Here is a 70,423-nt window from a genome sequence, read left to right as displayed (position 1 = left end):
TATGCAGACACTGTTAGCTACATGCATCATAGATGGTAGTGGTACATCTTCAATTTCATCATCAAGTTCATTTAACAGAGCCAATTGCACTTGAATTGGGATTATTGTAAACATCTCACTCTAACCTGTTTGAGGCTGGCTGTGTACATCCTGATCCTGTGAGAGAATGGTTGAGTTGTTGATTGTGCTGAGGATCTGTTGGAGCTGCTCATTGGTCAAACACACCAAGCTGTCCTTCACAGTGGACTTTGGAGGTCTATCAGTGGCTATCTGCCCATGTCCTTTAGCTGAAGACACTTTGGCCAAGACTTTGGTATTGTGGTCAGTGCTGCCCTTGGCCTTCGGTTTTGTATGATTGGATGCAACCATTGGAGTGTCATTCTTGACTGGCACAGTGTGGGTAATAGGGACTGCCTTCCTCCTCTCTGCACGTTTCCTCTGTACTCTCAGAGGCTCCTCGGATACTGGTTCAGGAAACTTCTTTGAGTTGAGAGCATTTTGTGGTCTGGTTCGAGAGAGTATCTAACATTAAATCATAAAAAGGTAAGTAAAACGACAAGGAAAGTTAGTTCATGCATTTAAGGTTGTTAGATAGCAGATAACTCTCTTACCTTATTTGGATTCTTCGTATCGACACCTACAATCATGGCAAAACATAAATGACAACTCAAATTAAAATCGGCTTTGATTCCTTTGAAGCACATGGTAATGTATAATGATATCTTAAAGTTTAACTGAACGGTATGATACCTACCATGATGATTGGTTAGAATTAGCCTGGGCTTTCCATTTTCAAGTTCGAACATCAGACCATCCCTGTTCACCAAAACAAAAGGTAATAGCTATAGATCTAACGTTAGGTAGCTAGCTTGCTACATAAGGCAGATATAGATCTAACATTAGTGTTATGTTAGCCAAATTATCTTTCCAAACTTTGATGGCTGGTTTACAGCTTCAACTAACTATCTAGCTAACGTCACCAACTGCAAAGCTCGCTAGTTAACGTTAGCTAAGCTAGCTAACTTTAAACACGACTGGTGAAAGGAACAATCATGACTCACCCCAGATTCATTTTAGCTGACAGTTGTCATTGAACTGGCTGAACGATATACATAAATCTTGGTTAGCAAAGTTATTTGGTGAGAAACATTGCTAGGTAATAATTGTCCAGTTTCCCCAAACTGCTAGCTCAACATTGATCTCTTGATATGTTTATTGTGTCAGAGATCCTTTTCTAATAGCTCTGATTGTGTATGTTGGTTGCTGTCAACGACCAATGAGAACATAAATGATTGGCTTATCACTCACAGGTTTGTATTGATCAGCGAATCAGAATACGTCTTGCTAAATAGGTTAACTTTACGTTTCCGACATTACGGTGGTAAACCCCTGTGCTTAAACTCGGGTTTTGGCTAGATGGTATACGGGACAAGCGAGGAAGAGGCGAAGCGAGAGGATTTACCCCGCCCAAAATATGTCCGAATGAGATTTTTAAAAATTGCATGGTCTATGAGATAGTGTCTTATTACGTTAGGCTTATTTGATCGAATTGACGTTTCATAATATTTAGGCTGTTACAAACGCATTGAGAAAACTGAGAAAAACGACTTAGTTGTGTATGTTGTTTTTATTTTTGCACTGTCCCTACGTACACCAAATATGTTATATATAAAGTTGCTCACTCACATGACTCCACACACTGCACTGACACTCCAACACACACATAACATGCAAACATCTTCATATTGACTCTACACACACGCAAACACACTCGTATACAATCATAATTTACGCAGCTGCTACGCTGTTTATCATATATCCTGATGCCTTGTCACCTTATAGGTAAACATATGCCGTTCTGCCCCTGAACAAGGCAGTTCCCCGGTATACCGTCATTGTAAATAAGAATTTGTTCTTAACTGACTTGCCTAGTTACATTTTTTTTTATATATACAAAAATACATACCTACTTCTATCACTCCAGTTGTAAATATGGAATTGGAGCTGACCCTGTAATAGCTTCTTACTTTCTTGTGTTCTTATTTCTATTCATCATGTTTTTGTTCTAACTTGTGTTATTTTTAGTGCTACATGGATATTGATTACTGCATTATTGCGTTTGGAGCTTGCAAGAAAGGCATTTCACTGTGCTTGTGCACGTGACATAACACGTTCACGTGCATATCTGGTGTCCGGCAAAATTAAGGCAGTTCTACAATTTTAAAAACATTACAATTACATTCATAACAGATGTCACAACACACCAAGTGTGTGCTCTCAGGCCCCTACTCCACTACCACATATCTACAACACAACATACATTTGTATGTGTGTATAGTGCGTATGTTATCATGTTTGTGTTGCTTCACAGTCCCTGCTGTTCCATAAGGTGTATTTTTATCTGTTTTTTAAATCTGATTCTACTGCTTGTATTAGTTACCTGATGTGGAATAGAGTTCCATGTAGTCATGGCTCTATGTAGTACTGTGCACCTCCCATAGACTGTTCTTGTCTTGGGGATTGTGAACCTCTGGTGGCATGTCTTATGGGGTATGCATTGGTGTCTGGGCTGTGTGCTAGTCGTTTAAACATAAGTTAATATTAGAAAAGGGGCGGCAGCGAAGCCTAGTGGTTAGAGTGTTGGACTAGTAACCGAAAGGTTGCAAGATCAAATCCCCGAGCTGACAAGGTACAAATCTGTTGCCCCTGAACAAGCAATGGATATACACGTCCTCAATGCAGGCAATATCAGGTGGGACTATTTTATCTTTATTTATCTTTAACAGTGGGTTAACTGCTCCTATCAATGAAAATAAGAATTTGTTCTTAACTGACTTGCCTAGTTAAATAAAGATAAAATAGTCCCTCCTGATATTGCCTGCATTGAGGACGTGCATATCCACTTCCCTTGCGGTCACTCGGCTCTCTTGCGATACTCCCAACATAAAACACATCACTTCGACAGTTATGGCTAGTGTAACAGTATAACTTTAGTACGTCCCCTCGCCCCGACCCGGGCGCGAACCAGGGACCCTCTGCACACATCGACAACAGTCACCCACGAAGCGTCGTTACCCAAGGGGAAACCCTACTTAAGTCTCAGAGCAAGTGACGTAACTGATTGAAACGCTACTAGCGCGTACCCGCTAACTAGCTAGCCATTTCACATCCGTTACACTAGCAGGGATTCAGTTTTTGTCAGAATTAACTTTTCCTAGCAGGTTTAGGAGAATGTATGCAGCAGGATAGGAGAATAAATGTGTCAAATCTAAAAACCAACTTTGGATACAGCTACGACTGGAAGTGACTTTTCGTAGCAGGTTAGGGAAGCATTTTCGCTAACTTTAACCTAATTCTCATAGCATGCTAAGTTACTTACGTTACCTGCTGTGTACATGCTCATAACCTACTAGGTTAAAGTCACTTCCGGAAGTGTCATGTTTTTTTTAAAGGAATCTCGATGGTGTACACACATAAAGCTACAGACATAAGTTACTTTTTCGTAGCAGGTTAGGAGAACTTCCGTATCATGTTTGGATAATTCGCGTAGCCGGTTGGGATAATTAGGTTAGCGAAAATGCTCTTCTAACCTGCTTCAAAATGTCCCTTCCGGTCGTAGCGATAGACAAAAGTGGGTCATGTCTAGAAGGGATCCAGCTTTTGTCAAATTTACGTCAAACTTATTTTTTGTTGTTGTTGCATTTTACCTAATCTTAACCTGCCACAAGTATTATCATAACCTGCTGCGTATGTTCTCCTAGGTGAATGAACGTAACAGTTTAGGAAAATTAGGTTAGGGAGAGGGTTAGCTAAAATTCTATCATAACCTGCTACAAAAAGTAACTTCCGTCCGTAGCTGCATTCTATCTAGTCACAACTGTGAACTCCGCTTTCGTTGCTGTACGATGGTGAAACGAGCACACCTGAGTAACGTGTACATTTTTGTTTCCCAATCACACGAATGAGGAGGAGACTAATTCGCATGACACATGAACATGTAACAACAAACGAAAAAAAACAACCTTTTGGACCATGCTAGCAAAGATACTGTTCTGTGACGCTAATACATGCTAATACTAGCTAGCATGATGAGACCAAAGAGAACCTGTTGTGTCGGTGTATGTCGTGCTTGCGGGGAAAACATTTCCAATAGAATATACGTGCACAGTCTCTTCAGTCAGTTCGAAGGTCAATGTTTGAAACCATTTGACTACACCACAGCATTGGAGGACCTCACTGGACCAATTTCTCAGGACGATGCTTTACCACAGATCATTTGCGAAACGTGTCGTAAACTTCTCAAACGGTACTACAAAAGCTTTTGCGATGTGGAGAAAATTGGCAGTATATTTCGAGAAAGTGCTCAGAAGCAGAGGGAGAGTCACTCTCTCGCATGGCGAACTCGGGACCCCCAACAAGGTGAGATTAGTATCACCCCCTTTCCCCAAGAGAGAATGACAGACGCGTGTAAAGTTACCCCGCGAGATTTGACCGTAACGTTAGTAGTTGTGCCAAAGAGCGAGAACACGGACGAAGACGCCACACCAGATCCCAACAACGATAACATCAAACCTGAGCCTGCAGAAATCTCAGTATACCTGGAAGATGATATGGAGCCGGATCGACAGTCTGGCGATGATGATGATGCTTCTTCGAAGCTAAGCCAGGTAAACACGTGTTGTCACCTTTAATACCTGCTGTATGTTCGGAGAGAAGTCGGGGGCAGTGTTAAAGGTTCTAAACATCTTTAAGTTTCTAGGTAGGTGTTTAAGGTCGCTAGTGTACCTTCGTTTCTGAAGTCCTGCACCCCTCCAATGGCACCACAGTAGTGCCATGATCCTATTTCAGACAGCAATGTGGTGATCATGTATAACCTATAAAGTTTAACTTTATTCAACCGTCAAATCGTTCAGTCTTCTCACCTCCTTCCATTGAAAATAACAGAATTTTGATAGTTTGGTTGAAAGTATCAGGTGAAAATGCTTGCTGGGCCATTTAAAAGTTACATTTTTATTGATTGGTATTGACATTTCCCTCTTCTAATTTTAGGTGAGTGTGCCAACTAAATACATCCTTACTGGACCCATGGAGAAACTTGTGGATAACATTTTGAATGGACAATTCTTCAGCGCAGCAAAGGCAATCATGGATATTCCTGATTTGGCTTCCCTTGTCACTAAAGAGGTTTTGAATCAAGTCGTCAAAGAATGCAAAGAGCTCACTAGCGTTCCATTCAACTCCATACTTAGACAGACCAGTTCATCCTCTCTGGAAGCCTTCAGGTGGGACACTGTTTTTACTGAATGGAAGACAACCGCACCCACGTTCCTTAGGTTTCTGGAGTCCGCAAGCACATCTACATGGGTTTCTGCCATGACCAAAGAACGTACACAGAGAAAGAACTTCGCCATAGGCATGGCTGGAGCCACTCTTCTCAAGGTACGTTGCGGCAGGATGAGTGCACCCATGTATCGGAACTCGCTTATCATGCACCAGGCTCAGAAGAAAAAGTGCTTCAATAGGTTTGCCAGACTTGGTGTCTGTGTTACTAAGCAAAGCATGCTTCATCTGTTGAGAAGAGTCAGGGCATCTGAAGAAGTAACCAGGACTCCCTCTGCAGGTGAAGACCACAACTACGACTCAGTAGCGCCAAGAAGATCCACAGAAAATACTGACAGACAGGTGTGTAGTATTTGTTTCTATCATGGTTGGAGTCAATTTCATGTAAATTTCAGTCAATTCAGGAACTAGGCCTAGACTGAAATTCCAATTGTCTTCAGTGCTTTTCTAGGTTGAACAATTGGAATTGCAATTTGATTTACTTTCTGAATGGACAAGGAGTTGCCCCCAACCTCGGTTGTGATTATACAGTGTCTCCAGAAAGTGTTCACACCTTGACTTTTTCCACCTTTTGTTGCTACAAAGTGGGATTAAAATGTATTTAAATGTCATTTTTGTCAATGATCTACACAAAATACTCAGATGTCAAAGTGGAAGAAAACTTCTAACATTTGTAAAACATTTAGTGAAAAATAAAACAATTTCTTGATTAGAGAAGGATCCAACCCCTGAGTCAATACATGTTAGAATCACCTTTTCACACCTGGAAAGTGCAACATTTGCCCATTTTTATTATTTTAAAAATTCTTCAAGCTCTGTCAAATGGGTTGTTGATCATTGCTGACCAACCATTTTCAGGACTTGCCATAGATTTTCAAGCAGATTTAAATCAAAACTGTAACTCTGCCACTCAGGAAGATTTACTGTCTTAGTAAGCAACTCCAGTGTAAATTTGGCCTTACGTTTTCAGTTACTGTCCTGCTGAAAGGTGAATTAATCTCCCAGTGTCTGATGGAAAGTAGACTAAACCAGGTTTTCCTCTAGGATTTTGCCTGTGCTTAGCTCCATTATGTGTTTTTTATCCTGAAAAACTCATAACATGATGCAGCCACCACTATACTTGAAAATATGGAGTGGTACTCTGTGATGTATTGGTTTTGTCCTAAACATAACACTTTGTACTAGAGATGTACATTTTGCTGCCGACTAACCCGACCCTCATTAACCGGTCAACAAACGGTAAAATAAATTCCATACAGTGACATGACCAACAGAAAATACTATGCATGCATACGAGGAACGAAGAGCTTAATGAAAACATAACCATAGCAAGCCTATAGCTTATTATTGAACATGCAACTGCTGTAACGAAGCAACTATTAAAACTTAATTTTCAAACATTTTTGCCAAAAATACAATTTTGCGGGGAAACAGTTCACCTGATGTGAGCCGTTCCATATGCGACAGAGATGAAATTATGAAAATCTTGAATTTAGAAAGAGGGGGAATCTAATAGCAACAACTAGAATGGGTTACTAATATGACTAGGATTGTGCCTTTTGGCTTCTGGACAACAAAAGAAAGTTGATATGAAAACCAATAGACTGTAGAAAAATTGTTTAATGATATGAGGAAGTTTTTTTTAAATAATGGTTGGATTTCTGCTTGGCTACTTTGAAGCAAGGTAAGACATGGCTCATTATTTGAAGTAAAGTAAATTGTTCAGGTTTCAAACAATTATACTGCCTCACGTTCTAAAGTGGTGAGTGACGCGCTGATAGCCTGCCTACCTTTGACTATAGCCTATGCACTCGAATTGCGAATGGGAGGTGCGCTTGAATTACGATTTGAGGTTGAGAAGTAAAAATTGGTAGCTCTTTTTAATCGTGGCCATCAAAACAGTGTTTTTACCACGCGATTGCGTTTAGAATTATTTGTTGCGCAATGACTGGGTTTATAAAAGATAGTTTCACTCCAAAACCAGCTTTTTGAGGAGGTGCTCTCTCGCTGTCTAACAGGTGATAGGCTATTCCGCTCATCAAACTAGGCTCTGTATGCTGTGCGCGTTTGATAAATCAGATAAATGATGACTAACATACACACGAGTCAATTTAACTCTACAGCATTATGCTAATTAACCTATAGACTGATAAGCATGACCTGTCAAATATATTTTTGACGGTTAACCATTTAACTTTTTGTCTTGAATAGGGATGTTCATTGATTTAACTTTTTTTGCAGTATTACTTTAGTGCCTTGTTGCAAACAGGATGCATGTTTGAAATAATATATTTTTATACTGTACAGGCTTCCTTCTTTTCACTCTGTCAATTAGGTTTAGGGCTATCCCCAACAAAAAGCATTGGGTCGACCGAAAGTTGTCTGTTCTTTAAAAAAAAAGTGTATTCTTCTATATACATAGATGTTTTAATCAAATCAACTATATGCGTTGAACTTGTCTGATGCTTTAAGCTCAATGTTTGATTAAATAAGACACAAATGACTCTGGTAATGACTCGCACTTTGGTCGTCAATTCTTACCATGCCCATTATTAAAATAGGATTTCCTACATATAGAAATGACAGTTTTTGTTTTCAACATTCATCACAGGTAACTTAAACTCTATTTTTATTCAAACAGTTGAGAGTATTTGTCTCCGAAGCAGACTCTTCAGTATTGTCACAGTATTGTCACACTGTGTGTGTATTTATGTATTATATTAAGTTAAAATAAGTGTTCATTGTTCATTCAGTATTGTTGCAGTTGTCATTATTACAAAAATGTTTGTGTGTATGATATATATATATATATATATATTTTTAAATAAATCGGCCGATTTAATCGGTATCGTCTTTTTTTGTCCTCCAATAATCGGTATCGGCGTTGAAAAATCATAATCGGTCGACCTCGACAGTGAAATAATCTGTCTGTAAACAATTGTTGGGAAAATGACTTGTATCATGCACAAAGTAGATGTCCTAACCGACTTGCCAAAACTATAGTTTGTTAACAAGAAATTTGTGGAGTGGTTGAAAAACTAGTTTTAATGACTCCAACCTAAGTGTATGTAAACTTTCGACTTCAACTGTGTGTGTGTGTATTTGTTTATTTTTTACATTTTTTATCTATTTCACCTTTTATTTAACCAGGTAGGCAAGTTGAGAACAAGTTCTCATTTACAATTGCAACCTGGCCAAGATAAAGCAAAGCAGTTCGACACATACAACAACACAGAGTTACACATGGAGTAAAACAAACATACAGTGAATAATACAGTAGAAAAATAAGTCTATATACAATGTGAGCAAGTGAGGTGAGATAAGGGAGGTAAAGGCAATAAAAAGGCCATGGTTGCGAAGTAAATACAATATAGCAAGTAAAACACTTGAATGGTTGATTTGCAGTGGAAGAATGTGCAAAGTAGAGATAGAAATAATGGGGTGCAAAGGAGCAAAATAAATAAATACAGTTGGGAAAGAGGTAGTTGTTTGGGCTAAATTATAGATGGGCTATGTACAGGTGCAGTAATCTGTGACCTGCTCTGACAGCTTGTGCTTAAAGCTAGTGAGGGAGATAAGTGTTTCCAGTTTCAGAGATTTTTGTGTGTATATATATATATATATATATATATATATATATATATATATATATATATATATATAATTTGCTGCTTCTTGACCAACAGTGTATTGACCAGTTGAATAATTGGGTTCAGCCCTAATTAGGTTAGTATTGTGGAGTAACTGCAATGTTGTTGATCCATCTTTTTATTTTTATCCTGTCACAGCCATTAAACTCTAACTGTTTTAAAGTAACCATTGGCTTCATGCTAAAATCCTTGAGCTGTTTCCTTTCTCTCCGACAACTTGAGTTAAGGAAGGACACCTGTATCTTTAATGACTGTGTATTGATACACCATGCAAAGGGTAATTAATAACTTTTCTATGCTCAAATGGATTTCTACCCATCTACCAATGGGTGCCCTTTGCCACGATTTGTAAAACCTCTTTGTGGTTGAGTCTGTGTTTGAAATGTACTGCTCGACTGAGGGACCTTTATAGATAATTGTATGTGTGGGGTAGAGGGATGAGGTAGTCATTCAAAAATCATGTTAAACATTATTGCACACAGTGAGTCCATGTAACTTATGTGACTTAAATTGTTACTCCTGCACTTTAGGTTTGCCAAAACAAAGGGGTTGAATACTTATTGACTCAAGACAGTTCAGCTTTTAATTGATTTGTAAAAAATAAATAAAAAAACAATTCCACTTTGACATTATGGGATATTGTGTGTAGGCCAGTGATGATAAATCTCAATTTAATCAATTTTAAATTCAGGCTGTAACACAACAAAATGTGGAAGAAGTCAAGGTGTGTGAATACTTTCAGAAAGCACAGTAGGTTGCGTCCTGGTTGTGATAAACATGTTATCCCCAATGTGCTCATCCCTTTGTGGGATTGACTCAAGGAAGGGCACATGGTGGTTTTTATTCAGTCATTTCATGGCAGAGCAGAGGGAAGTACTGTCAGAGTTATAGATTTCAAAAATATTGAAATATTATTGAGTAATGATTTTCTTATCCTTGCCTTAATGGAGCAGGAGGACCCAGAGCCCACAGCGACTGAGAAGCAGCAGGAACCAAGGACCAGTCTGGGGGAAGAGCAGCTTCCAGACTCTGGAATGACAGAGTCCACAACACCCACAGTCACATGCACTCCTCTCTTTAGGAGCAAAAACCATGGTCAGGGCCCATCCAAATGCCAGGCCAAGCCCAAACCCCAGCCTCAGCCCCAACATCAGGCCCAGCCTCAGCCCCAACACCAGGCCCAACATCAGGCCCAACATCAGGCCCAGCCTCAGCCCCAACATCAGGCCCAGCCTCAGCCCCAACATCAGGCCCAGCCTCAGGCCCAGCCCCAACATCAGGCCCAGCCTCAGCCCCAACATCAAGCCCAGCCTCAGGCCCAGCCTCAGGCCCAGCCTCAGCCCCAACATCAAGCCCAGCCCAAGCCTCAGCCCAAACCCCAGCCCCAACATCAAGCCCAGCCCAAACCCCAGCCCAAACCCCAGCCTCAGGCCCAGCCTCAGCCCCAACATCAAGCCCAGCCCAAACCCCAGCCCCAGCCTCAGCCCTTCCCCACAACCTTTCTCCTGGGCCAACCCTTCCAAACAGCACAGAACCAAACTGTTATGTTGTCTAAACAGAATGTCCCCCTGATGATATTTACACTTCCCTATGTGCAAAGCCCTGCAGCTCAAAGTGAGGAAGTCAAAGGTGTGGAAAGCACTACGTTGCACAACTACAACGTTCCTTGTTCTTGCCAGGTGTGTGGGCAATCATTTGACTTCACGCGTCATTTGATAAGACATGTTCAGATGCACTTAGCGGAGCAAAACCGTTTGTGTGGTTTGTGTGGGAAGGTCCTTGAGCCTGCAGAGAACATGGCGGTTCACCTGCAAACTCACAGTCTAATGAAAACGTTTTGTCATATTTGTGGCAAATGTTTCCCTAAGAATTCTGAGCTGAAATATCATATAAGTATTTATCACTATGTGGAGAAGCCACATCTGTGCGAAATGTGTGGGAAAACCTTCCGACATGGCAAGGCCCTTAAAGAGCATCATACGTCCTTTCACATAGAGGGACGAGATAAGCCGTATAAATGCCATTTGTGCAGAAAAGGCTTCTCGGGAGAAAGACAAGTTAAACTCCACCAGTTAACTCACACTGGAGAGAAACCGTATCAGTGTGAAGATTGTGGCATGTGCTTCAGGGAGAAGAATACTCTTAAAGGGCACATGAGGACTCACACAGGAGAGAAACCGTATAAGTGCAGAGAGTGTGGGAAATGCTTTAGATTGTTAGGTGCTTTAAAATGTCACCTACTAACTCACACTGGAGAGAAACCGTATCGCTGCAACGTCTGTGGCAGATGCTTCAGTCAGTCCTCATCCCGCAAGACTCACATGAAAACTCACAAAATGGCTCACGCAGTAGATAGTCCACAGAGTGCAGAGAGACCAGACAGTGCAGAAAAGGCTTTGTCGGAGTAGGATCTCTAAAATGCTGGTCCAATGGAGAGACACCATAGCTTAGATCCCCCTCACAACACATATGAACATTTACTAAAGGAAGAACCCACAACCTGCCTTAGAAGTTGGAAAAGTGGCCTGTTCTGACACCTTTTAGAAGACAAAGACATGCCCCTAAAGTCACTTCTCTTGTTTAAATACATTGTGAATTAGCAGTTTGAAAACATCACTAAAAACATTCCACAGTACATGTCATTTTCACAAAGAGGAGTCGGCAGCATGTGGTCAACTTGTCTGTCCCAAATTGTTATGAGACTGCCGACTGGTCCCTAAAATGTGTTAGTCTCACAGTTACAGATTGATTCATTTCTTTATGTTTTGGTTAAAAAGTATTGTAGCTTCCAGAGGATAACACAATAAAATATTTTGTACTGTTTTTCAACCACAGAAGGGACACACTTCTCATAATAATGAGAATGCATATTCACTGAATAGGTTTTTCTCCTCCATGTAGTCTTACTGTTGGTTAAACCTTAAGATGTATGAGAACTGAACGTTTTTTTTCTAAAGGCATTTTGAGATCATATAGCGCGCATACTAAACTCAGCAAAAAAAGAAACATTCTCACTGTCAACTGTGTTTATTTTCAGCAAACTTAACATGTGTAAATATTTGTATGAACATAAGATTCAACAACTGAGACATAAACTGAACAAGTTCCACAGACGTGACTAACAGAAATTGAATAATGTGTACCTGAACAAAGGGGAGGTCAAAATCAAAAGTAACAGTCAGTGTCTGGTGTGGCCACCAGCTGCATTAAGTACTGTAGTGCATCTCTTCCTCATGGACTGCACCAGATTGGCCAGTTCTTGCTGTGAGATGTTACCCCGCTCTTCCACCAAAGGAAGGTTCCCGGACATTTCTGGGGAAATGGCCCTAGCCCTCACCCGCCGATCCAACAGGTCCCAGACGTGCTTAATGGGATTGAGATCGGGGTTCTTCGCTGGCCATGGCAGAACACTGACATTCATGTCTTGCAGGAAATCACGCACAGAACGAGCAGTATGGCTGGTGGCATTGTCATGTTGGAGGGTCATGTCAGGATGAGCCTGCAGGAAGGGTACCACATGAGGGAGGTGGAAGTCTTCCCTGTAATGCACAGGGTTGAGATTGCCTGCAATGACAACAAGCTCAGTCCGATGATGCTGTGACACACCGCCCCAGACCATGACGGACCCTCCAAATCGATCCCTCTCCAGAGTACAGGCTTCGGTGTAACGCTCATTCCTTCGACGATAAACGCGAATCTGACCATCACCCCTGGTGAGACAAAACCGCTACTCGTCAGTGAAGAGCACTTTTTGCCAGTCCTGTCTGGTCCAGCGACGGTGATGTTGTTGCCGGTGATGTTTGGTCAGGACCTGCCTTTACAACAGGTCTACAAGCCCTCAGTCCAGCCTCTCTCAGCCTATTGCGGACACTGATGGAGGGATTGTGCGTTCCTGGTGTAACTCGGGCAGTTGTTGCCATCCTGTACCTGTCCCACAGGTGTGATGTTCGGATGTACCAATCCTGTGCAGGTGTTGTTACACATGGTCTGCCAATGCGAGGATGATCAGCTGTCCGTCCAGTCTCCCTGTATAGCTGTCTTAGGCGTATCACAGTACGGACATTGCAATTTATTGCCCTGGCCACATCTGTAGTCCTCATGCCTCCTTGCAGCATGCCTAAGGCACGTTCACGCAGCTGAGCAGGGACCCTGGGCATCTTTCGTTTGGTGTTTTTCAGAGTCAGTAGAAAGGCCTCTTTAGTCTCCTAATTTTTCATAACTGTGACCTTAATTGCCTACCGTCTGTAAGCTGTTAGTGTCTAAATGACCGTTCCACAGGCGCATGTTCATTAATTGTTTATTGTTCATTGAACAAGCATGGGAAACAGTGTGAAGTTATTTGGATTTTTACGAATTATCTTTGAAAGACAAGTGTCCTGAAAACGGGATGTTTCTTTTTTTGCTGAGTTTAGATAGTCGACTTGGTCTCAAAGAAACTGTTGTCTTTGCTGTTGTTATCTTTGTTTCACTTCAGTCCCAGAAGGTGGCGATAATGCGCCAACTTGATTGTTGTTGGGTGCGCCCTGAACCGTAGAAGAAGACTTTCAATCGTAAACAACTAGCTAACGTTAGCTGGCTGCTAGTGTGCGTTTAATTTCGCAATAATGGCCAAATTGGAGTTGCTAAGTTTGTTTCTCACTGAACGATTAACGTCAGCTGCACAGGATATATATAAAATGGTAGAAGAAACGTTTGCAGAATACCAAGCAGAGATCACTTACGTAAAGAGAGAGAATGAATTTCTACGGAAGCAGTTAAATGCTAACAGACCGAGAAAAGTGAACGTAAAACGAGGTTTGTAGAACCTAATAATGCACCTTTCATTATTGGGAATTGAAGCCATATTTCTATCTAAAAGAGCATATATCAGGGTGTGAACTATCTACTGTACTTGTGTTTAGGGGGAGTTGTGACATGTGCAGTGCACGCACGTCCGCTATAGAATTGTTTTTTTTTACCAACAAGGGGAGTGTCTGAGATGTTATTTTGTCAACCATCCATAACTGCAGGTCTACGACAGATCACCCGCACTGTCTCTGTAGCAGTAGCTCCCCCAAAGCTGCAGCAGCATTGTGAGCAGGAGTCGAGCCCCAGTCTGGGGAAGGAGGTTTCACAAACTGAGGGCAAGAAGCAAGAAGCAAGGACCAGTCAGGGGGAAGAGCAGCTTCAAGAGACTGGAACAACAGAATTGATGCCTACACCCACCACTCACTGTTGCAGCAAAGACAATGATCTTGGCCCATCCAAAACATTACCCCAGATCCAGCCCAAGCCCTTACCCTCCTTACCCATACCCCTTCTCCTGGCTCAGCCCGCACAGCCCTTCCAAATCGCACAGAACCAAGCCGTCGTCTTATCTCATCAGATATCGCCTCTGGTCATTCAGGTTGTAAAGAAATTGTTTATTTGTAAAGACTGTGGGAAGACTTTCCGTTACATGAGTCGTTTGAAACAGCACACACGCATGGCTCACACGCAGGAAAAACCCCACTGCTGTACGTTGTGTGGAAAGTGTTTTCTTACCGCCAGCAAGTTAAAAACACACCAGCTAATACACACCGGCGAGAGACCCTACCTCTGTAATGTCTGTGGTCACTGTTTCAACCAGAGGTCGAACCTCAAAGTACACATGCAGAGGAAACACAAAGATGTCAAGGGTGTGTGACAAAAAAATATATAGCATACAGTATATGGATTTACATTCATATTTACATTTTAGTCATTTAGAAGACGCTCTTAGCCAGAGCGACTTACAGTTAATGCATTCATCTTCAGATAGCTAGGTGGGATGATGATGAAAATGTTGTGGGGAAAAGACAGCAAAAATAAATAAAGTTGTGTGTAAGACACACATCTCCCCAACCCCTACACTCAGGTGTATGTCAGTGGAGGCTGAGGGGAGAACGGCTCATATAAGTCTGGACCGGGGTGAATGGAATGGCATCAAACATTGTGTTTGATGTAATTAATACCAATCCTCAAATTCCCCTCCAGCCATTACCACGAGCCCGTCCTCCCCAATTAAGGTGCCACCACCCTCCTGTGGTGTACATCATTTCTCCTCCCTTTCTTCCCTGTATTGTTGTCTCAAATCATAAACTACATTAAAGATGTAAAACAGCCTGTTTTCTTTTACAGGCTCCAACCTCTAACTTGTATCATATTTTGGCTCTAATTGCTGGACAGGTCTTGCATGGTAAGATGCTTTTTTGCTCAGCTAAAAAGCCAATTCAGTCGACCCCTGATAAAGTGCACATTGGTTAATTGCACCAGTCTATACAAAACAGTCTCAAGTCAGATGGTGTGTTCTAGATACACACACCCACAAATCATGAGAGGATTCATATGTTATTTCAATGTGTGGAAGATGGTAAACACTCTTCCAGGCACTACATAAGTAGTTGGCTGTATTTTGTATGCAAAATTCACCTGGGTATACCACTCAAAGCTCACTCATTGGTATTCACTTTTGTAGCCTGTGGTAGGTGCCCCAAAATTAACAAGCCCTTTTTAACCTATATAAACCATTTCAAAATATTTACTGTTGTGCTGTCTTCCATAAGAACACCCTGCACAGTAATGAAGAATATGGATTAACGTGTACAATGCATTCATTTTCAGCATTCCTTGAGAGCTGAACATGATGTTTGGGTTTGGCCCTATCATATTTAGGGCCTCACGTTTTCCTAGTATTACGGTAACAGCGGGCATTCCTTATCACGTGATCAGCGAGAGCATCTTTTAGGTCCATTTTGGATGATAGCGAGAGCTCTTGTAGCTAGCTACGACACCCGAAAATGACTAAATTGCAGTTTTTAAATGTATTTTTGACCGAGCGGCTTATGCTCGCTGCCCAGGAGATCTATAAATCTGTCGAAGACACGATTTTGGAATACCAAGAGGAGATTGCGCTCAGGGAGAGGGAGAACGACCATCTGAGACGTAGGCTTCGAGACGCTGGGATTGAAATATGGCCAGGTTAGTAGCTACCATGCTAAAATTAGCACGGAAGCCGCACGCCAGGAAACCAAATTGGTCACTAAAGTGTTGTTGTATGCATGCATAACTGCGTAACTAGCGAAAGGGCCCTTGATTTTTTCATATATATATTTTACACCCTGTATTAACGCTTCGAGAAGTAGCCAGGTAGCTCATGTTTTTCAGAAGGCTAACATTAGTTAATAATGTAAGCGCTAGCTAACTCAGCTAGCTAGTTAGCCACCTTTGTTCCTTAGCTAGTTAGTTGTTGCGTTTTAGACTCAGATTTTCAGGCATCTGTCTTGCTGATTAATTTCTGAAATCGGGTTCCTGTGATAACGTTATATAAATGTAGTTTATCGTATATTTCCGCGATCGTAAATCATATCTGACTGCCACGTCCCTCCCACTCTTCCATCCAGACCGTCAGTCCATGGCACTATTAGAGGAGGAGGATGGCGAGCATCCCCGCCGGGAATGGAGCCCCAGTATGGGCCATGAGGAGCGCATCCCCATCCTGGTCAAGGAGAAACGGGAGCTCAGGTACAGCCAGGGGGACGAACAGCTTCGCGGCCACGGCTCCTGCAGCACCCCAGAGTCCATGTTCACCCCTCCCCGCGTCAGCAACGAATACCCCCAGGACCCTCCCCAGTCCTCCAACCTGCCCCAGAACCCATCGGTGGAGAACAGAGAGAGGGAGCCTGGTCCCAGAAGCTCATCCAGACACGTCAAATCAGAAGGGTCCCACAGAGGCTCATCGTCGTCTTCATCCAACAGCGGCCCGCAGCCCCTGGCCACGGTCAACCCCAACTGCTCCAACGAGAACATTGACATCATCGGGGTGGAGAACGGAGGGCAGATGTCGGCGTCTAAAGGACGAGCCGGCGGGAGCAGAGGTCAGGGCTCCCACTTAGGCAACCAGGGCGCTAATTCCACCGCGGCCGCAGAGTGTGGAAAATCTCCTCTCCAGGTGCACGTGTCGTCGTTCTGCTGCAGGGTGTGCGGGGAGACGTTCAGCCACGTCGGTCACCTGCATGTCCACGTCCAGGTGCACACCCGGGAGAAGCCGTATCGCTGCGGGGTGTGTGGAAAGTGCTGCAGCTCCTCCGGCAGGCTCCAGGAGCATGCCAGGAGTCACACTGGAGAGAAGCCGTACCGCTGCCAGAGCTGTGGAAAAGGATTTACCCAGATGGCCCATCTGAAGGTCCACATGCGTATCCACACAGGAGAGAAACCCTACAGCTGCCCCGTGTGTGGCAAGTGTTTCAGCCGCTCTGACAAAATCAAACGTCACCTCCAGACCCACAGCCGCGAGGGCACCTACTTCTCGGGGCAGTGAGATGAGGGAGACGCCACCGCTGGTGGTTGTTGTTAATGAAAGACGGAGTCTCGGTATATGAATTGCTGATTATGGGACATTTTTAAAAAGCTAAAATTGCTGCCACTAAGACGAGGCTTTTTTTCTCTCTCTCTCTCTGAGCTATTCTGTGACTTTCTTAGAATGTTTTATCTCTCCTAAGTAACAGTTCTCTCCATGCCATAGTCTATCTCTCATGCAATAGGATTTGTATTGCAGTATAGTCAATTTAGTATGTGTCCATTTTTTTCTTTTTGTACTTGAGTTATTAGCTAGTATTTCCTAATTATTTAGTATTTTAGTAATAAGCTTGATAGCATGATGATAATGAAGTCTTCCGCTATGCGCCTTGAACGGAGTGCATTCAGGATTGCAACAATGCAGCGTTCCAAAACGTGGTCTTGCCCCAGACGATTTGCACAGGGCCAATTTACAACAATTTCAAGTTTCTAAAAGCAATGGTTGTTTTTAGAATTTTATTTCTTTTTGATAAAGTATATCACAGCTTCTTCTGACACCCTGAAATCTGATTTCCTGAATCACCTGACTGAAATTCGTAAGCTGTTTTTGTGTTTTTTTATGAACACTGGCTAACCGTATGGGCATTGTTTATAAACAGTTGTCCATTCTTTGAGTTTCCAAATATGGATATAAAGTAGACATATTAGCCATTGTTAGTTCGGGTGAGGTCAGGGGTGGGCATTACGGTTAGCAATAGAATACAGCAGGCAGGGCTATGTTTCTGTACGGTTAGCCACCTAAAGCCTCCCTGATATACCCAATGTTAAAGAAGCATTGCCTCTCCCTCAATCACACCAACAGCGTCATTGCATTTTGGTACACCAGAAGTATTCTGAACAAAAATATAAACTCAACAATTTCAACTATTTTACTGAGTTTATATTATGAAATCAGTCAATTGAAATAAATTCATTAGGCCCTAATCTATGGATTTCCCGTGAAATAGGCAGGGGCACAGCCATGGTTGGGCCTTGGAGGGCATAGGCCCACCCACTGAGGAGCCAGGGCCAGCCAGTCAGATTGAGTTTTTCCTACAAAGGTGCTTTATTATAGACACATATCCCTTAGTTTAATCAGCTGTCCGGGTGGCTGGTCACAGACAATCCAGCAAGTGAAGAAGTCGGATGTGGAGCTTCAGGGCTGGCGTGGTTACACTTGATCTGTGGTTCTGAGGCCGGTTGGACGTACTGCAAAATTCTCTAAAACAACTTTGGAGGCGGCTTATGGTAGAGAAATTAACATACAATTCTCTGGCAACAGCTTTGGTGGACATTCCTGCAGTCAGCCTGCCCAGCATGCCCCTCCCTCAACTTGAGATGTCTGTGGCATTCTGTTGTGTGACAAAACTGCACATTTTAGAGTGGCCTTTTATTGTCCCCAGCACAGGGTGCACCTGTGTCATGATCAGCTTGATGATATTCCACACCTGTCAGGTGGATGGATTATCTTGGTAAACAAAAGATGCTCAATAACAGGGATGTAAACAAATTTGTGCAAAACATTTGAGAGAAATACGCTTTTTGTGCGTATGAAACATTTCTGGCATCTTTTATTTCCGCTAATGAAACATGGGACTAATACTTTATATGTTACTTTTTTATATTTGTGTTCAGTGTACATACATTTCCAATAGAACGTTGCATTGCAGTGCGTTCTGTGTGGTGCATGTGTTGGATATATCCAACCTATGCATCAAATTGTATGGTAGAGATACACGTTCAGTGTATTTGCGTAGCAACGCAAAATGATATGCAATGGCGCTGTCGGTCTGATCAAGGCATTAGTCACGGTTGCAGAACTGTACACGGCCACCTGAATTTCAGACAACTTGTAACTGATACAATAAAAACATAATATTATCACAGAGGAGTCAACATTGAGACTGCTATTCTGCAAGATAAATTTGACCTTGGTGATGATCATTCTGTGTATGACCACTATCTATCCCCCACCTCTGATGCAGATAGGGTTGATGTGTCCTATGACCTGCACTACTACAGTATTTAACCAACACGGTGCAGAGAAAGACCGATTCCTCAGCTGAGTCATACAGTATTTTACCATGTATGTGTCTGTGATGCTTGTTTCAAGACGATTGGTCCAGAGCTAGGTGCTGCTGCACATATATTCACTATACTAAATATCTAGTAATGGTGGCCAGTTGTTTGGAAGTGTAAAATAATTTTTTTCAGACCCAGATCAAGGTTTCTCCTGGAATAAAAAGCACTTTAGTGTATATTGTGAAAGCATTTAATCCAGGAGTAATAAATGCCGAGCTGAGACCAATGCTCATGAACAAGCAGTAGGCCTGTGGCCCATACCAGATACAAACCACAGCCCCATCACTTAGGCCAAGTGTCTTGGGCAATAGGGGCTTGGGGTTGTCACAAGACAGGGCCTTTATCACCTCTCAGGACTGAGGCTACTACAGTAGGCCGTCTAACTCAACCGGCATCCCTCCAGTCTCTTTCCCACAGTCTATTCTGGGACACCGCTGCTCCCACACACATTACTGTACAGTGTTGTATCATTGTGTACTAAATGTTATTTTTTAATAAACTAGTAACTGACTACGCTGCCTTTGTTCATTTCTCCATATATAGGCATACTAGCCGAGAGATGGCCGGCACTAGAATAAGATGCTTGTTTGCATGATTATTAGCTGTTCAAATGAACTCCGACTGAACCTAAATGTACAGTTAAACAACTTCACCGACACAGCAGAGTCCCTAAATCTCAAATCAAGATAAACTACCCACACCTATCTACGGTTTTTATTTTCATGTAATCTTTAACTAGGCAACTCAGTAAGAACAAATTCTTATTTACAATGACAGCCTTTTTTTATTTATTTATATTTCACCTTTATTTAACCAGATAGGCCAGTTCCAAGAAAGCAAAGCAGTGTGACAAAAACAACACAGTTACACATAAACAAACGTACAGTCAATAACACAAAATAAAAATATATGTACAGTGTGTGCAAATGTGGAAGAGTAGGGAGGTAGGCAATAAATAGGCCCAAGAGGTGAAAATAATTACAATTAATACTGGAGTGATGGGTGCAAGAGGGTAAGTAATAATATGGTGATGAGGTAGTCGGGTGTACTATTTACAGATTGTCTGTGTACAGGTACAGTGATTGGTAAGCTGCTCTGACAGCTGATGCTTAATTGGAGAGGGAGATATATCAGAGATTTTTGCAATTCGTTCCAGTCATTGGCAGCAGAGAACTGTAAGGAAAGGCAGCCAAAATAAGTGTTGGCTTTGGGGATGAGCGTGCTACGGATGGGTGTTGCTATGGTGACCAGCGAGCTGAGATAATGCGGCGCTTTACCTAGCGAAGACTTATAGATGACCTGGAGCCAGTGGGTTTGGCGACGGATGTGTAGTGAGGGCCAGCCAACGAGTGCATACAGGTCGCAGTGGTGGGTAGTATATGGGGCTTTGGTGATCAAACAGATGGCACTAGGATGGACTACATCCAGTTTGCTGAGTAGAGTGTTGTGGGCTATTTTGTAAATAACATCGCCGAAGTCAAGGATCGGTAGGATAGTCAGTTCTACAAGGTTATGTTTGGTGACATGAGTGAAGGAGCCTTAGTTGTGAAATAGGAAGCAGATTCTAGATTTAATTTTGGATTGGAGATGCTTAATGTCAGTCTGGAAGGAGTTTACAGTCTAACCAGACACCTAGCTATTTGTAGTTGTCCACATATTCTAGGTCAGAACCGTCCAGAGTAGTGATGCTAGTCGGGCAGGAGGGTGCGGACAGCAATCGGTTGAAGAGCATGCACTTAGTTTTACTAGCATTTAAAAGCAGTTGGAGGCCACGGAAGGAGTGTTGTATGGCATTGAAGCTCGTTTGGAGGTTTGTTAGCACAGTGTACAAAGAAGGGCCAGATGCATACAGAATGGTGTCGTCTGCGTAGAGGTGGATCAGAGAATCACCAGCAGCAAGAGCGACATCATTGATATATACAGAGGCCCTCCGATTTGACACACTTAACACTATCTGAGAAGTGTTCCAGGATACCTGGGCCTTGTTGATTAGAAAGGCCTGCTCGCTGAAGTCTTTTAGGGAGCATTTGACAGTGATGAGGGGTGGTCGTTTGACCGCGGACCCATTACGCACGCAGGCAATGAGGCAGTGATCGCTGAGATCCTGGTTGAAGACAGCAGAGATGTATTTAGAGGGCAAGTTGGTCAGGATGATATCTAAGAGGGTGCCATGGTTACAGATTTAGGGTTGTACCTGGTAGGTTCCTTGATAATTTGTATGAGATTGAGGGCATTTATCTTAGATTGTACCAAAAGGCCTCCTGCAGGGACTGGGATTTTTTTTTTTTTATACTATATAAATATAGGACAAACCACACATCACAACGAGACAGACACAACACTACATAAAGAGAGACCTAAGACAACATAAGGCAGCAAAACATGACAACACAGCATGGTACAAACATTACTGGGCAAAGTCAACAACACAAAGGTCAAGAAGGTAGAGACAACAATACATCATACAAAGCAGCCACAACTGTCAGTAAGTGTCCATGATTGAGTCTTTGAATGAAGAGATTGAGATAAAACGTTGAGGGGCTAGGGGTTGATTTTGGGATTCAGGGTATAAGTACCACGCACATGCTGGAATAAATGTGTCGGTGTATCAAATATTTTTTTTTCATATGCTGATTGATTCGTCTCGGATGGATGATACAACTATTTGATTTCAGCTGCCCCATGTTCTTAAGTACTTACGGTAACTAACTTTTTCTGATTGTGTCACATTCGTTCTTATTTTACAAACTATTTGGTTTGTTGTGCCCTGCCAGCGACCCTCGACATGACGAAGTTACTGTTTCTAAATGTATATTTGCCCGAACGGTTGATGTTAGCTGCCCAATAGATATGAGACACAAATAATACAGGGAAAGAGCGAATGATCAACTGAGATGCAAGCTGCACGGAAATGGGATTCCATGGCCAGGTTAGTAACAGTAGACAGCTAGCGAGAATAACGTCCTCAGGTCTTCTGTAGATATCTTATTTGAAATATGAATTAATGTTAGCTAGCTAACCTGTCCCCGTATCTGCGTTTAGACGTCGACGATGGGTATGACGTGTGGTATAATGGTCTGTACAGGCGTCACTCCGTCGATCGACGTGTGAGCATGGGCGGAGTCGGATTTTTTGGAGCAATGCGTACTTTTGTTCACATCGCAGTTGCGTTCCACCACAGAAAAATTAGACATATTTCACCTGATGTATAAATGTGAAGTATCTGGTCGAAAATCTCCCCCCTGCCAGAATAACCCCACCACCCACTCTCTTCGCGTGAACGCGCACTCACTCCTTCATTGCTACGACTTGCTTACTAGTTGAAATTTCTTAGCACTTTAGGCTGCGTTTCATTATTTTTTAATTGTCGGTTTGATCGCGGGGGAGGCACTAGGAATGTCTGTAGTTTTCGGATTGGCTATTTGTTTCAAGTGTATTAGTCTATAAATAAATCTCTTTGCCAAAATTCGTCATCTCTCCCATGTCTTATTATTGTTTATTTATTTTTTATTTTATTAAAACATTTTAGAGGGTGGATCAGCTTTAATATTGCTGATAGATTGTAGCTTCCATCAATGTAATTCTCTGCATCATTTCCAACCCCCCATCGAAAGGGGGGTGAATGTAACCGATGTGAAATGGCTAGCTAGGTAGCGGTGGTGCGCGCTAGCAGCCTTTCAGTCGGTGACGTCACTTGCTCTGAGACTTGAAGTAGTGGTTCCCCTTGCTCTGCAAGGGCCGCGACCTTTGTGGAGCGATGGGTAACGATGCTTCATGGGCTACCGTTGTTGATGTGTCCCAGGGTCCCTGGTCCGCGCCCGGGTCGGGGCGAGGGGACGCCGTAAAGTTATACTGTTACACATGCATACATATACACACATACACATATATATTTTCCTGTATTATTCCTCGCAATCCCTACCACCCTTCCCCTAATTGTAGTAAACTAATAAACAATAACACTTAAACGCTACTTAAGGATTTAACTAGCTTCAGAAGCAAACATGTCTCTACAAATTGGAGGAGCTTGAACTGCGCTTACTACTCAGGAGGATAAATAAAAACAAACAAGGGATCAAATGGAATGTTCGTCCATGAACCAGAATCTGGGTTTTAGACGAGTGGCAGCACACGGAAAAGTATTGCTTCGAAACTAGGAATCTTTTACCGCTTGTGCATTGTCACGGAAGTGTGCCAGGTTATCAGGCATGTCCCGAAGGAGGATTTTGTTGCCTATCCCTAAAAGTATTCGGATCATTAGAATTATTTGTTTTATACAGGAGCTGTCGATAGAAAATATATTCGGATCTGAGCTCCAGAAAACTCGGCCAGCGAGTACTAAAACTACAAGGGAGGATCTCAAGGATCCTGATTGTAGTCTGCGATGCAAAGTACCGCTTCACCATGATCAACGTGGGCGCATATGGTCGGGAGGGAGAAGCAAGTTCGGAGTGCTTGCCTGGGACACAAACACCGAGCCCATATGTCTTCGTGGGAGACGAGGCATTCCCTCTGAGGGTAAACCTGATGCAACCATATCCAGGTAAGATATGCTAAATGCATGTGACTATACACTGAGTGTACAAAACATTAGGAATACCTTCTCTTTCCATGAAAGACCAAGCAAATCCAGGTGAAGCTATGATCCCTTATTGAAGCCACTTGTTACATCCACTTCAATCAGTGTAGATGAAGGGGAGGAGACAGGTTAAAGAAGGATTTTTAAGCCTTGAGACATGGATTATGAATGTGTGCCATTCAGAGGGTGAATGGGCAAGACAAAATACAAAAAAAGTGTCTTTGAACGGGGTATGGTAGTAGGTGCCAGGCGCACAGGTTTTAGTGTGTCAAGAACTGCAACGCCGCTGGGTTTTTCAAGCTCAACAGTTTCCTGTGTATAAAAAATGGTCCACCACCCAAAGGACACCCAGCCAACTTGACACACCTGAGAAGCATTAGAGTCAACATGGGCCAACATCCCTGTGGAAAGCTTTTGACACCTTGTAGAGTCCATGCACGGGTGAATTGAGGCTGTTCTGAGGGCAAAAGGGGGGGGTGCAACTCAATATTAGGAAGGTGTTCCTAATGTTTTGTACACTCAGTGTAAATGTGTTGTGAAAATTATACCAATATTTACTTGTGCCTCACATAAGTGATCTGGCATCCCAATAAGAGGATGGGGGGGCCTATATCCAAAGCATAGGCTACACAGTTGTTACACAGTATATATTTGATAGCCTTCATGTTCCTGTTCAATACTAATGGAAACGCATATATTATTCAAAGGTTCTTCTCGCCTTGGTGTGCACAACAACCACAAGGATTACTTCCTCACACCAGCTGGTCGAGTGTCTTTCCAGGATGCTGCTCTCACGTGCTAGTCTTGCTAACACCAACCTCTCTATGTCCTTGACTTGAGAGTCTGGAACGGCTTTTGATGTGTCTCACGAAGCGAAGATAATGAAGGGGCTGTGCCCTCAGACTTCAAGGCGGCATCCTACGCTGGTTGTATATCCCTTTTTTCAAATGAAATAAATCATGATCTATTGTTTTTACATATGTCCGCCCCAGCTCTTGCGGAATTAGCAAACACACACAGAGGCTAGCTAGTCCAAACCTTTGGAGTTAGGACATCGTTTGCCGCTAACGTCATGAATAAATCATCACACATATTTTCAAAACGTAACGCTTCTACAATAAAACGAGTGGCATATTCGACAACTACAACCTGTTAAACGTTACAATCTTGTGGCAAGCAAGTAGCAACTAAAGTTAACTAGCATTGCTAACGTTAGCTAGAATTGTTCAACCCATAGAAAGCCAGCCAGCTAATAACTTTAACTTGCTTGCTATCAACTCGAAATCAGCTAGCATATCAAATCAATGTATTAGTTATAAATGAACTAGTTAGCTAATTATAGGCTGAACATTTCCTTACCCACTGAAATTGACATAGTAGGGCAATGATGTGAATCACCCATACATCACCCTGTTCCTAGGCCGTCATTGAAAATAAGAATTTGTTCTTAACTGACTTGCCTAGTTAAATAAAGGTAAAATAAATAAATAAAAACATTCTAGCAAGCTAGCTACTACTGTACTACCCAAATTCACTTCTGGCAAGTTTCCTCCCTGCCCCCTAATTTTGGTAATGTATGAACATGAAATACCCTAAACATTAATAGATCATAGTCTGCTCCAAAAGGATCAAACTACAGCAAGTATGACCAACAAAACGAAAAGAGATATGAATCATTTTTCATCAGGTCAACCTAAAATGTCTATCTAATGCAACATTTTACAAATTTAAAGATCGAGAAAACGAGAGCATGTACAAAATGTACTTTATTTTACAGGATTATATAATGCGTGAAGCAAACATGGAATTACTATGAAATGTGAAGGTGAAGACTCTGAAGATGTCGAGTGAAAGTGTCTTTCATCCCTCTAAGTACCCTGTGGATGAAAGTGATTGTCTGGCTCCTCGCCATTAAACCTAGTTAAGGAGGAAACTGACGCCTTTGCAGCCTGAATGGAGAATGTTTTAGGTACGAACCAGTCCTCGGGGAATACGATTTATTTTGCCGGGTGCATACATTGCGTTGGATGGTAAGATGAAACCATCAATACTAGATCAACATCGCCACCTGCTGACCTTTGGGCTAGCTTGGAATGGTTGGTTGCTGTTCCTCCCTCCCTCCTTGTTGTTCCGTGTCACTCACTCACTCACAGTACACACACCAAGGCCCCTCCTCTGCCTGCTAGAGCGGCACTTCTCTCTCCCTCACGCTTTATCAGCTCTGGTTTATAAAATCACAAATTGACTTTTCTGCTGCTTCCCTCACTCGTATCGGGTCTGGATCCGACCAGGTCGTTATGGAACTGGTCTAGTTGTCCTCGGGTCCGTTCGGAAACAGATCTTTATATTGAAAAATGTATGTATAACGGGTACGGGTAGGAAAGCCCCAGGGCCATTTCAGAACAGGAACAACTTTTTGGACCCGTGAAGACCTCTACTTGAGAGGCCCAATATAACAATCCCTGTCACAACAGACAATGCCAGGAACATTGTGAATGCTGTCACAGAAGCTGGACTTGGACCACAAAAACGGGGCTTTTTATTTTTGTGTCTTTTGATTTTCAGACCGAGAGTCCTCTGCTCTTATAGAACTTGAGGGAGCCATTGGGTTGAAGCAGGAACCAGAGCCAAGGCAAACTATGGAGAAACAGGTGGGAAGGACCAGGAAGGAGGAAAAGCAACTTAGAGGACTAGACTCTGTCTAGATGTCTCTCCTTCCAATGGAAACGATGGCTATGATCAGAAATCACCTCACTCAGTCAGTTCCAAACTCACACCGGGGTTAGTAGAGGGGGAGGCTCTCTATCCAGCTCAACATCCAATCAAAACAGAGACTGAAGGACTGGGTGTTTATCTGTTGGATCTGTCAAGTGACCCCAAATGCATTCTCTTCAGTGAACCTTGACCTCTGGGCAGCACAGATTGACAATAGTGTAAGTATGAAGGGGGTAGAAGGTGGTGAAGGACTACTGTCAGGGTTTGAGGCGCTACAGATACCGCTACATTCAAATTCCCATCAAATACACAACCACAACACAGCATTGTGTTGCAACGTGTGTGGGAAACCCTGTAGACATATGGGCCATTTAAACGCACATGTGCGAATGCACATGAAAGAGAAGGCATTTCTCTGCGGGGTTTGTGCTAAGTGCTTTAGCTCGTCGGGGAGGTTGAAAGGTCACCAGAGGATTCACACAGGGGAGAAGCCCTATCAGTGCCATATCTGTAGGAAACGGTTCAATCAGACCGGATACCTGAAAGTGCATCCGAGTGTCCACACAGGAGAGAAACTGTTCAGTTGTCCTGTGTGTGGCAAGTGCATCAGCCGCTCCGACAAAATCAAACGTCATCTCCAGACCCACAGCCGTGAAGGCACCTAGGCTTGTGATTTTCTCTCTTTCTCTCAAAGAGCTAGGGATTCTGCGACTTTCTTAGAGAATGTTTTCTGAGTAACGCTTCTCCATGCCATAGTCTCTCTCTCTCTCATGCAATAGGTTTTGTATTGCATTATAGTCAATTTAGTGTGTCCATTTTCTTTTTGTACATTTCACTGAATGGAGTTTTTGTGAAAAAAACACAACATTTTCTGAGATAGTTGCTAGTCTTTCTGAATTATACTGAACAAAAATATGGTGTGGCATTTCAAGAAACTTATTAAAGAGCATGATCATTACACAGGTGCACCTTGTGCTGGGAACAATAAAAGGCCACTGTAAAATGGGGAGTTTTGTCACACAACACAGTGCTACAGATGTCACATGTTTTGAGGGAGCGTGCAGTTGGCATGCTGACTGCAGGAATGTCCACCAGAGCTGTTGCCAGAAAATGTTATGTTAATTTCTCTACCATAAGCCGCCTCCCAACGTCGTTTTAGAGAATTTGGCATAACATCCAACTGGCTGTTTAATCAGCTTATTGATATGCCACACCTGTCAGCTGGATGGATTTTCTTGGCAAAGGAGAAATGCACACTAATGCAGTTGCTTTGCAAATTTGTGCTCAAAATTTGAGAGAAATTAGCTTTTTGTGCGTATGGAAACATGGGACCAACACTTTACATGTTGCGTTTTTATATTTTTGTTCAGTATAACTGTGTTGCTTGTTCACGAGGGTTGGTCCTGAGCTAGGCGCTGCTGCACATACAGGTAACTGCTAAAATAATTAAAGATGGTGCCGACAGACATGGCAGCTCTGCTTCTAGCTCCTAAGCAACTTTGCGATATTACAGCACTGTTGGAGCTAGGAATACAACCATTTCGCTAGACCCGTAATAACATCTGCTAAACATGTGTATGTGACCAATAAAATTTTATTCAATTTAATGGAAATACTTTAGTAAATGAGCAATACAAAGTATATTGAAAGCAGGTGCTTCCACACAGGTGTGGTTCCTGAGTTAATTACCCAATTAACATCCAATCATGCTTAGGGTCATGTGAAAAATGCTGGGCAGGCCATTATTTTGGCTACCATGGCAATGCCCCCATCCACAGAGCACGAGTGTTCAGTGAATGGTTTGATGAGCATGAAAACTATTTAAACCATTTGCCATGGCTGTCTCAGTCACCAGATCTCAACCCAATTGAACACGTATGGGAGATTCTGGAGCACCGCCTGAGACAGCATTTTCCACCACCATCGACAAAACACCAAATTATGGATTTTCTTGTGGAAGTATGGTGTCGCATCCCTCCAATATAGTTCCAGACACTTGTAAAATCTATGCCAATGTGCATTAAAGCTGTTCTGGTTCGTGCTGGCCCAACGCCCTATTAAGATATTTTATGTTGGCGTTTCCTTTAATTTTGCAGTTACCTTTATATTCACTATAGCAAAGATCTGTTGGTGGCCCATTGTTTGGAAGTGAAACAGACGTTTTTGTCGGACCCAGATCAAGGCTTTACCTGGAATTAAAAGCACTTTAGATGCTGTATATATATATATATATATATATAATGGTCCTAGTATTAAACATGTATTAAACATGTCATCTCCAATAGTTCCCTGTGAACAGTAATGAGTTAGGACGTCCCCGGGACAACATGAAATGTTCCCCTGGAGGATTTTATCTAGTTCCCGGTTTGTCCCGGGGACGTCACTTGATGAGAATTATTATTTAACATGTCCTCACCCCCTGTGAGGTTTTGCTGTTTATAGTGTGCGGATTCGTCAATTCTTTGTTGATACATTCTGTCTGTATATTATGTTTATCATCTATATTCACCGTTTCATCAAATCAAATTCCGGATATGTTTAAATGTCCTTTGTGAATAAAGGTAACTCTGTTTCTGAATGTTATTCAACAATATAACTTATTTATTCTATGTTTCATATGCTTTCAGAGCTTGATCTTACCACATCGTAATATAAGATTGTTTTACTCCACACTCCAAACAATGTATAGCCTCAAATATAGCATGGTTTACAGAACAGAACTACCTTGTATGACTGTGCATGTGTGTACATTTCAATGGATGCTGTGAGTGTATTGTATGAGTATTCCAGTATGATGTGCAGGAGTTTATGTTGTAATTGGCAGTGGGTGGTGGTATGTGCATCAAATTGAGGGAAGTAGTACATAAAACATTGATTTTGGTATGTTATTACATGATTGGTTGAAGTTATTACATTCACAAAGTGTTTACTCACCAGTTAATGTAATAACATTCCATTTAGCGGGAAAAGTAATTACGTTTACCGGTCAATATTTTATTACGTTTACCAGCACGTTATTACATGACCCTGTATATAGCTTATTTACTTTCTTATGTTTTTATTTCTATTTGTCATGTTTTTGTTCTACTTTACTTTATTTTTTAAAGTACTACTGATATTGATTACTGCATTTCACTGTACTTGTGCACATTACAATAAAAACTTAACTTGAAACTTCTAAATCTAAGTCTGTCCCTTTAGAAGTTTATATCAAATGTTTTTAATGTTGTCATGCTTCATAAAAACAGGTGTAGACTAACAGTGAAATGCTTACTTATGCTCAGTCCCGTCCCAAAATTGCAAAGAAAAAAAGAGAAATAATAGAAAAATAATAACACAAGGAACAAATCCACAATGCCAATAACTTGGCTAAGTACACAATATTTGCACATTATTCTTTTTTTAAATTCTTCAAGCTCTGTCATGTTGGTTGTTTTCAAGTCTTGCCATAGATTTTCAAGCAGATTTAACTCAACTGTAACTCGGCCACTCAGGAAGATTTACTCTCTTAGTAAGCAACTCCAGTGTAGATTTGGCCTTGTCTTTTAGGTTATTGTCCTGCTGAAATGTGAATTTGTCTCCCAGTGCCTGATGGAAAGCAGACTGAACCAGGTTTTCTTCAAGGATTTTGCCTGTGCTTAGCCCCATTCCATTTATTTTTGTCCTAAACTCCCTACTCCTTGCTGAAGACAAGCATACCCATAACATGATGCAGCCACCACCATGCTTACAAATATGAAGAGTGGTACTCAGTGATGTGTTGTGTTGGACCTGCCCCAAATGTAACGCTTTGTATTCAGGATGTAAAGTGAATTTCTTTGCCACATTTTTTGCAGTTTTACTTTGTGTGTCTTATTGCAAACAGGATGCATGTTTTGGAATATTTTTTTTCTGTACAGGCTTCCTTCTTTTCAATCTGTCATTTAGGTTAGTATGGTGGAGTAACTACAATGTTGTTGAACCACACAATGGGGTATTGTGTGTAGGCCAGTGACACAGCATCTCAATTTAATCAATTTTAAATTCAGGCTGTAACAACAAAATGTGGAAAATGCCAAGGGGTGTGAACACCTTCTGAAGACACTGTCTACACGGAGTATATCAAACATTAAGAACAACTGCTATTTCCATGACGACCAGCTGAAAGCTAGGATCCCGTATTGATGTCACTTGTTAAATCCACTTCAATCCGTGTAGATTAATGGGAGGAGACAGACTAAATAAGGATTTTTAAGCCTTGAGACAATTGAGACATGGATTGTGTATGTGTGCCATTCAGAGGGCGAATGGGCAAGACAAAATATGTAAGTGTCTTTGAACTGCAAAGCTCCTGGGTTTTTCACACAACAGTTTCCTGTGTGTATCAAAAATGGTACACCAGTCCAAAGGACATTGAGCCAACTTAACACAACTGTGGAAGCATTAGAGTCAACATGGGCCAACATTCCTGTGGAACGCTTTCTACACCTTGTAGCCCCAATCACTTAGGCCAAGTGTCTTGGGCAATAGGGGCTTGGGGTTGTTACAAGACAGGGCCTTTATCACCTCTCAGGACTGAGGCTACAAGAGTAGGCCATCTAACTCGACTGGCATCCCTCCAGTATCTTTCCCACGGTCTATTCTGGGACACCGTTGCTCCCACACACATTACTGTACAGTGTTGTATCATTGTGTATTAAATGTTATTTTTTAATAAACTAGTAATTGATTACCTTGTCAATTGTTTTGTTTCCTCCTCCATACACCTAAAAAGCACAGCTCAGCTCTCTAGATTGAATAGTGCTAGTGTGCATTATTATCTGACAGCGGTTCAAATTAAAGCCTAGTTTGTTGGAACACAAATTAACTTTCCTGAACCTAGTAGTAAACACAGAGAAGCCACAGTAGCCACCGCAGAGAAGCCACAGTAGTCACCACAGAGAAGCCACAGTAACCACCACAGAGAAACCACAGTAGTCACCGCAGAGAAGCCACAGTAACCGCCACAGAGAAACCACAGTAGTCACCGCAGAGAAGCCACAGTAACCGCCACAGAGAAACCACAGTAGTCACCGCAGAGAAACCACAGTAGTCACCGCAGAGAAACCACAGTCACCGCAGAGAAACCACAGTAGTCACCGCAGAGAAGCCACAGTAGTCACCGCAGAGAAGCTGAATCCCCAATCAAATCAAGATGGAGCTACCTGCACCGTAGCCCATTAATCGACTAAATGAGCCTACTTAATGTTACTCCTTATAGTCCAAGGACCTTATGTTCAGTTTAGAGGCTAATTGGCTCTGGCAGCCAAAACAGCCAAATACTACATCTAAACATGGGACGATTCTAGAAACATTAAGCCCTCTACTTTCATATCACAACAAAATAATTTCACAAATGCAAAATATACACTTACTGTACACTGTTTTATCTGGTTTTAATACAGTTGCAGCCTACTTTTTCAGTGACAACATGTTTGTCGTCCATCTTCCGTTTCCACACAGGTGTTCTGAGACGTAAATAGCTAATTAGCACAGGTAGGCCTACGCCTCGGTCTTCTGTCTGTAAACAAGCACTGTAACATGGACATATGACAGTGTGGGAACCCTATAAAGGTGTGTAGTAATTTAACCTTCAGATTTTTGGAAAATGATTTCCTTATGTTTCCACAACCAAGCAATGCGTTTTAACGTTCAGAGCACATTCTTGCTTCACAAAACTCCCCCGGCCAGAAGAATATAGTACCCTCAATAGTCGCTAAAGTTAGTTAGCATCTATGAATGTGTTACCCGCACATATCCAATCCCCTCCGATCTATCCAATCTTCTCTGATCTATCCAATCCTCTCCGATCTACATCTAGTGCCAGGGGTTTATTTGGGATTCAAAGTTTGAGTAGGCCTTCCACACATCTCTATGGTATGACTTCCACACATCTCTGCGGTAGGCCTTCCACACATCTCTATGGTAGGCCTTCCACACATCTCTATGGTAGGCCTTCCACACATCTCTGCGGTAGGCCTACCACATATCTCTAAGGTAGGCCTACCACACATCTCTATGGTATGACTTCCACACATCTCTATGGTAGGCCTTCCACACATCTCTATGGTAGGTCTACCACACATCTCTATGGTAGTCCTACCACACATCTCTATGGTAGGTCTATCACACATCTCTATGGTAGTCCTACCACACATCTCTATGGTAGGTCTACCACACATCTCTGTTGTAGGCCTACCACACATCTCTATGGTAGGCCTTCCACACATCTCTGTTGTAGGCCTTCCACACATCTCTATGGTAGGTCTACCACACATCTCTATGGTAGGTCTACCACACATCTCTATGGTAGATCTACCACACATCTCTATGGTAGGCCTTCCACACATCTCTATGGTAGGTCTACCACACATCTCTGTTGTAGGCCTACCACACATCTCTATGGTAGGCCTACCACACATCTCTATGGTAGGTCTACCACACATCTCTATGGTAGGTCTACCACACATCTCTATGGTAGGTCTACCACACATATCTGTTGTAGACCTACCACACATCTCTATGGTAGGCCTTCCACACATCTCTATGGAAGGTCTACCACACATCTCTATGGTATGACTTCCACACATCTCTATGGTAGGCCTACCACACATCTCTATGGTAGGCTTACCACACATCTCTATGGTAGGTCTACCACACATCTCTATGGTAGGCCTACCACACATCTCTATGGTAGGCCTTCCACACATCTCTATGGTAGGCCTACCACACATCTCTATGGTAGGTCTACCACACATCTCTATGGTATGCCTTCCACATATACTGAACAAAAATATAAACCCAACATGTAAAGTGTTGGTCCCATATTTCATGAGCCGAAATAAAAGATCCACGAAATGTTCCATACGCACAAAAAAGCTTATATCTCTCAGATTTTGTGCACAAATTTGTTTACATCTGTTAGTGAGCATTTTTCCTTTGCCAAGATATTCCATCCACCTGACAGATGTGGCATATCAAGAAGCTGATTAAACAGCATGATCCTTACACAAGTGGGCACAAGTTGCACAAATGTGCAATTTCCTAACACAACACAATGCCACATGTCTCAAGTTTTGAGGAAATGTGCAATTGGCATGCTGACTGCAGGAATGTCCACCAGAGCTGTTGACAGAGAATTGAATGTTAATTTCTCCCATAAGCCGCCTTAAAAGTCGTTTTAGAGAATTTGGCAGTATCAATCAATCAAATGTATTTATAGAGCTCTTTTTACATCAGCCAATGTCACAAAGTGCTGTACAGAAACCCAGCCTCTAAAACCCCAAACAACAAGCAATGCAGGTGTAGAAGCACTGTGGCTAGGAAAAGCTCCCTAGAAAGGCAGGAACCTAGGAAGAAACCTAGAGAGGAACCAGGCTCTGAGGGGTGGCCAGTACTCTTCGGGCTGTGCCGGGTGGAGATTATAACAGAACATGGCCAAGATGTTCAAACATTCATAGATGACCAGCAGGGTCAGATAATAATAATCACAGTGGTTGTAGAGGGTGCAACAGGTCAGCACCTCAGGAGTAAATGTCAGTTGGCTTTTCATAGCCTGCTTTTCATAGCCTTTTCATAACCTGCTGTCTCTAACTCATTCAGAGTTAGAGACAGCAGGTGCGGTAGAGAGAGAGTCCAAAACAGCAGGTCCGGGACAAGGTTGCACATCCAGTGAACAGGTCAGGGTTCCATAGGCAGAACAGTTGAAACTAGAGCAGCAGCATGACCAGGTGGACTGGGGACAGCAACAGTCATCAGGCCAGGTAGTCCTGAGGCATGGTCCTAGGGCTCAGGTCCTCCGAGAGAAAGAGAGAAAAAAAGAGAGAATTAGAGGGCGCATACTTAAATTCACACAGGACACCGGATAAGACAGGAGAAATACTCCAGATATAACAGACTGACCCTAGCCCCCCGACACATAAACTATTGCAGCATAAATACTGGAGGCTGAGACAGGAGGGGTCGGGAGACACTGTGGCCCTGTCCGGGGACAGAGCCAACCAGGCAGGATATAACCCCACCCACTTTGCCAATGCACAGACCCCACACCACTAGAGGGATTTCTTCAACCACCAACCTACTACCCTGAGACAAGGCCAAGTATAGCCCACGAAGATCTCCCCCACGGCACGAACCCGATGGGGGGCGCCAACCCGGACAGGAAGATCACGTCAGTGACTCAATCCACTTAAGTGACGCACCCCTCCTAGGGATGGCATGGAAGAGCACCAGTAAGCCAGTGACTCAGCCCCCATAATAGGGTTAGAGGCAGAGAATCCCAGTGGAGAGAGGGGAACCGGCCAGGCAGAGACAGCAAGGGCGGTTCGTCGCTCCAGTGCCTTTCCGTTCACCTTCACACCCCTGGGCCAGACTACACTCAATCATAGGACCTACTGAAGAGATGAGTCTTCAATAAAGACTTAAAGGTCGAGACCGAGTCTGCGTCTCTCACATGGATAAGCAAACCATTCCATAAAAATGGAGCTCTATAAGAGAAAGCCATGCCTCCAGCTGTTTGCTTAGAAATTCTAGGGACAGTTAGGACACTGCGTCTTGTGACAATAGAGTACATGTAGGTATGTACGGCAGGACCAAATCGGAAATATAGGTAGGAGCAAGCCCATGTAATGCTTTGTAGGTTAGCAGTAAAGCCAGTATGCCCAACCGGCCTCACAACCACAGACCACGTGTAACCCCGCCAGCCCAGGATCTCCACATCCAGCTTCTTCACCTGCGGGATCGTCTGAGACCAGCCACCCGGACAGCTGATGAAACTGAGGACTATTTCTGTCTGTAATAAAGCCCTTTTGTGGGAAAAACTCAGTCTGACTGGCTGGGCCTGGCTTCCCAGTGGGTGGGCCTATGCCCTCCCAGGCACACCCATGGCTGCTCACCTGCCAATTCATGTGAAATCCATAGATTTTGGCCTAATGAATTTATGTAAATTGACTGATTTACACTCAAAAAAAAATGTTATCTTTTTGTTCAGTGTACATGCTGGAATAGATGTGTCAATTAATAAACTATTTTAATCCATATGTTGATTGATTTGTCTCAGATGATACAATTATTTGATTTTAGCTGCCCTAGTTTCTCTAGTTATGGTGCTTTTGTAACAGTATTTCTTCCGTCCCTCTCCTCGCCCCTTCCAGGGCTCGAACCAGGGACCCTCTGCACACATCGGCAGCTGCCTCCCACGAAGCATCGTTACCCATCATTCCACAAAAGCCTTGCAGAGCAAGGGGAACAACTACTTCAAGGTCTCAGAGCGAGTGACGTCACCAATTGAAACTCTATTGGCACGCACCAGCTAACTAGCTAGCCATTTCACACCAGTTAAACTTTCAAGACAACTGGGAATTCAGGAGAAAAAACCCCAGTTCAAATCATGACGTCGTTGATTTTCAAGTCGGGAAGGCGGAGCTCTAGAAAGATGCCCGAGTTTGTGACTGGGATTCCTGAGCTGTATGACCATTCACAACGATTTTTCCCAGATTTTCGAGTTCCCAGTTGTTTTTGAACGCGGCAGGTGTACATACTGTAACCGCGAGTCATTTTCTGATTGCGTCACCAGAAAGCGTCACATTCTCAAAAACCGTTTGGTTTATTGTGTTTATTTAGGGTGGATGTGCCCCGGCTGCCATCGACCCTCAAAATGACCAAATTACAGTTTCTAAATGTATTTTTGACCGAACGGTTGATGTTAGCCGCCCAAGAGATATATAAGCAAGTGGAAGAGACAATATTAGAATACCAGGAAGAAATAATCCAGGGAAAGAGAGAGAATGATCAATTGAGACGCAAGTTTGGGATTCCATGGCCAGGTTAGTAATGTAGCTAGCTAACTACGTTATTTGAATAGCAAACTGTACTAACGAGGATAATGAGCACACATTATGTAGCTAGCTATGTATTTGTTCTGAAATATGCCGTTATGAATGTGCTTTGTTTTAGCTAACCAACTATGACTGTGTCATATGCCAGTGGCTAGCTTGGCGTGTTAGCTAATGTAGCTACTGTATCTTTGTTTTCTGCAGTGCAGTCAGAGAGACGGCTAGCTAACGTTAGCATTCATGCCTAGAAAATCGAGAAACACTCTTTTCACGCCACGTCGATACGGAAGTGACTTTTTCGTAGCAGGTTAGGAGACTGAGGTTAAGGTTAAGAAAAGGTTTAGGGAAAATGCTCTCCTAACCGGCTACGAAAATTTTTCCTTGAAAAGAACATAGTTGTCAGTACATTCTGTGTATTCTGTTCCTCAATAGCTAGCTACCCAAACTCAGAACGGTGTGGTAGCTCAAGTAAAGGTGCTTTGCTAACAACACTACATTTTCCCTTCTTGACTTTCAGACCGAGAGCCCTTTGCTCCTGTAGAATCTGAGGAGGAGGGAGGCATTGGGCAAAAGCAGGAACCAGAGCCAAGGCAGACTATGGAGAAACAGGAGGGAAGGACCAGGAATGAGGAAAATCAGTTTAGAGGACCGGACTCTCAGTCTAGATTCACTCCTTCCAATGGAAACGATGACTATGATCAGAACCCACCTCAACACACCTCACTCAGTCAGTTCCAAACTCACACCGGGGAGAGTAGAGAGGGAGGCTCTCTGTCCAGCTCATCAACATCCAAACCAATCAAAACAGAGACTGAAGGACTGGGTGTTTGTCCATTTGATCCGTCAAGTGACCCCAATACATTCTCTTCGTCAGTGAACCTTGACCTTTCAGCAGCACAGAGTGAGAACAGTGTAAGTATGATGGGGGTGGAAGGTGGTGAAGGACTACTGTCAGGGTTTGAGGCGCTACAGATACCACTACACATGGAACAGTCCCTTCAAAATCACCACAACACAGCGTTGTGTTGCAAGGTGTGTGGGAAACCCTGTAGACATATGGGCCATTTAAACGCACACATGCAAATGCACATGAAAGAGAAGCCATTTCTCTGCGGCTTGTGTGGTAAGTCCTTTAGCTCGTCGGGAAGATTGAAAGGTCACCAGAGGATTCACACAGGGGAGAAGCCCTATCAGTGCCATATCTGTAGAAAACGGTTCAATCAGACCGCACACCTGACGGTACACCTGAGAGTCCACACAGGTGAGAAACCGTTCAGTTGTCCCGTCTGTGGGAAGAGCTTCAGTCAGTCCAACAAGGTGAAAAGACACCTTGTAACACATTCTAGGGACAGGACGTTCCTACCGGGCCTATGAGGGAGATGCGGTAGATGTTTAAGTGGAAATGTACAAGATAGGGGTTATAACTCCATTTCAAATCCATTTCAGTGTAGGAAATGATTTGAAAATGTTTAGGCTAGCTATTTACGAGTTTAGACTAGCTATTTATAATAATGTGTCTAATCAAGCATTTTACCTCAATGGCATTGTCTATGTAAAGCAATTGTCAAAAGGTATTTTTACATTGTTACGCCTACAAGTACTGAAACAGAATTTTCTGTAATACATTTTGGAAGTCAATGGACATAAACATCCAAACTACTTACTGTATTTTTAAAGCATGAAACCAACATGTGATTTTGGTGACAATAGTTATTGGGCAGTTGGATGTAAATGGGATGTTTTGGACATTGTTGTGTTGTGTATTTTGGTAAATAAATGTCAGAATTCTTGAAACAAACCATCAGATTTTTCGTTTTTATTTAGTGGTGGAGGTTTGGATGATTGTCGTCCCTCAAAACATTAGATGTCAAGAAGATGTTAGAAGGTGAAAAGTTGGGTGAATGAGCGAAGCTGGTGATTCAACGGAAAGAAGCAACCCTCCAAAGCGGGAGAGCTTCATAACTGCTGAAAATCAGCTAAGTCAGATGACTTAAAATATTAATTTAGTCGAGCTCAGTATGTAGAACTCTAGAACTTTGTAGAACAATAGAACATAGAATATATCCTGGGAACAGGATGTTGTCAACAAACAACTACACTGGTCTCATACCCCCTCAACTGCCAGAATTATGTGATGTTCTACCTGAAAATGAAAAACCATTGGTAACAACTATAATAAACATAAAAGAGTGCATGTTTATCTTTTCTTCCTATGTGGGTTCCAGGACTATGAAAACACGGATGACTTCTGGTGCTGTGCGGTGTGGAGGGAAGGCCAGGAGGAGGTGGAGGGTGTGGTTCCCAGTACCTGGGTGGTGGGCAGGAAGGTCCTGTGGCCTCCAGCCAATGGGAGGAAAGCTCTGAAAGAGAGACACAAGCCAGGAGCCAATTGGACGACGTATGACCTTGTTAAGGTCAAACTATTCTCAGGTACTGAAGCATCTTACCTACCACATACACGATGTTGAGTTTTTAGTGGTTATGTTTGATGTTTAAATACCTTATTAAAGAACTTCCCCTAAAGTTCTCAGAAAATCAAGTGCAATAATACATGTGAAATGTAAATAAGCTCCTTGTAGTGTGTCACCCCAGTGACTGAAATAATAACTGTTTTATGATCCCATATCCCTCTTTAACTTTATTTGTGCCAAACTACCAATTCTCAGAATGCTCTCAGGGAAGCTGCAGCTACACTCTTAATGTGTTGAGAAATCTGTTGTGTAATGTTTTTAATTGTATAGAACTGCCTTAATTTTGCTGTAGCCTGAATCTGAGTTCGAGCTACCCTGTATGGTTTCAGAATCTCTGGAAGAGTGTGAAGGCTACAGTAGGTCCAGTGATGAGCTCACTGACAACGGAGATAGTGAGCCCAACGCGCAGAAGAAGAAGAGGAGGAGGAGGAAGAGGAGGACGGGTGAGGGGCACGTTACCGGTCAGTGTGAGACAGCCTTAACATAGACATTGATAAATTAGGATTGCTTCTGTAGAACAGTGTGTTTGACGAACATTTGATTTCAATCAACTTTTACAAAAGGCACTGATCAGATACCTCAAGGAGGACCCAGTGGAGATGGAAGGATACACACAGGTGACAGAATCCTTAGAGAATGTATTGGGCCACCGTGTTGTACTTTCACTAAACTAGCCATATGTATGGAACACAATTCTGTAGCTGTACTCATTGCCTGTTTATCCAACGGTGTGTCAGGATCATCAAACTCTCCTCCGCTGAAGAGGAGAGTGATGACGAAATCTGGAACCCTGGAGGAGAGTTCTGGAGCTCTAGAAGCAGAACCTCAGCTGGATCCGTCTGAGCTCAGAGGGCAAGTTTCACTACATCTACCAGTGTTCCCATTGGTTTGTCAGACAAGTGTTCTATGTCAGTTTGAGGCATTGTATGTGTTCTGATCAGCCTCTTTTGTTGTTATTACAGCCTTGACGACGCACTCAACAAGGAGAGCTACCTCATAGAGGGACCACACTCTTCTGACGCATGTAAGAGAAACAAAGGCTGTCTAATGGTCCTGTGTGAATGTTGCCCATAGGAGGATTATTTTATTATATGTTTTCTTAGGAGGTAGATCAGCTTTAATATTGCAGATAGATTGCAGACAATTACATTGATGGAAGCTACATCACATCCAATCCCCAATATATTTTTTTGCACATAAATACATATACGTAAAGTACCAGTCAAAACTTTGGACACCTACTCATTCAAGGTTTTTTTTTATTTTATTTACTATTTCCTACATTGTAGAATAATTGTGAAGGCATCAAAACTATGAAATAACACATCATGTAGTAACCAAAAAAGTGTTAAACAAATCCAAATATATTTGAGATTCATCAAAGTAGCCACCCTTTGTGTTGGTGACAGCTTTGCACACTCTTGGCATTCTCTCAACCAGCTTCATGAGGTAGTCACCTGGAATGCATTTCAATTAACAGGTGTGCCATGTTAAATGTACATTTGTGGAATTTCTTTCCTTTCTAATGCGTTTGAGACAATCCGTTGTGTTGTGACAAGGTAGGGGTGGTATACAGAAGATAGCCCTATTTGGTAAAATACCAAGTCCATATTATGGCAAGAACAGCTCAAATAAGCAAAGAGGAACAACAGTCCATCATTACTTTAAGATATTCTTTAAGTGCAGTCGCAAACCCCATCAAGTGCTATGATGAAACTGGGTCTCATGAGGACCGCCACAGGAAAGGATGACCCAGAGTTACCTCTGCTGCAGAGGATAAGTTCATTAGAGTTAACTACACCTCAGATTGCAGCCCAAATAAATGCTTCACAGAGTTCAAGTAACAGACACATCTCAACATCAACTGTTCAGAGGAGAATCAGGCCTTCATGGTTGAATTTCTGCAAAGAAACCACTACTAAAGGACACCAATAAGAAGAGACTCTCGTGGGCCAAGAAACACAAGCAATGGACATTAGACCGGTGGAAATATGTCCTTTGGTCTGATGAGTCCACATTTTTGATTTTTGGTTCCAACCGCCGTGTCTTTGTAAGACGCAGAGTAGGTGAACAGATGATCTCCGCATGTGTGGTTCCCGCCGTGAAGCATGGAGGAGGAGGTGTGATGGTGTGGGGCTGCTTTGCTGGTGACACTGTCTGTGATATATTTAGAATTCAAGGCACACTTGTCTAGTGAGACTATCATTTATTTTTCAACAGTACAATGACCCAAAACACACCCCCAGGTTGTGTAAGGGCTATTTGACCAAGGAGAGTGATTGAGTGCTGCATCAGATGAACTGGCCTCCACAATCACCCGACCTCAACCCAATTGAGATGGTTTGGGATGAGATGGACCGCAGAGTGAAGGAAAATGTAGCCAACAAGTGCTCAGTATGTGGGAACTCCTTCAAGAATGTCAGAAAAGCATTCCTCATTAAGCTGGTGGAGAGAATGCCAAGAGTGTGCAAAGCTGTCATCAAGGCAAAGGGTGGCTACTTTGAAGAATCTAAAATATAATCTATATTTTGATTTGTTCAACACTTTTTTTGGTTACTACATGATACCATATGTGTGATGTCATAGTTTTGATGTCTTCACTATTATTCTACAATGTAGAAAATAGTAAAAATAAAGAAAAACCCTTGAGTGAGTGTGTCCAAACTTTTGACTCGTACTGTATATATACACCTTTAAAAATATATTTTCCTTTATTACTTTCTAACTCTACCACCCCTCCCCTAACGCTTAGTCTTCTACTTCCAGCTTATACATACTATATACATTTTATGGGCACAGGTTTGTTTTACAATAGTTATATGTTGTTTGTTTTTACTCCTGTCCTTCCTCTAACCTCAACTTCTCATCTATTTCTTTCACTAAAGTTCAGAATCTATATGCGTTTTACGGACACAGTATGTTTGACATTAGTTATCTTGTTATTATTATTACTCCATTCAACCCCTCCCATCCATCTCTTAACACCATCCATATTGGATTTTTCCCCCCCATATATTTTTTTAACTGTGCTGTGATGTTTCACAAAAGTTTTGAACCTTTCTATTCTTATCATTTCTACAGATTGTAAATTAAAAATACTTTTTTTTGCTAAAAGTATTATTATATTATTGATCGATTGATTATGACTTTTCAGATCACCCAGTAGTGCTATCTGCATAGTTAGCGCCAGTTAAATGTTGCAATTCTTCAGCCATTGCTGGACCTGCAACCATCAACAAGCTACATATGGACAGTACCAAAACAAACTATCTAATGATTCTGTCTCTTCGCAGCTAAATCTGCAGAGCTGGGAAGGTTGTATCCCCAATATATATAACATTCTATTGGTTGCAAGAATTTTGTATAATTGAAATATAAAAATTCAAAGTTTTGAATCCGGTGTCATTTTGTGTATCAGTTCATAAATTGATACGTCAAATCTCTTCCCAACTATTTTGCAATCTATATGGCACAGCTGTAAAATTGTTCGTCCTTAAATGAAACTGGTATACTTTTTTATTTCTCGATTTTCTTTAACCAATTATTGTCTTTAATGCAGGGCCGGCAGACCAGTTCCCTACTTTTTCCCCCTTCCACTTTCCTCTTACATTTTTGCGGTAATTCTGCAATTAGTTGGTTGTAATTTTTGGTAGAGCAGACATTTCCATATATTTTTGTTAGCTGTGTGACATAACTCCACCATTCCTATTTACAAAGTGGGAGTCACACAAGACTTATTAAAACAACAATTCTTATGATAAGCAAAACACGTAGGATAATTAAAGTTATACATTAAATCCTTTTTTAATGAGAACATTCATCTTGCAAGAATCTATATAATACATTTCACAGTAACCCTTTCTTATAAGTTGGATATTTTTTAATTTACATTTTCTAGAAGATTTTCCAAAAACACGAGGCTGGTTAAAACTGCACATTTAAAAATCTGAATATTCCAAAAGAAACCCTAGACATCTCAACATTGGCTTGAAAGGGCAAATGGAGGGTCATCAGCGTACAATGACACCGTTTGTTTTTTCTAACCCCATTTGATATTATTGTTAATAGCTAACATTTCAATGGCCGTAATACATAGATAGGAGGGTTTTAATACTCTTAATAATATATATTAATACGTTACAAGTTTTACTCAATTGTATATAGTTGGAAGAGAATACATAAACCTACTGTATGTGAATTACTTTCTTGGTATTTCCACTCTTTCTTTTTTTAGGGGATGCTGTTTTTCCAACCTCTCAGTCCAGAGAGGGAACATTCCTAAGGTATGTGCTGCAGCTGAACAATGTAACCTTTGCACTACTAATGCCAAGGCAGATGGATAGGAAGTAAGAACACACTCTGATGTAAGTGCTGTGGAATTAAGTGTCCTCCCTTTGAAAAATGTTTTGTGTGTTTTTAGTGGACAGGATATGATGGGAAACCTGCTGAATTCAACCCAAAGTTTTCCTCTTCCAAATGACCGTGAGTATTCTCTTTATTTAATCAATCTTGTCAGTCACACAGAAATGCATAATGGCCTGTTTCACGGACCCAGATTACACCTATTTCAGGATTTAAAAGCCATCTCCATTAGCATGCATTTCAATCCAGGTGTAGGTTTAATTTGAATCTGGGAACCAATAAAGATTCCATTGTAACACATTGTGACTTCCATCTCCAGAGTTCCAGGAGCAGGTCCTGGGTCTGCTGGTGGACATCAGACAGTCAGTGTGGGATCTAGGAGGAAGGGTGGGAGTTCTAGAACACTGGGGTGGTTCTAGGGGTTCTGGAACAGATTTCCATTTTGACGTGTGCAGAACCTACGAGGACATGGCCAACCTGGAGAAAGTTCTAGAGCCTCCTGAGGTAGCTGCCCAGATGGTACGTGGATCTGCAGCGCATTGAGTGATAAGTTACCATTACAATGACAGTGTTGTTAGAACCCCAATGTACACAAAATAAGTAGTTGTCTTTATATGTTTCTCAGAAACAGTTCCTGAGCAGGATTGGTGGGAACACCTTGAGGGAAAATGTCACCAGGGTGATGGAGAGGTTGGTACTGGACACACACACACACACACACTTTTGGAATGCTGAAATACTGACTCTGTTCTCTTTTTAGGCTGATGACCAATGAACTGATGAGTACCTTCAACATGAAAGGAAGGAAAGGAACCAAGAAGAGTTTTCTCACACACTCCCTTAGCAAAATCATTATTGGTAAGAGTTACCCGACTCAATAGTTAATTGCAATGTTTCGATCTGAAAGTCTTTGTCAGACCATGATGATGGTGGTGATCGATGATCATTTTACTGCAGAAGTATTACATATATTCCTTGTTGATGCCCCGTTTTAATGCGATTGAATGTCCACTGATCTTGTGTTCTCTCCTCTCTGAACCTTTCAGACAGCATCATGATCACCCACCCGTACGCCACAGAGTCTGCTGTGATGCACCTGATGGCCAACGTACTGAAGTATGCCCCAGACCGACGCGGAGGAGGAGGCAGACCCCCCAGACAGTCACCCCAGGTCCCCCATACCCAGAGACAGCAACACATCCAGCAACACATCAACATCAAACAGGAGCAAGACTATTAATACCTGGACACCTTCCTTCAAGCCTGCTTACCAGTCTGTTTGTACTATTATTCTCCTTGCCACTCATTGTCATGCCAAGGAGTGGGATGATATTACAGACTGGTACCCAGGCTACCTTCCTACTCTACCTGGGTCGTATTCACTAGTAGGCACCAAACCCGTGTTCATTTCGTCAACAAAAATAGTGACTAAAATATTCGGCAAACACCTATTTTTCAGTGGCAATTGACAAGACTATAACTGAATAAATAGACCCAGAAAAGAAGAACTAAACTAAAATGATTTTTCATTCCAGTTGACTAAAACTGGACGAGAATAAATGATCTGACTAAAATCAGATAAGTGGACTGGACAATAGTTTTTGGAGAGATTGAGAGCTTTTCAGTGATAAGCACAATTAATATTAGCAGTGGGAAGGACTTGCCACACCTGGCACACACAGCCTACACATCACCTGGTGAGCTGGGGGGGGAGCAAGCAATGAGTGTGGACAGACCAGCTCCACTCTGCCTTTGATTATACACATCGCTCAGGCGACTCTCTTGCTTCCTCGTAGCTAACCAGTCACCACCAGCCTTCTGGTTAGCTACCCTTTGCCTGGTTAAGAAACACAAGCTGCTTTATGAAATGAAAAACAATAGCAGCATTGAGTTTAATAGTAAAACAACAATCTAGCTCCCTTGAGTTTAGAAAAGTAGGCTGTCTTTGATATTTGTAGTCTCGCTCAACCCTCCCACTTTCCCCACTGCATTTCATAGCCAGGTTCTGTAGTCGACGTAGCCAAGACTCCCTCTTTTCCTCAGAGAAAATGGCTTGAGAGATTACCGTTCAAAAGATATGACTCATAATACTAGGACCAGGACTCAAGCACTGGGTCTTGGGAGTTCAGCCACAGGGACTCGTGACTCGGACTTGAGGACTTGGGACTCGATTGGGATTTGAGGTTTAATGACTTGACTACATCACTGGGCGAAATGGTCATTAACCCCCCTTCTACTTCCTGACATCAGTGTGGCGTCTGGGGAACGGTGAGAACAATGATGTGACGGAGTTGCAACCCATATTACTGTGTCAATACGTGATAGTGCCTCGCTCGCTCACTTTCTCTCCTCCCACCATCCCTCCCTGCGCTTCTGTGTCTGTTTGTTTTTTATGTAATGTGTAATATCTATGTAGGCTGAATTAGGAATTTACATGGCCAGTTAATTCTTAAATATGTTTATCATATTTCTGCTGTTGGGAAGACAATAGGATGTTTTGCAGAACAAGGCTATGTATGTTTGTGCACATGGAAGTCTGTGATTTATGTTTACTATAGGTTAATGAGGCAATACAAATGTGATGTGACTAAAGGGCATTTAGTTGACAAAAAAAACTATACAAAATCATTATTCAAATAACAAAAGTGTGAGTGAGACTTAATTATAATTTAGTCAAACTGACTAAGATTAGACTAAATCAAAAAAATAGTGCCAAAATGAATACTGTACCAAACGGACTGAAACAGGTACTGCCTGGTCCCAGATCAGTTTGTGTTCTTGCCAAGTCGATTGCTATCATTGTCAAGCCGAACATGATAATTCCATAAGAACATTGCAAGAGAGCAGACAGACTGGCATGGCATCCAGGCTAACACCAACTTTACTGTAGGCCTGATGTACCCTCAGCCACCTTCCGCTTTTACGTTTCACATTTATTATACATGCACTGTATATATCATCATTAGTTGCCTTTTTGAATCTAACAATTTAATATTAAATATTGAATTTAGGATTAAGTTATCCGTTTTTTAAGTTATGATAAATGAATTTTTGGAATGAATGATGGGAAGTAGTATTTTATAATGTACAAAGCCTTGACTTCTGGTTCTAAATAAAATGCATGCCTTGAGTTAGTCACCGTGTGGTATGTGTTTGAAATATATTTGGTGAAAGGGAAAAATGTGTGCAGGCAGTATAATGGATAGTAAAGTAGACTAACATGATTGTATATCAAAGAGATTACAACTGAAAGTTATGTAGTTTGCTGCATATTTATTAATGTTTACAGAGATAAGATTTTGTTTGAAGATGTGATGCATATTCTGCTCATAGAAATCGATAAAGATAAAAGATAGTGTACGGTCTTCCATTTCTATGGTAGACGCGCCGATACGTGTCTGGCGCGCTGACGTCATTTCCGTAGAGTGCAACGTGCATGTTTGACAACAAGCTCTACCTGGATTTCTGGAAGATCTTTTGCCCCTAAAATCGTCCAACAATGACTAAATTACAATATCTGAATGTGTATCTAACTGAGCGTCTCATGCAAGCTGCTGGGGAAATACTAAGAGTTGTCGCAGACACAATCTCCGAGTACCAGGAAGAAATAGCCCGGACAAAGAGAGAGAACAAATACCTGAAACGACAACTGAACACACCAGTTCTATCGCTGGGTATGTAGCAAGCTAGCGAACTAGCTATTGTAGTTCCCATTTTATTTAGGCCTTATCTTGCTTAGCTAGCTAACTAGTGTGTTAAAGAACCCACCTGAATTGTATTTGACAATGTACTCTATAGGGAAGACAGCATCCCGTTTCACGAGCCAAAGTGTAGGCTTGGTCTCTTGTCATTTACTTGATGCAAGTCTGTCTCATGATTCCTTGGAGGCTGTCATTACTGTCATTACATGATGTCTGTTGTCGTCTTTTCCACTCAGCCCCTCAGCCCATACTGTCTTGTGTCTCAGAGCAGCAAAGTCCACCTGAGCAGCAGTACTGTGAGCAGGAGTCGTGCCCCAGTATTGGCCAGGAGGACCTTGAGACCACACAGATTAAAGAGGAACTCGGGACCAGTCAAGAGGAAGAGCAGCTTCAAGTACCGGAGTCTGATACCAAAGAAGACTCCATATCTACTCTTCCCTGTGTGAAAAATGATGAGGACCGACCTCAGCCTTCACATCTCTCCAGAACCAAAACTGTGGAGAACAGTGTGAGGGAGTCTCTACTGACCAACACAACTGGACAGATCAAAACAGAACCTGATGGCTATGGAGTATTACTATCAGAACCAACCAGTGACTCCCCTCAGTCTCAGCCCGTCTCTGAAGTAAGTCCAGACTCTTCTAGAACACAAAGTCAGAACACTGAGAACACGGAAAGTGTTCCTATTGTTCTGAGAGATCTAGAAAGGAGACCAGAGGAGGATACACAGACACACTCATGTACTCAGTGTGGAGCCGTGTTCTGTGAGCTATCCCAACTGGAGGCACACATGCCATCCCACACAGTACCAGACAGTGGTGACACTAGTCACAGGCAAATCATGTGCACAGTCTGTTGGAAGTCATTCACCTCTACCAGTTACCTCAAGGTCCACCAGCGTTCTCACACTAAGGAAAAGCCCTTTCACTGTGGTGTGTGTGGCAAGAGCTTCAGCTACTCAGGGAAGTTCAGGGAACACCAGCGGATTCACACAGGAGAGAGACCTTACCGCTGCCACGTGTGTGGTAAACGCTTCAACCAGTCAGCCCACCTGAAGGCCCACCTGAGGGTACACACGGGGGAGAAACCCTACTCCTGTCCTGTCTGTGGGAAAGGATTCAGTCAGTCTGGACAGATCAAGGGACACCTCAGAACTCACATCCAAGGGAGGTAGAATAATGATAACTTGGAGTGGAAAGAGTCCATGAGTGGATAAACAGTAACCTCGCAAGCCGCCTTATCTCACAAGCTTACATGAATGGTTCGCTACCACAGAATCAGTCTGGTAATTACGAGGCTAGATAGACAGAGCCTTCTGTTCTCAAAGTGCCCAGCATTTGGGAAGAGAAAGAGATAAAGACATTTTTATTTTCAGTGCTACAAATTTCACATTTAATTGTAAGACTAGAGGATTATAGAATGTGTGATGTGTTTCAGACCCATAACTAAGGCACCGTATATCTGAATTTATTTAAGAGAGCTGCTTTATAACATGCTATGAAAAGACTGGGCTCATCCCCTGTATTGCTAGGTGACACTATGTTAAAGAGAAATATAATGTTAATTTTGGTGTTATCTCCCTTGATTTCCTCTTGATGATTCCAGTTGGAGCTGATTGGTCTTCTTGCAAATAAACTAACTCAGTCATATTGATTAAAGTATGTGTGGGAACATTTCTTTCTGAATGTCTTTTACTGAATAAAACAAGTGGTCACATCAGGTCAAGTAGCTAGAGTGATCAGTGGGTCTATTGTCAGAAAACCTGTCCTCACCAATGTTGTTGTAATACTATGTTTGAACACTAGATGGTACACTTGAATTATTTCTCCACGAAAGTGTTACAATGTTAAATATTATTTTCCTTGTAGGTCCTGCCTAGCAGCATAGCGTAAAATCTAGAACCCAATTTATTGTGAAGTTTATACATAAACATTACAGGGTTTTAGTAGGGTCCCTCCTATATTAGACATATATGATAGAGCCATAGTTGAATAAGGCAGTGCTTACCTAGCTCATTAGTTTCTTTGTGCAAGAAATAAGTTTACTTCAAGGGGTCTCAACTTTGACATTGCAGGGGGGAAATCACCATGACAATCATCACCCCATTAATCAGTGTTATTATTTATCATTATGCCATCATAAAGCTGAGCCATTACACCCCCTCCCCTCGATAGAGCTAATCAGAGCGATAACTGCCGCTGTGCAGACAGCAGCGTCAAATGAGGGGGAGTATTCATGCTACGCTATGTTAGTTGATAGCCTCATCATCACTGTAATGGAAAGTACAGGCATCCCTCCTGAGTTCAGCCTAGTTGATTTGATTTTGAGCTGTCTGTCATTACTACAAATAATAACTAAATCATATCTGGGTCTCTCATGGGACAGGGCACAAGACAGACTCAAATGGCAGAAGATTGTTGCAGTCTCTTGTCCCGCCCAGAATGAAAAAGACTAAGTAAGTCATCTGTTTCAGTCCCAGACTTACATACATAAAACATTTGAAATATGTATTCAGCGTAACAGGACCTCTAGCCATCAGATACATGGATATTCTACCATTAGAATGTTCCTTGTATTGGAATTCAATTCTTTCAGAAGAACAGCTTTCACTAGCTGATTTGTTCCAGAGGTGAAATCATTATTAAATGTCACATGAGTTATTGACAAATGAGTGACCTGGGGGAGAGGATGGGAAGGAGGAGGTGAAAGAAGATGACAAGGAGGTGAGGGAGGATAGAACGGAGGAGGAGGTGGTGAGGGAGGATAGGAAGGAGGAGGTGAGGGAGGATAGGAAGGAGGAGGTGAGGGAGGATAGGAAGGAGGAGGTGAGGGAGGATAGGAAGGAAGAGGTGAGGGAGGATAGGAAGGAAGAGGTGAGGGAGGATAGGAAGGAGGAGGAGGTGAGGGAGGGAGGGAGGATAGGAAGGAGGAGGAGGTGAGGGAGGATAGGAAGGAGGAGGAGGTGAGGGAGGATAGGAAGGAGGAGGTTGGAAAGGAGAAGGTTGTGTAAGAAAAATGACATGATTTTATCCTGCCTTCCGATAGCTTTGAAGGAACCTGAAATGAAAATACTGCACTTACAGATGTCTTTTCAGTTCCAGCCCCCAGATTCCATCCAGAACAAACTGAAACATTTTGTAACAGTCAGTTTATAGCCCTTCAGTTAGAGTCAGGTATAAATCTGATGGTATTATGTGGTCAGCTGCAGCTGTGTAGGTTGGGAGCAGACATGACATGGATTCAAATTGTATTTGAAATAATTTCAAATCATTTAGCTGTGTTTCATTGAGCTTGCCTAGTGCAATGGAACAATAAAAACAAATGCTCAAAGAAGTAATTCATTATCCATGATAAATGTGCAAAGGACAAGGCCAAGTGCATCATAGAGGACCCCAGACACAATCTTGCCCAATGTTTTGAGCTGCTGCCTTCAGGAAGGAGATATAAAGTCCCACTGTTCAGCAAGAATAGGAGCAGGGCAAGTTTAATTCTGGCAGCCATCAGGCTGCTGAAGTGGGACATAGGACAGATGCAGGCCCAATAGACAGTCAGACAGTAGGCCGCAGAGAATTTGAATGTGTGTGACTTGTGTATGAACTTTCCAGTTTTCCGTACTGCCTGTATTACAGTGTGTTGTGTTTGTGTATTTGTATACTGACTTCACAAAATGAATTTCCATGTACAGATGTAAGATCTTAATTAGACCTACAGTAAATTGTCACAAAATAATCCTGCAGCAACAGGATTTGAACGTTTAGTCCATTGCTTGATTGGTAGTTAGACTATTGGCTGGCCAAAAGTACACTACATGAAAAGTGCAATGCTGTTAATATAACCATATGTTATTGTGGGTTTTCAGTGAACTTATGTAAATCACAAAGCTCATCTGCATTGTGTGGTGCAGGTAAATTCTCAGCAACAAAACCCACTGGGCACAGATTTCAGTTCAACATGTACTTTTGATTTACATTTGGTTGAGTTGTTATCTAACCTGAATTCAATGTGAAATCAACAACAAAAAAATCACCATGTCATTGGATTTAGGTTAAAAGTTGGGGGGGGAAAAGGCAAAATTCCATTACGTTGATGACTCAGTTTTTCCAAGTTGATTCAACGTTATCACATTGACATTTTTTGGTTGGAATTACGTTGAAACAACGTTCATTCGACCAGCTTTTGCCAAGTGGGAAGAGTGATCAAATTAATATCCTACACCTGTAAATGGACAATAATATGGTATCGTACCGTAAAAGATTTCAAATAGTATTTGAACCCAGGTCTGGTGTGCTGTGCACTGTGCGTAGGATGAAGGGCCTCACACACGAACCCTGTAAAAGATATTGGATCTGAGCGGCAGAAGCAGGCGCGGCGCGGTGAGGGAGGTTGTCAACTGGCTGTAACTCCTCTCCTTGACTCCCACCATGTCCTCTAGGGCCTCCCTTACACTGGAGATACTCATCATATACCTGCAGGGAAGAGAATGGAAAAGTTTCAGGAACTGTTTATCACGGTGTTGTAAAACAGAGAAGGACTAACCCACTGGGCATGCACTGGGTGATTCATTTCTGTTTCAATGTTATTTGGCAACGTATTGTGACATGGAATCAATGTTGGAAATACATTGGATTTGAATAAAGTCATCAACCAGTACTGTTTTCATCTAATTTCAACCAGCATTGTAAACATTGAAATTAGGGTAAAACTTCAGCTTAAATACATTGACTTAACCTGACTAACAAGTTGTTACAATCTAATTTCAACATAAATCATCAGAACTATGTATACGTTGAAATTGCGTGGAAAATTGTACATGGAAACATTAACAATATTTTTCATCCTATATTCAATTGGGTGGTTGAAATTGTTGAAGTTTAGATTTGATTAGATAGTTGATAGTAAAATGGTATGTTTGAATTAACATCATTGTTTCAACGTCATGCTTTCATCCTAAATAAAGAGGTATATTGAAATAAAATGTGATGCCACAGTCCAACAATTTCTGCCTGACCAGTGACTCCTACTGAGAACAGAGAGAGCAGAGAGAACAGAGAGAGCAGAGAGAGCATAGATATCAGAGAGAACATAGATATCAGAGAGAGAACAGAGAGCAGGGTAATGGTTAGTGAGTACTCATTGTGTCTGTCTGTCCTGGTCTTTCTGACCTTTGCCCCCAGCCTCCACAGCAGTAGTATAGGCCGTAGCCCACTGCACTGAGGTGCACCAAGCTCCATGGAGCTGCAGACTGAATGTAAGGTATACTGGTTTTGTTTTTCCTACGTACAGATGCGGTCAAATATATTGGCAACCTTGCACTTTACAATGGAGCGGAATGTTTTGTTTTTTTCTTTTCAAAACTGGTTGATGGCCTATTTTTACTTTGTAGGCACCTGCAATTTACCACAGGGGAGATACATTACACAGTAAACAAGAATAATTGTCCAGGTCATTTTTTTTCTTGATCCTGTGTACATGTAAACACCAAAAGTATGTTAAATTTAAATTTATTTGAGAAGAAATAGTGAGTCATGCAAGGGTGCCAATATACAGTATTTGACAGCATCTGTATTTTGGACACAAGACCATGCAAACCTGTTATAATGTAGTAAATATTCTCTGTGTCTGTATTGTTAGTATTTTTTACTTGGATAGAAAGTAAGAGCCAGTGATAGGTTTTACTGTGAAGTGTTATGTGGCTACTATATTGCTGGCTGTAACGTATTGCATCACTGTTTTTACGCCCTTTGTATATTGATTGGTTTTTCAGAACAACAAGAAGCGAACAGAATACCAAACGGGAAACAGGACATTGTGCTCCTGTTATGATGTGGGGAAGTATATTCTGTTTGTCTTTTAGCAATGTTGGGTCCAATTCAGGAAATACACAGACATTCCAATTAGAGGTCGACCGATTATGATTTTTCAACGCCGATACCGATTATTGGAGGACAAAAAAAGCCCATACCGATTAATCGGCTGATTTATAAAAAAAATATATATATATATATATCATACACACACACATTTTTGTAATAATGACAATTGCAACAATACTGAATGAACAATGAACACTTTTATTTTAACTTAATATAATACATAAATACACACACAGCTCTGAAGTGACAATACTGAAGAGTCTGCTTCGGAGACAAATACTCTCAACTGTTTGAATAAAAATAGAGTTTAAGTTACCTGTGATGAATGTTGAAAACAAAAACTGTCATTTCTATATGCAGGAAATCCTATTTTAATAATGAGCATGGTGAGAATTGACGACCAGTGCGAGTCATAATTCCCATGACACCTTCTAGCAAAATCTGAAAAGCGGTTCATTTATTCCATAGGATATTTTTAGATTCACTTAAAATAAGGTCTGTGTTTCGTGTAGGCTTACACCACCTTGCCAATTTTATAACTGTGTAGATACCCATAGGACAAGGTAACTCTGATCAATATTGGCTAAATATAAGCGAAGATAAAAAAAATTGTAGAGTGGATTTATGAAAATATGTTGACAAACGTTACCTTATCCTAGTGAGATTTACACGGGTATCAAAACGTCGAGGCGGTTTAAGCCTGCACGAAACACAGACCTTATTTGAAGTAGATCAAGACATTTTCTATGGAAGACATGAACGGTAAAATAACGAAGGAACCCCTTTCAAGTTCAGCCGCAAATTATTACAGGAATTATAACGCGTCGACAATTTCTCTCTAAACCATATACCTTTGACTAATCCGGAAACTATCACCTCGAAAACAAAACGTTTATTCCGTTCCGTATTTTATCTAACGGGTGGCATCCATGAGTCTAAATATTCCCGTTACATTGCACAACCTTCAATGTTATGTCATAATCACGTAAAATTCTGGCAAATTAGTTCGCAAAGAGCCAGGCGGCCCAAACTGTTGCATATAGCCTGACTGCGTGCAATGAACGCAAGAGAAATGACACAATTTCACCTGGTTAATATTGCCTGCTAACCTGGATGTATTTTAGCTAAATATGCAGGTTTAAAAATATATACTTGTGTATTGATTTTAAGAAAGGCATTGATGTTTATGGTTAGGTACACGTTAGAGCAATGACAGTCATTGATTGATTCTTTTTTATAAGATAAGTTTAATGCTAGCTAGCAATTTACCTTAGCTTACTACATTCGCGTAACAGGCAGGCTCCTCGTGGAGTGCAATGTAATCAGTGTTAGAGCATTGGACTAGTTAACTGTAAGGTTGCAAGATTGGATCCCCCGAGCTGACAAGGTTAAAAATCTGTCGTTCTGCCCCAGAACGTTCCTAGGCCGTCATTGAAAATAAGAATGTGTTCTTAACTGACTTGCCTAGTTAAATAAAGATTAAATAAAGGTGTAAAAAATAAATTGAAATCGTCCATTCCCCGATTAATCGGCCATTCCGATTAATCGGTCGACCTCCAATTCCAATACTCTACAATGCTTTTCAATGGAATTGGAATTTGATTGAATTAATGAATTGAAATGGAATTGACCCCCATCCTGGTTGGATGTAGAAGATGAGACAGTGCTAGGTTTTACTGTCAAGTGTTATGTGGCCACAGTATTCTGTGTTAAACCCTGTCTGTGGTAGGTGAAAACATTGACTCATTTACTCTCATGATCCAGGTTCTCTGGTGGTAAAGGAGATATGAACTCTCCAGAGGCGGTTAAGCTCTCTTCATTTCTCTCTTTGTTATTTGTTCTATTTTTCTGCCTTTGTCTCTCTCTTGTCACTCCCTGTATCCCCCCCCCCCCCTCTCTCAGATAGGAAACCCACACACTTCACACTAGTCTGATGTCATCACCTCATATCTCAGCCATACACACTGTTACTGTCTAACCCTTTTTCTCTGCATCGATCAACCCTCCGGCTCTGGGAGGGAGGGAGAGAAAGAGAGAGAGAGAGAGAGAGATGTTATGGTCCCAAATCTGTTTGTGCTCTTGCCAAGTCCATTGCTATCATTGTCAAGCTTAACATGGCAATTCCATAAGGATTTGGCAAGAGAGCAGACACAGTGCAAAGGGAAGGGATCACTGCCGCTACCTCGCTTTCCTACCAAGGCACATGAATTGAGGAGCAAACTGAAGGAGAGAGGAGATTCAGCAACACTTGGAGGACAATGGAATTCAATAAATAAAGCATATTTATTGCTGAAAGAAGAACCAGAGCATTAACAGCTTAAACAGACTTCCATCTATGCGAACACCTGGGTTGTTCAATCAAAATAGTTGCTTTTCCCTTTGATATTTTAAGTATAAACTGTGCTCCAATATTGAATTTTAAAAGCCTATTATATTAAATGTAGTGACCTTTAATATAGACCTCATATTTTTTATATAAAGGCTTGCGAAAGTGCCTAAATTCAGCATTTTGACATGTCCCTCTGTCAACACTACTAGGAAGATTTTAACCCACTTAATCCCCATGTTTTCACCATCATTGTAAAGTCCTCGTTATTTTGTTGCTTTGACAAAGTCATGTCTGAAGATAATTTTTTTCATGAAATTAGTGATATATTTCCGTCTGAACTGAACTCTCATTTTAATATGGTGAAACTATTGCTTTTTAAATATTTGTTATCAAAATAAACATTGAACATCTAATAGTCAAATCATAGAGTAAAAGCACAAGAGCTGGTTCTACTTCAAAAAAAATTATCTGCCATTTTGTGGTGGAAAACTGAGCGTGTCAAGCATAACACGTCAACCCTGTTACCCATAGATAGACAGACTAGAAATGTTTTAACAATGTCTTTTTGTTGTTGTTGTGATGCTTGCATTCAATTGCCACTCCCTTCCATTCCCACTGTCACAAGTGGATTTATGCCTGATTTAAGAAATCATCAACCCTGTTATGGGTTGGCACTTACTATAGTCAGTCATTTATTATTTTTTATGACAGAATGTTAAAATTTGACCTGTATACCAGTCTGTTATGTTAGCTAAACACTCACTCCTTGTCATGGCCAAAGAGACTAGCAATTTTGCCTTGAGCTAGCAATTTTTGACAGACTGTATTTTATCCTCCTGAGAGACCCAGCAATTCATTTTTGTCCAATCTAATGGACATTTGTTTTTTGTCCGCATCTCTGAGGTCATACATGCCACTGGGTTAAGTCCTGTTGTACCGCTGAGAGGACATTCTGGGCTTTTCAATGAGTGTTTGACCGAACTTTCTCTTCCTGTTTTTTCTCTCCAAACTGTCTGCCATCAAAATTAGTACCTTTTATGGAAGAGAGAAAGGTACATGTGTGTAATTGTATAATTATAATTTTAGTGAGTTTGATATTCAAATAGTTTCTAGTAAGTAAATATCTCAGGAGGAGTTTGAGTTTTCAGAGCAGTGTAATATTTTTTCCCCCACATTTAGTAAGACCTTAATAGGAGCTTGTTCATAAAGGATGTGCCATCTATGTTTTACACCTACTGTACCCATTCACTGTAATATTAAACGTAACATATTTACTATCAACTGAGTCCTAATCACTGGTGGACTTATCATTCGACAGAAGAGGCAATTGCCTCAGGCCTCACATCATGAGAGATGGGCAATTGTTTTTAAATAATACGAATTTTGCGCATGAGGCCCCCCGTGCTACGCTCGAGGCATAAAACAAATATAGAAAATAATCCCCATCAAAATCTCTCTGTTTAAGTTAGAGATATGTTTTTTTCATGAAAACAAAAATTAGCTACGGTTAGGGTTAGGCATAAGGTTAGCAGTGTGGTTAAAGTTAGGTTTAGCTTTAAAATCTAACTTTAAGAAGAGAAATTGTAGAACTACGCTGGGTTTAGCCATACTTATGACTTTGTGGCTGTGGTAACGACCCCTTCCGCTGCAGATGCATTTTTTCGACATAGCCAATGTTGACTTTGTGGCTGTGGTACTAGTGACAACCTGTGGAAGGTGGCAGACCTACAGCAGTGTTTCTCAGATCAGGAGACATCCCGAAAATCGGTCTTCTCACGAAAACATCTGTAGCGTCCGAACGCCGCTACACACTAATATGACGCTCCTATGGAAAGATGAGACCCTCGTGAACACGGGGTTGTTCTCGGTTTTGCTCTACGACCCCCACAACTTTCACAGGACTCGTCTGAAGGTAACCCGGTACCTGCAGAAAAATTGCTGAGCAGCCTTTCAGGTTATATCAATATAGGACTCGTTTTACTGTGGATATAGATACTTTTGTACCGGTTTCCTCCAGAATCTTCGCAAGGTCCTTTGCTGTTCTGGGATTGATTTGCACTTTTCGCACCAAAGTACGTTCATCTCTAGGAGACAGAACGCGTCTCCTTCCTGAGCGTTATGACGGCTGCGTGGTCCCATGATGTTTATACCTGCGTACTATTGTTTGTACAGATGGACGTGGTATCTTCAGGCGTTTGGAAATTGCTCCCAAGGATGAACCAGACTTGTGGAGGTCTACAATAATTTTTTTGAGGTCTTGGCTGATTTCTTTTGATTTTCCCATGATGTCAAGCAAAGAGGGACTGAGTTTGAAGGTAGGCCTTGAAATACATCCACAGGTACACCTCCAATTGACTCAAATTATGTCAATTAGCCTATCAGAAGCTTCTAAAGCCATGACATAATTTTCTGGAATTTTCCAAGCTGTTTAAAGGCACAGTCAACTTAATGTATGTAAACTTCTGACCCACTGGAATTGTGATACAGTGAATCATAAGTGAAATAATCTGTCTGTAAACAATTGTTGGAAAAATGACTTGTGTCATGCACAAAGTAGATGTCCGAACCGACTTGCCAAAATTATAGTTTGTTAACAAGAAATGTGTGGAGTGGTTGAAAAATGAGTTTCAATGACTCCAACCTAAGTGCATGTAAACTTCCGACTTCAACTGTACATACAGTGCATTTGGAAAGTATTCAGCCCCCTTCCCCACAGTTTGTTACGGTTTAGCCTTATTCTAAAATGGATTAAAGAAAAAGACATATCAATCTACACACAATACCGCATAATGAGAAAGCGAGAACAGGTGTTTAGAATTGTTTGCAAATGTATTAAAAACAGAAATACCTTATTTACATAAGCATTCAGACCCTTTGCTATGAGACTTGAAATTGAGTTCAGGTGCATCCTGTTTTCATTGATCATGCTTCAGATGTTTCTACAACTTGATTGGAGTCCACCTGGGGCTGTTGCAGTGACCGTATTACTGCCACACCTGCGGTCACGAGTCATGAAGTCAAATTCCACATGACCGTTTAGTCAAAGTAATTAGGCATCTTCAAACTCTGACGGTCATTAGTAGTCTACCAAATTTGCTAACTGCCTGGTACTCAGCACTCTATTGTCCCTCTAATCACTCTGACATCAATGCAAATGTAATCAAAAATATGAGAGCCCATCAGCTCCTGTTGCGCAACATTTCTATAGGCTATGAAATTACAAGAGAAAGTGGAGTGATGGCCTCTATTAAAAGAGGAATTGGATAAGCCGTTGTGTCTGTCCTCACTTGTAGCCTGTGATAAAGACCAGATCACGTGATGGACAGCCATGTGAGTGAGAAGTGCTTCGGAGCAGGCAGCACTCAGGGAGAAGGGTTGCAAAAGGAATGGATTTTTTAAGGGTGCATTTTGGCCACACAAAGGGGATGCCACCGGAAATTCGATGCATTATCAAGTGCTTCTCAAATTGTGAATGAGAGACTGATGAGGTGTGTACAGCCTGCACACAAAAAACAGAGCTCATGCCTTTCAAGCGACTGTTTTCTAATCATCATTAGTCTCATCATGCAGCCTTACAATGTATTAAAAAGGAGTACCTGTTTCTTTGTTAACTGCTCAACACAGATTAGATGCATGTGCGCACCTCAAATCGTTTGGAGAAAATATCCTTTCTACTTTATTCAGCTTTGTTCAATTGTATTCTTCATACTATAAAATAATGCCACGGAATCCTAAGCAAATCTTGTCTGCTAAATGAACTAGTGTAGCCCACAGCCATATGGCAAAGCCAGATCAGGTCCTTGGGGGCTTTTTCTCCATCCCTAGCAAACACAGCTGATTAATCAAATTGCATTCTAAACTGAAGATCATGATTAGTTGATTATTGGAGTCAGGTGTGTTACTTGGGGCTGTGACACCAATCAGGCCCCCAGGACTGGAATTGCCCACCCCTGATAACATAAGGACAACTCAGAGTATGCAATTCAGTTCTTCTGAAATAGACTACATTTTCTTCACCATCATGTTTCTTAAGACCTGTCTAAAATAATAATGGATTTATTGTGAAGGTGTTTTATTACATGAATTTATTAGTCTTTTTAAAATGTAGATGATCCAAATGTCTGCAGACTGGCCTCTGCCTGGGCCTCCAAATCAATATGTCCGCCCTGGTCGTACTGTCCACTAAAGTGCACATATTATAAAAAATAAATACAACCTTTTTTTTCCACCCTAACACTTATGTGGAGGTTATACTGTATGTAACGGATGTGAAATGGCTAGCTAGTTAGCGGGTACGCGCTAGTAGCGTTTCAATCAGTTACGTCACTTGCTCTGAGACTTAAGTAGGGTTTCCCCTTGCTCTGCAAGGGCCGCGGCTTTTGTGGAGCGATGGGTAACGACGCTTCGTGGGTGACTGTTGTCGATGTGTGCAGAGGGTCCCTGGTTCGCGCCCGGGTCGGGGCGAGGGGACGTACTAAAGTTATACTGTTACATTGGTGCCGTGACCCGGATCACTGGTTAGTACTCTGCGGAAAAGGAGGAGGTTGAAAGGGGGGTGAGTGTAACGGATGTGAAATGGCTAGCTAGTTAGCGGGTACGCGCTAGTAGCGTTTCAATCAGTTACGTCACTTGCTCTGAGACTTAAGTAGGGTTTCCCCTTGCTCTGCAAGGGCCGCGGCTTTTGTGGAGCGATGGGTAACGACGCTTCGTGGGTGACTGTTGTCGATGTGTGCAGAGGGTCCCTGGTTCGCGCCCGGGTCGGGGCGAGGGGACGTACTAAAGTTATACTGTTACATGTACAAAGACTTTACTTCTGGTATAAAATAAAAATGCATGCCTCGATTTACAGTAACTGTTTGATTTATTTTCTGCTGTATAATGTACCGGTATATAGAAGACTAATATTAGATTATTGTATATCAAAGGCATTGAAAATTAAGGTGATGTATTGTGCTGCATAAAATATTTTCCGTTTGTTTGAAGATCTAGAAATCGATATAGATTGAAGATCCATTCTATGTTCAGTACATTTCTATGATGAACCCGCCCACATGTGCCTAGCGCGCTGACGTCACGTCCGTGCAGTACAGCGTTCATGTTTGACAACAAGTTCTACGTGGATTTTTGGGAAGATCTTTTGCCAGCTTAAATCGTCCAACGATGACTAAATTCCAATATCTGAATGTGTATCTGACTGAGCGTCTCATGCAAGCTGCTGAGGAGATACTAAGAGTTGTCGCAGACACGATCTCCGAGTACCAGGAAGAAATATCCCGGACAAAGAGAGAAAACCAATACCTGAAACGACACTTGATCACACCGGTCCTACCGCCGGGTATGTAGCAAGCTTGCTAAACGACTGTACTTTCTTCTCATCTGCACGAGTTATCTACATAGTTAGAAACGTGTTACATTGTATTCTACAGAATTTGACTCTGTAGGGCAGAGATAGACACATAGCTACCTATGCCATTCCCAGAACAAACTACACTAAGCTAACGCAGTGGTGGTCTTGTCAATCAAGCGTCAACAACTGTCATTACTTTCATTGATCTCAATTTTAATTTGTCTTCTTTCCCCAAGCGCCTCAGCCCATTCTCTCTTGGGTCTCAGAGCCGCAAACTCCCCCTGAACAACAGCACTGTGACCAGGAGTGGAGGCTCAGTCTGGGCCAGGAGGACACAGAGCCCACACAAATTAAAGAGGAACAGGGTGAACTCGGGACCAGTCAAGAGGAAGAGCAGCATCAAGTACCGGAGTCTGATTACAAAGAAGACTCCATATCTACTCTTCCCTGTGTGAAAAATTATAAGGACCGACCTCAGCCTTCACATCTTTCCAGAACCAAAACTGTGGAGAACAGTGTGAGGGACTCTCTACTGACCAACACAACTGGACAGATCAAAACAGAACCTGATGGCTATGGAGTATTACTATCAGAACCAACCAGTGACTCCCCTCAGTCTCAGCCCGTCTCTGAAGTAAGTCCAGACTCTTCTAGAACACAAAGTCAGAACACTGAGAACACGGAAAGTGTTCCTATTGTTCTGAGAGATCTAGAAAGGAGACCAGAGGAGGATACACAGACACACTCATGTACTCAGTGTGGAGCCGTGTTCTGTGAGCTTTCCCAACTGGAGGCACACATGCCATCCCACACAGTACCAGACAGTGGTGACACTAGTCACAGGCAAATCATGTGCACAGTCTGTTGGAAGTCATTCACATCTACCAGTTACCTCAAGGTCCACCAGCGTTCTCACACTAAGGAAAAGCCCTTTCACTGTGGTGTGTGTGGCAAGAGCTTCAGCTACTCAGGGAAGTTCAGGGAACACCAGCGGATTCACACAGGAGAGAGACCTTACCGCTGCTACGTGTGTGGTAAACGCTTCAACCAGTCAGCCCACCTGAAGGCCCACCTGAGGGTACACACGGGGGAGAAACCCTACTCCTGTCCTGTCTGTGGGAAAGGATTCAGTCAGTCCAGCCAGATCAAGAGACACCTCAGAACTCACATCCAAGGGAGGTAGAATAATGATAACTTGGAGTGGAAAGAGTCCATGAGTGGATAAACAGTAACCTCGCAAGCTGCCTGATCTGGTTCGCTACCACAGAATCAGTCTGGTAATTACGAGGCTAGATAGACAGAGCCTTCTGTTCTCAAAGTGCCCAGCATTTGGGAAGAGAAAGAAAGAAATATATTTATTATTTTCAGTGCTACTAATTCTACAGTAAGTGCCTCAAAGTATTCATACCTCTTGACTAATTCCACATTTTGTTGTTACAGCCTGAATTCAAAATGGATTAAATATTTTTTTTAATCTCACCCATGTACACACAATACCCCATAATGACAAAGTGAAAATATATTTTTGAAATGTATTGAAAATGAAATACAGAAATATCTCTTTTACACAAGTATTCACACCCCTGAGTCAATACTTTACAGAAGCACCTTCGGTGGCGATTACAGCTGTGAGTTTTTTTCTGGGTAAGTCTCTCAGAGTTTGCACACCTGGATTTGATAGTATTTGTTCATTTTATTATAAAAAAAAATATTCAAGCTCTGTCAAGTTGATTGTTTATCATTGCTAGACAGCCATTTCCAAGTCTTGCCATAGATTTTCAAGCAGGTTCAAGTCAAAACTGTAACTAGGCCACTCAGGAACATTCAATGTGGTATTGGTAAGCAACTCTAGTGTAGATTTGGCCTTGTGTTTTATGTTATTGTCCTGCTGAAAGGTGAATTTGTCTCCCAGTGTCTGTTGAAAAGGATTTGGCCTGTGATTATAGCTGTTTTCTGTTTCTTTTTATCCCCAAAATTTCCCTTGCTGATGACAAGCATACCCATAACATGATGCAGCCAGAAAATATGAAGCGTGGTACTCCGCTATGTGTTGTGTTGGATTTACCCCAAACGTAATGCTTTGTTTTCAGGACAAAAAGTTAATTTCTTTGCCAAATGTTTTGCAGTATTACTTAAGTGCCTTGTTGCAAACAGAAATATTTTTGAATATTTTTATTCTGTACAGGTTTCCTTCTTTTCATTCTGTCATTTAGGTTAGTATTATGGAGTAACTTGTTGATCTATCCTCAGTTTTTTCCTATCACAGCCATTAAACTAACTGTTTCAAAGTCACCATTGGCTTCATGGTGAAATCTCTGAGCACTTTCCTTCCTCTCCGGCAACTGAGTTAGAAAGGACACCTGTATCTTTGTAGTGACTGGGTGTATTGATACACCACCAAAGTGTAATTAATAACTTCGCTATGTTCAAAGGGATATCCAATGTCTGCTTTTTTATTTTTTTACCCATCTACCAATAGGTGACCTTCTTTGTGAGGCATTGAAAAACCTCTCTTTGTGCTTGAAATTCACTACTCGATTGAGGGACTTTACAGACTTTACAGATATCTGTGGGGTACAGAGATAGGGTAGTCACTCCAAAATCATGTTAACAACTATTATTGAACACGGAATGAGTCCGTGCAACTTATTATGCGATTTGTTAAGCACATTTTTACTCCTGAACCTTTTTAGGCTTGCCATAAACTCGAGACATTTCAGCGTTTAACTTTTTACTACTAAAAAAAAAAAAAAATCACACAAGCAAAATTACACTTTGACATTATGGGGTATTGTGTGTAGTTCAGTGACACAATCTCAGTTTAATCCATTTTAAATTCAGGCTGTAACACAACAAAATGTGGAAGAAGTCAAGGGTTTGTGAACACATTCCGAAGGTACTGTAATTGTAAGACTAGACTGTTATAGAATGTGTGATGTGTTTCGCACCCATAACTGAGGCACCGTATATCTGCATTGATTTGAATTGATTTAAGAGAGCTGATCAATAACATGCTATGTGTTAGGTGTCACTAACTATGTTTGAGAGAAATATCATGTTAATTTTGGTGTTATTTCCTTTTCTTTCCTCTTGATGATTCCAGTTGGAGCTGTTTGGTCTCACTGCAAATAAACTAACTCTGTCATATTGATTAAGTATGTGTTGGAATGTTTCTTTCTGAATGTCTGTTACTGAATAAAACAAATGGTCACATCAGGTCAACAAGCTAGAGTGATCAGTGGGTCTATTGTTAGACAACCTATCCTCACCAATGTTGTTGTAATACTATGTTTGAACACTAGATGGTACACTTGAATTATTTCTCCTTTTCAAGTCCAAATGAAAAATACAAAACAGACAATACATAGTAATGATAATAACAAGGCAACTACTATCTAATAATTCAATAATTGTAATAATAATAAAAAACATACATTAACTGCATAAAACAGTTTTGTACAACTACTAATAGGCCTACAACTAATAAAAACTACCGCTAACACTACTAATACAACTAATTAATCTAAGTACTTATAATACATATATACATACATATTTAGCCAGGCCAGTCAGTATTTGACATCTATCCACATCTGAGGATGTCGGGAGATGACGTGGAATCTGGCCACTAGGGGCAACAGTGAGCGTTAATGCCTAATCTTAATAATTTGGAGTTAATGCCTTAACTTAATATTAAAACACTTTGAAATTTGACGATTGAGAAACATGGATAAACGTCTAATTCTGACGTGAGACTGTGAGAGCTGGTAGCCATATTTCCCAACATCTCCACATTTCGATGTTTCTATTAGTTAAAAACACAAACAGTTTGTTCTTAACATTTGAAAAATGTATTTCTTAAATTCACAGTCAGTTGGGCCTTTTGTGTCTGAAAGATCGTACTTCAACCCTCATGATGTTCCCTTGGAATTTTGAATTGCTGCTCTTGTCGAAAGAAGTAGTGAGTCTTATAAAGCATGATGTTCCTTAATAAATACTGGGAAATGTAAGATGATACATTTAAAAATAAATTGGCAGTTATCTTCTGCCCATTTAGTGATTCATACATTGTGCAATGATGTCTTATAACGGCATGAATCTGCAAAGATGGTTATGAATTACATCTAATTGGCAAAGTAAGGTCTTGTTTGTGTTTTGATAGATGATGTCATCACAGTTTAGGATAGGAAGCAGACGTCGGGTTACTAAAGTCTTTCTAATGCATACAGTAAAACAATTCTTAGATCTGTATAGTAAACCCAAACTTATATTCTTTCCAAAAGATAATTCCCGAATCTAGCCTCGAATCCAGATATTTCAAACAATCAACACTTTCAAGCATTGTTCCATCACTTGCATGAATTGTTAAATTGCCAGCTGTGGATATATGACAGTTGAATAAGGCAGTGCTTAGTTCATCAGCTTCTTCGTGCAAGAAATAACTACTTCAAGTTGACGTTAAGGGTCTCAACTAGACAATCATCACCCCATTAACCAGTGTTATTATTTATCATTATGAAATCATAAAGCTGAGCTATTACACCCCCTCCCCTCGATAGAGCTAATCAGAACGATAACTGCCGCTGTGCAGACAGCAGCGTCAAATGAGGGGGAATACTCATGCTACGCTATGTTAGTTGATAGCCTCATCATCACTGTAATGGAAAGTACAGGCATCCCTCCTGAGTTCAGCCTAGTTGATTTGATTTTGAGCTGTCTGTCATTATTACAAATAATAACTAAATCATATCTGGGTCTCTCATGGGACAGGGCACAAGACAGACTCAAATGGCAGAAGATTGTTGCAGTCTCTTGTCCCGCCCAGAATGAAAAGGTCTAAGTAAGTAAGTCATCTGTTTCAGTCGCAGACTTTCATACATAAAACATTTGAAATGGGTTTAATATGTTTATTAAGAGTTTTGTATTCAATGTAATAGGACCCCTAGCCATTAGATACATTAAGTGTACAACAGTCTCAATTCATCTAGCCATGGACAAGATATTGAAAGCGTTTCACAGGGATGCCGGCCTATGTTGACTCCATGCTTCCCACAGTTGGCTGGATGTCCTTTGGGTGGTGGACCATTCTTGAAACACATTGGAAACTGTTGAGCGTGAAAAACCCAGCAACGTTGCAGTTCTTGACACACTCAAACCAGTGCGCCTGGCGCCTACTACCATACCCTATTCAAAGGCATTGAAATCTTTTGTCTTGCCCATTCACCCTCTGAATGGCACACATACACAATCCATGTCTCAAGGTTTAAACATCCTTCTTTAACCTGTCTCCTCCCCTTCATCTACACTGATTGAAGTGGATTTAACAGGTGACATCAATAAGGGATCATAGCTTTCAATCTATGTCATGGAAAGAGCAGGTATTCCTAATGTTTTGTACAATCAGTGTATATGGATATTCTACCATTAGAATGTTCATTTTACATGAATGAGGCTTGTATTGGAATGCAGTTACTGTATTTCAGTAGGAAAACGTACCCTTTCACAAGCTGATTTGTTAGAGAATTAGCAAACTGCTTTGATAATGGTGAAATAATTGAGTCTGGCGGAAGGATTAAATGTCACTGAGTTATTGACTAATCAGTGACCTTGGGGAGAAGAGGTGGGGGCAGGGGCGGACTTAGTGATTTGGAGGCCCCATGCACAGGCCAGTCTGTGCATGGGGCCCCCCTTAGACTGACATGTAATCTGTAAAATGTGTTACCTTTTAATGTGCCATGAACACAACCAGTCATGATGTTTTCATCTGATTGTCAAACAAATCACTTCAAAAAGTAGGTTAGATTCACACGTTCATCCAAAATAATTCCAGCATCCGAACAGTGCACTGTGCACCAGCCAACGTTCCTTCAATTCACAAGCCCATGACAGTATGGGGGTCCTCAAGCAAAGAAATTATCATAAATATCTACATTAATAGTATTATTATTAAAATATATACATTACTAGTATTATTATTTATTATGCCCAGCTCACAAGGCCCCTTGATGATGTGTGCCCTGAGGCAGTTGCCTATTCTGCCTAATAGTAAGTCCGCTACTGGGTGGGGGGAGGATTGGAAGGAGGAGGTGAGGGAGGATGGGAAGGAGGAGATGAGGGAGGATAGGAAGGAGGATGAGGTGAGGGAGGATAGGAAGGAGAAGTTGAGGGAGGATAGGAGTGAGGAGGTGAGGGATGATGGGAAGGAGAAGGTGAGGGATGATAGGAAGGAGGAGATGAGAGAGGATAGGAAGTAGGAGGTGAGGGAGGATAGGAAGCAGAAGATGAGGGAGGATAGGAAGTAGGAGGTGAGGGAGGATAGGAAGGAGGAGGTGGGGGAGGATAGGAAGGAGGAGGAGGTGAGGAAGGATAGGAAGGAGGAGGAGGTGAGGAAGGATAGGAAGGAGGAGGTGAGGGAGGATGGGAAGGAGGAGGAGGTGGGGGAGGATAGGAAGAATGAGGAGGTGGGGGAGGATAGGAAGAAGGAGGTGAGGGAGAATAGGAAGGAGGAGGAGGTGAGGAAGGATAGGAAGGAGGAGGTGAGGGAGGATGGGAAGGAGGAGGAGGTGGGGGAGGATAGGATGAAGGAGGTGAGGGAGGATAGGAAGGAGGAGGAGGTGAGGGAGGATAGGAAGGGGAGGTGAGGGAGGATGGGAAGGAGGAGGAGGTGAGGAAGGATAGGAAGGAGGAGGAGGTGAGGGAGGATAGGAAGAAGGAGGTGAGGGAGGATAGGAAGGGGAGGCGAGGAAGGATGGGAAGGGGGAGGTGAGGGAGATAGGAAGAAGGAGGTGAGGGAGGATAGGAAGGGGGAGGTGAGGGAGGATGGGAAGGGGGAGGTGAGGGAGGATAGGAAGAAGGAGGTGAGGGAGGATAGGAAGGAGGAGGTGAGGGAGGATGGGAAGGGGGAGGTGAGGGAGGATAGGAAGAAGGAGGTGAGGGAGGATAGGAAGGAGGTGAGGGAGGATAGGAAGGGGGAGGTTGGAAAGGAGAAGGGTGTGCAAGAAAAATGACATGACTTAGGAAAGCCCACTGCAGTTGTGTGCGTGTGTTCTGTTCTCTCTGTTCTCTATTTTCTCTCTGTTCTCATTGTTTTCTCTGCTCTCTCTGGTGGTAAAGGAGATATGAACTCTCCAGAGGCGGTTAAGCTCTCTTCATTTCTCTCTTAGTTATTTGTTCTATTTTTCTGCCTTCTGTCATGTGTACACACACACACACACACACACACACACACACACACACACACACACACACACACACACACACACACACACACACACACACACACACACACACACACACACACACACACACACCTCAGACATACCCCACAGTTCCTGTCCAACCCTTTTCCTCCTCATCGATCGACCCTCCGGCCTCAGCGTGTGAGTTCAGACAGAAAGAGAGAGAGAGAGAACCAAAGCCAGAGAGATAGCTGTCCATCCCAAACCCACAGTGTGTGAGTTCAGACAGAAAGAGAGAGAGAGAACCAAAGCCAGAGAGATAGCTGTCCATCCCAAACCCGCAGTGTGTGAGTTCAGACAGAAAGAGAGAGAGAACCAAAGCCAGAGAGATAGCTGTCCATCCCAAACCCGCAGTGTGTGAGTTCAGACAGAAAGAGAGAGAGAACCAAAGCCAGAGAGATAGCTGTCCATCCCAAACCCACAGTGTGTGAGTTCAGACAGAAAGAGAGAGAGAGAACCAAAGCCAGAGAGATAGCTGTCCATCCCAAACCCACAGTGTGTGAGTTCAGACAGAAAGAGAGAGAGAACCAAAGCCAGAGAGATAGCTGTCCATCCCAAACCCACAGTGTGTGAGTTCAGACAGAACGAGAGAGAGAGAACCAAAGCCAGAGAGATAGCTGTCCATCCCAAACCCACAGTGTGTGAGTTCAGACAGAAAGAGAGAGAGAACCAAAGCCAGAGAGATAGCTGTCCATCCCAAACCCACAGTGTGTGAGTTCAGACAGAAAGACAGAGAGAGAGAACCAAAGCCAGAGAGATAGCTGTCCATCCCAAACCCACAGTGTGTGAGTTCAGACAGAAAGAGAGAGAGAGAACCAAAGCCAGAGAGATAGCTGTCCATCCCAAACCCACAGTGTGTGAGCCTCCGTGGTTAAACTCCACTGCATCTCTATTTCTCCTTACTCAACATGGTGGCCAGTCACATCAGATCTGCCGACTCTGTCTGACTCTGTCACGATGTCTTTTATTTCTCCACACACCAGCGCCCGTGGGGAGCCAACACACTGATTGATTTATCCCCCACTACCTCTCTTTCTCTATGGATTTATCCCCCACTACCTCTCTTTCTCCATGGGTTTATCCCCCCTCCCTCTCTTTCTCCATGGGTTTATCCCCCACTACCTCTCTTTCTCTATGGATTTATCCCCCACTACCTCTCTTTCTCCATGGGTTTATCCCCCCTCCCTCTCTTTCTCCATGGGTTTATCCCCCCTCTCTCTCTTTCTCCATGGGTTTATCCCCCACTACCTCTCTTTCTCTATGGGTTTATCCCCCCTCCCTCTCTTTCTCCATGGGTTTATCCCCCCCTCCCTCTCTTTCTCCATGGGTTTATCCCCCCTCCCTCTCTTTCTCCATGGGTTTATCCCTCCTCCCTCTCTTTCTCCATGGGTTTATCCCTCCTCCCTCTCTTTCTCCATGGGTTTATCCCTCCTCCCTCTCTTTCTCCATGGGTTTATCCCTCCTCCCTCTCTTTCTCCATGGGTTTATCCCTCCTCCCTCTCTTTCTCTATGGGTTTATCCCCCCCTCCCTCTCTTTCTCCATGGGTTTATCCCTCCTCCCTCTCTTTCTCCATGGGTTTATCCCTCCTCCCTCTCTTTCTCTATGGGTTTATCCCTCCTCCCTCTCTTTCTCCATGGGTTTATCCCACCTCCCTCTCTTTCTCCATGGGTTTATCCCTCCTCCCTCTCTTTCTCCATGGGTTTATCCCTCCTCCCTCTCTTTCTCCATGGGTTTATCCCTCCTCCCTCTCTTTCTCTATGGGTTTATCCCCCCCTCCCTCTCTTTCTCCATGGGTTTATCCCTCCTCCCTCTCTTTCTCCATGGGTTTATCCCTCCTCCCTCTCTTTCTCCATGGGTTTATCCCTCCTCCCTCTCTTTCTCCATGGGTTTATCCCTCCTCCCTCTCTTTCTCCATGGGTTTATCCCTCCTCCCTATCTTTCTCCATGGGTTTATCCCTCCTACCTCTCTTTCTCCATGGGTTTATCCCTCCTCCCTCTCTTTCTCCATGGGTTTATCCCTCCTACCTCTCTTTCTCCATGGGTTTATCCCTCCTCCCTCTCTTTCTCCATGGGTTTATCCCTCCTCCCTCTCTTTCTCCATGGGTTTATCCCTCCTCCCTCTCTTTCTCTATGGGTTTATCCCTCCTCCCTCTCTTTCTCTATGGGTTTATCCCTCCTCCCTCTCTTTCTCCATGGGTTTATCCCTCCTCCCTCTCTTTCTCCATGGGTTTATCCCTCCTCCCTCTCTTTCTCCATGGGTTTATCCCTCCTCCCTCTCTTTCTCCATGGGTTTATCCCTCCTCCCTCTCTTTCTCCATGGGTTTATCCCTCCTCCCTCTCTTTCTCTATGGGTTTATCCCCCCCTCCCTCTCTTTCTCCATGGGTTTATCCCTCCTCCCTCTCTTTCTCCATGGGTTTATCCCTCCTCCCTCTCTTTCTCCATGGGTTTATCCCTCCTCCCTCTCTTTCTCCATGGGTTTATCCCTCCTCCCTCTCTTTCTCCATGGGTTTATCCCTCCTACCTCTCTTTCTCCATGGGTTTATCCCTCC

At 42.2% G+C, this 70,423-nt stretch overlaps 6 protein-coding genes and 1 long non-coding RNA gene across 14 annotated transcripts in view; 6 read left to right on the top strand and 1 right to left on the bottom strand.

Moving 5' to 3' along the window:
* ccdc66 (coiled-coil domain containing 66) overlaps nt 1–1,418 on the bottom strand; it is a 10,369-nt gene extending 8,951 nt beyond the window's left edge. Inside the window, exons 1-4 of one of the 3 annotated variants that reach the window (XM_071366980.1) lie at nt 1,062–1,418; nt 755–816; nt 612–637; nt 126–505 (exon numbers count right to left, since the gene is read on the bottom strand). In XM_071366980.1, coding sequence (XP_071223081.1) covers nt 126–505; nt 612–637; nt 755–757 — 409 coding nt within the window. In that variant the 5' untranslated portion in view covers nt 758–816; nt 1,062–1,418. Of the gene's footprint in view, nt 1–125; nt 523–611; nt 638–754; nt 817–1,061 lie in introns of all 3 variants that reach the window. The other 2 variants (XM_071366972.1, XM_071366981.1) reach the window with 2 other exon arrangements.
* Nucleotides 1,419–2,058: 640 nt separating this feature from the next.
* On the top strand, nt 2,059–15,146 carry LOC139554081 (uncharacterized). 4 transcript variants are annotated; one of them, XM_071366983.1, is made up of 4 exons: nt 2,059–4,667; nt 5,050–5,682; nt 9,944–13,784; nt 14,000–15,146. In XM_071366983.1, the coding sequence occupies exons 1-3, from the start codon at nt 4,068–4,070 to the stop codon at nt 11,396–11,398; spliced, it is 2,688 nt and encodes an 895-aa protein (XP_071223084.1). In that variant the 5' UTR covers nt 2,059–4,067; the 3' UTR covers nt 11,399–13,784; nt 14,000–15,146. The 4 variants fall into 4 exon arrangements, with proteins under 4 accessions (XP_071223084.1, XP_071223083.1, XP_071223086.1 ...); XM_071366982.1 differs by having other exon boundaries at nt 9,941–13,784; XM_071366985.1 differs by lacking the exon at nt 2,059–4,667 and having other exon boundaries at nt 5,216–5,439; nt 5,621–5,682.
* Nucleotides 15,147–15,602: 456 nt separating this feature from the next.
* On the top strand, nt 15,603–19,917 carry LOC139554127 (zinc finger and SCAN domain-containing protein 22-like). Its single transcript, XM_071366986.1, has 2 exons — nt 15,603–15,968; nt 16,391–19,917. The coding sequence occupies exons 1-2, from the start codon at nt 15,788–15,790 to the stop codon at nt 17,305–17,307; spliced, it is 1,098 nt and encodes a 365-aa protein (XP_071223087.1). The 5' UTR covers nt 15,603–15,787; the 3' UTR covers nt 17,308–19,917.
* Nucleotides 19,918–21,782: 1,865 nt separating this feature from the next.
* Nucleotides 21,783–31,411, top strand: LOC139554143 (uncharacterized). The gene is made up of 3 exons (XR_011670801.1): nt 21,783–22,335; nt 23,687–23,949; nt 24,693–31,411. It is a non-coding gene; the product is annotated as an uncharacterized lncRNA (long non-coding RNA).
* A 4,659-nt stretch (nt 31,412–36,070) lies between these two features.
* On the top strand, nt 36,071–46,514 carry LOC139554014 (uncharacterized). Of its 2 annotated transcripts, none has more exons than XM_071366903.1 (13): nt 36,071–36,542; nt 37,069–37,463; nt 38,777–38,981; nt 39,352–39,465; nt 39,586–39,639; nt 39,760–39,874; nt 39,985–40,046; nt 43,257–43,305; nt 43,443–43,504; nt 43,704–43,903; nt 44,010–44,074; nt 44,145–44,242; nt 44,431–46,514. In XM_071366903.1, the coding sequence occupies exons 1-13, from the start codon at nt 36,374–36,376 to the stop codon at nt 44,622–44,624; spliced, it is 1,782 nt and encodes a 593-aa protein (XP_071223004.1). In that variant the 5' UTR covers nt 36,071–36,373; the 3' UTR covers nt 44,625–46,514. The 2 variants fall into 2 exon arrangements, with proteins under 2 accessions (XP_071223004.1, XP_071222994.1); XM_071366893.1 differs by having other exon boundaries at nt 36,072–36,542; nt 39,352–39,483.
* A 246-nt stretch (nt 46,515–46,760) lies between these two features.
* Nucleotides 46,761–48,743, top strand: LOC139554031 (zinc finger protein 22-like). 2 transcript variants are annotated; one of them, XM_071366938.1, is made up of 2 exons: nt 46,761–47,058; nt 47,322–48,743. In XM_071366938.1, exons 1-2 carry the CDS (start codon nt 46,884–46,886, stop codon nt 48,257–48,259), a joined length of 1,113 nt encoding a protein of 370 aa, XP_071223039.1. In that variant the 5' UTR covers nt 46,761–46,883; the 3' UTR covers nt 48,260–48,743. The 2 variants fall into 2 exon arrangements, with proteins under 2 accessions (XP_071223039.1, XP_071223030.1); XM_071366929.1 differs by having other exon boundaries at nt 46,763–47,058; nt 47,352–48,743.
* An 11,616-nt stretch (nt 48,744–60,359) lies between these two features.
* Nucleotides 60,360–63,789, top strand: LOC139554025 (zinc finger and SCAN domain-containing protein 32-like). The gene is made up of 2 exons (XM_071366916.1): nt 60,360–60,622; nt 60,871–63,789. The coding sequence occupies exons 1-2, from the start codon at nt 60,448–60,450 to the stop codon at nt 61,815–61,817; spliced, it is 1,122 nt and encodes a 373-aa protein (XP_071223017.1). The 5' UTR covers nt 60,360–60,447; the 3' UTR covers nt 61,818–63,789.
* The last annotated feature ends 6,634 nt before the right edge of the window (nt 63,790–70,423 follow it).

This window comes from Salvelinus alpinus, chromosome 2 (assembly GCF_045679555.1).
Source record: "Salvelinus alpinus chromosome 2, SLU_Salpinus.1, whole genome shotgun sequence".
NCBI lineage: Eukaryota > Metazoa > Chordata > Actinopteri > Salmoniformes > Salmonidae > Salvelinus > Salvelinus alpinus.
The sequence above is the reverse complement of the archived record's forward strand: the minus strand, read 5'-3'. Positions and strand labels throughout refer to the sequence as shown.

Bases quoted from the DNA above. Each gene is read 5' to 3' on its own strand.
- LOC139554081 (XM_071366982.1), top strand. From the start codon at position 4,068: ATGCTAATACTAGCTAGCATGATGAGACCAAAGAGAACCTGTTGTGTC. The intron at 4,668-5,049 runs GTAAACACGTGT...TTCTAATTTTAG, and splicing joins CTTCTTCGAAGCTAAGCCAG to GTGAGTGTGCCAACTAAATA. The intron at 5,683-9,940 runs GTGTGTAGTATT...GCCTTAATGGAG, and splicing joins CAGAAAATACTGACAGACAG to CAGGAGGACCCAGAGCCCAC.
- LOC139554127 (XM_071366986.1), top strand. From the start codon at position 15,788: ATGACTAAATTGCAGTTTTTAAATGTATTTTTGACCGAGCGGCTTATG. The intron at 15,969-16,390 runs GTTAGTAGCTAC...TCTTCCATCCAG, and splicing joins TGGGATTGAAATATGGCCAG to ACCGTCAGTCCATGGCACTA.
- LOC139554014 (XM_071366893.1), top strand. From the start codon at position 36,374: ATGACCAAATTACAGTTTCTAAATGTATTTTTGACCGAACGGTTGATG. The intron at 40,047-43,256 runs GTAAGAGAAACA...TTCTTTTTTTAG, and splicing joins ACCACACTCTTCTGACGCAT to GGGATGCTGTTTTTCCAACC. The intron at 44,075-44,144 runs GTTGGTACTGGA...TTCTCTTTTTAG, and splicing joins GTCACCAGGGTGATGGAGAG to GCTGATGACCAATGAACTGA.
- LOC139554031 (XM_071366938.1), top strand. From the start codon at position 46,884: ATGACTAAATTACAATATCTGAATGTGTATCTAACTGAGCGTCTCATG. The intron at 47,059-47,321 runs GTATGTAGCAAG...TTTTCCACTCAG, and splicing joins CACACCAGTTCTATCGCTGG to CCCCTCAGCCCATACTGTCT.
- LOC139554025 (XM_071366916.1), top strand. From the start codon at position 60,448: ATGACTAAATTCCAATATCTGAATGTGTATCTGACTGAGCGTCTCATG. The intron at 60,623-60,870 runs GTATGTAGCAAG...TCTTTCCCCAAG, and splicing joins CACACCGGTCCTACCGCCGG to CGCCTCAGCCCATTCTCTCT.